Source organism: Teleopsis dalmanni, chromosome 1 (assembly GCF_002237135.1).
Source record: "Teleopsis dalmanni isolate 2A chromosome 1, ASM223713v2, whole genome shotgun sequence".
In the NCBI taxonomy this organism is placed as follows: domain Eukaryota; kingdom Metazoa; phylum Arthropoda; class Insecta; order Diptera; family Diopsidae; genus Teleopsis; species Teleopsis dalmanni.
Genome location: NC_051846.1, coordinates 106,144,130 through 106,216,218, shown reverse-complemented (window position 1 = coordinate 106,216,218; position 72,089 = coordinate 106,144,130). Strand labels below are relative to the sequence as shown.

The window sequence follows — 72,089 nt, the reverse complement described above, 5'->3', positions numbered from 1 at the left end:
ACCTTTCTTCGGCGTTAAATGTATACTGATTAAAATCTATATACAAATAACGTAACTCCTGTGGTACCACAATGGGCCTTTATTTGTGCTTAAGTGGGCTTTTTGGGATACAAGGCCGCCACTCCAACCTATACCTATACCTATGAGTTGATGGATAGTTCAATTGAGTTAAATTGAAGCAAAAAGGAAAGAAAAGAAGAAGAAAAAGGAAAAAAAAAACAAACAAAAAAAAATGAATTATAAAGAATTTGGATTATATATTCAAGTTTTGAAATTGAAAGATATATATTAGTTTTAGTTATAGTTATTAATCTACCTAGTTATAGTAAGTGAGTAGAGGAGTATATGTATATATACCTATGAAGAGGATATAGTTAAGCATTGAATTGAAGATATAGTTTATTTGTTTAGTTACTGAAATGGATGGAAGTAAGTCATGACATGTTTTTTTTGTTAGATGTCACCAGTAGGATTTGAGTAGCCAAGAACCCCACCCCTAAACTGGCGAGCATACCGGGCTTGCCACCATGTCATGCAGGGCACTCAAGTACTACAATAAACCATCTGGGCTGACACAACAAATGCCTCTATGCATCAACATCAACATGCAAAATGTTCAATACGTGGATTAAATACAACTCTTACCCAAGCTAAGATGGAGAGAACAACACGCGACAAGGTACTGGGAGAAGCTGGACAGGATCACTGATCAACATGCAAGCGCTGTTGATCAAATACAAACTGATGATCTGCTGCTGTGCATTACCAAAGCAGCTGATTTTATGCAGAAACCTACCAGCACAATACGTCGCCAAACATGGTTTGATGGAGAATGTGGGGAAACACGTAAAAAATTGATGAAATTTTTAACGCTGATGAGGAAAACATCATCAGATGTCTCCAAAATAAATTATCATGTAGCAAACAAAGCTTTCAAAGAGATATGTGAACGGAAACACCAGGAATACTTTATGCAACTAGAGGTAGTTGTAAATGAAGTTACGAACAGTAAAGATTTTTGGGCTCTAGTCAGAACGCTAAATGGATCCAAATCATACAAACCTATTAAGGATATTAGATATGATACGTAATGATAATAGTACAACTACTTACACCTACCATGACGTAGTAATTACTACTACGTAATGGTAGGTGTATCTCAAATTTTTTGCCAAAACAATGGAGTTCAGTTGTATAGTCTCAATCGCATTGAGGAATTTTATGTGCTCCAAATATTTTGAATATTGTTCTATGACAGTCAGGACAAATCTTGCTCATGTGGAGTTATAATCGAAGCTTGAATGTGTACATGCAGACGTGAAAACCCTCGTATAGCCTCAAGTACTGCAGTTGGACTTGTCCTCATAGCACCAGTCATTAAAAGATACGCTAGTCTCTGGAGCTTCGTGCTGTAACGAACCTTTCTCGCCGAGGTTTATGCTCGCCGGATTCCAGGTGCAGTCCTACAATAAATTTATTTGTGCGGAACAATAGAAAATTAACATTTCTACGTCAAATCCATTTCACGGGGAAGAAAAACACATTTTTTTTAATTCGGGTGCGTTAGAAATTAACATTTCTACGTCAAATCCATTTCACGGGGAAGAAATTTACATTTCTTCAATATAGCAAGTTTCAAGTGCGTTACAAATTTACATTCCTAACCCAAGATCAATTATATTGCGAAGAAAGCCACATTACTTCAGTAGTCATTCTCAGGATAGTTAACAAGGTAACGAACTGGAAAACAGACCGCTCCAAACAATATCTGAAGCATTAGGAATAGAAATTTACATTGTTATTCCCATGTCTTTTATTAAGTAATAGAAAACACACGTCTATTACTCATTTATTTAGATCAAGTGGTAAGGTGATAAGTACACAGAGATATTATCACTCATACCAAATCCTAACGAATTAACATTTTGTTAGTAACCATACCAGGCGTAGAAGAAATTTTCATTTCTACCAAGAATCCAGTCCTTTCACAGCAGGGAAAAACTACATCGCTGTAGTGAAGCCGCCGCTCACCTCGTACCCAAACTTTCCACTGTTCTGCACAAATAAATTTATTGTAGGACTTGTAACGACCTTTTTTCGTTCGTTATATTTGCTGAGGTATGCAAAGCGGTTGTCCAGGTTCGTTATAATAAAATTTATATCTTCGGGACTAGTTTCTTTAGGAACCAAAATAAAAGCGTAGATTTTATATATTTTATTAATACTTTATTTAATTATTCAAAAAAAAACAAGACAATTATAATGGGTATAATTTTAGATAAACAAAATATTATTATATATATTATAAGAATTATATTATTAAATTATAATGGTTATAATTCAGATAAACAAAATATTATTTTCCGAGGATCGGAGAAATTTATGATTTCCGCGCGTGATTATTCCGTAGGGGTGGACTTATGTCTCCTCAGTATATAAATTATACATAAGATCAGTTGCTGTCAAAGATGACGATGTTTCGGCAACTGGCTCTGGCTTGTTTGTTATGAAGACTCCTGCCTTTGTGCTAAGGGATGTAATAATTTAGCTGAATGATCAAAGAGAAAATTAAATGAAAATTAGTTTCCTACTTTGATCGAATTGACCAGATTAGGCTGATTAAGCCTGTGAACTAAGATTATCCTGATTTGATCGAATTGACCAGATTAGGCTGATTAAGCCTGTGAACTAAGATTATCCTGATTTGATCGAATTGACCAGATTAGGCTGATTAAGCCTGTGAACTAAGATTATCCTGATTTGATCGAATTGACCAGATTAGGCTGATTAAGCCTGTGAACTAAGATTTTCCTGATTTGATCGAATTTGACCAGATTAGGCTGATTAAGCCTGTGAACTAAGATTTTTCCTGATTTGATCGAATTTGACCAGATTAGGCTGATTAAGCCTGTGAACTAAGATTTTCCTGATTTGATCGAATTGACCAGTTGAACTTGTTTATCGTTTGATCTCCAAGACACAAGTTGTTCGCTTTGTGAAATTCGCGTTCTTATATACTGATTTGACCGGAGCTTTTTGGTGTAGCGTACCGGTAAACTTCGTTGTTCGTGTTGATTTTTTGTGCTTCTCGTGTCTTTCTTGTGTATTTTTGTGTATTGTCGTGTTCTTCGTGTTATTTGCATTTTTGCGCACTTTTCTTCGCCTTTCTTTGTTTTCGCCGCGATTACGTTTTGGCTACTTCGTGTTTATATTTTTCTTTAAAAACAAAATATATAAAAATAATATAAAAAAATATATTTATAATTAAAATAAATATAATATGTGTCAAAATAAAAATATAAGTGAGTGTTTTAATACATTGTGGTGAATAGAATTTTAATGCTACTGCATAAAATTAGTGCTGGTGTAATTGGGACTTGTAGTTTGTTTCCTCCGTCGGTGGTTTGTTTATGTTCATAAAAAAATATAATTTAGTAACGCAGTGATTTTGTCTTTTTTTATTTCTTTTGTGTAAAATAAAAATAACATAAACTAAAAATCAGAAGTATTGCTTGTGATATGTTTTTTTTGTTTATCTTAAAAAAAACGTAACCAGCGAGTGTTGTTGGGTGATTCTATATATTTGTTTATTTTTTCCTATTATCAAAGGTTTATTAAATAATAGTGCAAAAAATGTTTATTAAATAAATGTGTTGTTTATTGTTTAGTAAATGTTCAATGTATGTTTTAAATTAAAATATATAAAAAATTCCAAATTCATTCAAAAAAATTCACTTTTTGTTTATTGCTTCTTCTTTAGGTTTGTGCGGTTTACGGATCAATGCCCGCGGTTCATCTGGCTAGTGGATCACAGGTAATGTCTGTACACTTAAGTGACCAAATATATATTAATATATTTCTTATTTTTTTCAGGTATTTACGATGTTATATTTTGGTGGGTGAGTGCTGGTGTTGGTTTTTATGCTGACGGTCTGACGTCAGATTTGTATTTAAGTATATGTATGGTTGAAATTGTTGTATGGAATTTCAGCCTTTACATTCTCTCCCTTCTTCGGTGAACTGAAAAAAAGTTTGTTTTTTTTGGTAGCACAATTCATTTTACTCGTATTTTTGCTACTCCTCTCCGGCTGATCTGCACTTGGTATACTTTGCCTTGTACTAGACGTTTGAAACTAATTCTTTTTCCTGCACCTCGTTTTCCATTGGCATTGCGGATAGCTTGATTTAACTCGGGTGGCCATTCATCCTCGATCTCTCTGACGTTATCTGCCACTGGTGGTTGTACTTCGACTGCATTATTCATTAATTCGTTGTATAGTTCGTCAACCACTGGTGGTGGTGGTGATGGGCTTAGTTCACCAAAAATGTCATTGCACGTGCATTGTAATACATCGTGATCATCGTTTTCTCCACTTACGTGTGTGGAGATTGCTGGAGCATCTACTTGATTATTCGGTGAGTGTAAGTCACTGATGTTTTGGTGATGATTTTTTTTACCTCGCCATCCAATGGCTTTCGGCAGCAATTCACGGTCGGCGGGCCTTATGTTAGGTTGTGTTTGACTGACTTCTACGGCTCGGATCTTCTTACTGACTTGACTTCCTTGCCTTTTATTTTTAAAACGTTTGTCCATTTGTTCTACTGCATTTGGTAAATAACGGCTGCGTGGTTTGCTTGCCTCGAGCTCTTCCAGTCTTTGTCGTACACGTGTGGCCGTGCGTTTAAACTTTGCTTCGAAATTCGTTGTCATCTTGAACTTTCTTGATCATACTGTCTTCTTAGGACGCTCGTGGTCCTTATATATTGTCAAAAGTGTGCTAATTTGAGCTTTTTGAACCATGATATCAGAGTAGCCCTTTTCTACTTGTTTCTTTGCTTATTATCTTGTACTCTACACCCTGAATATTTTTTTTTGTTAAATTAACCAACTGACTGGAGACAGTTTGTTAACGGTGAAAGTGATTATTATCTTTATTGCTTTAAATTATTATTGATTTATATTATCATGATTATATTATTTTATATTGTATATGAAATGCAATAAATTTGTTTATTATATGTTTTTTTTTTTAAGCGTGGGTTTTTTTTTTTTTTTTTTTTTTTTTTCCAGAGTATTTTATGAGCTTTGATACGTATATTTCTCTTAGAATGAGGCACGATTTCTCTTTCGTTTCTTTGGACTCTTGAAAATTTTGTAGTAATCATCTTGGTTTTTGACATGATGATGGTCATCCTTTCGTTTAAATGTGTCTAGACGTCTCACGAGAGTTTCTGGTTTGTTTCCTTTTTTACTTGGTTGAACGACGTTCCATTCCTCTTGTGGTGACCATGGTTCTTGTTGACTGTCACGCTTGACTTTATCCTTTGCTTGAGTTTCTTGGTTTGATAGTTCCGTATTAAGTTTACTATCTAAAACATTGATATCTAATGGATCTAATGAATTTGTAGGTTGTACATGACGATTGTTCGATACTGGCCGTACTGTAGTAGAATTCCTCTGTGGCGATGTAGTTGATGACGACGATGATGATGGACCAGACTGGTGATTATCTCTTGGTGGTGCTTCTCGTGGTGCTTGTTGCTGATTAACAAGATATGGCGGCTGGGGCTCAAGTTCCTTTGGTTGTAACCATGATTTGAAATCACTTTGCGAATGACATTGTGTCGTTTGCGACGACGATTCTGAACTTGTAGACGTTGGTAACAATGGATGATTGACATGTGATGACTCTGGTACTATCGTTAAACGTTGTAGCAGTGTTGGACGTGATGATACATCATGCTCTTCGATTTGACGCTTTTGTTCTCGTGGTTGTTGTACATCTTGTATTTGCAGTTGTAGGTTTACGTGATCTTGTGTAGAATATGCATTGGAAATTCGATGTTTACTAAGTCCTGGTTTATTTTCTTCGATAGGCGTAACATGTTGTGGAACTTGCTGTGGTTGTATTTCATGCGCTTGCACTTGATCTGGTATTACTCGGATTGGATGAAATACTTCTGGATTTTGTTTGATATATCTTGGACGTTGTTGTCGTTGTGCCTTGTATGTTTGAGTTTGTGATTCTTGATGATCTTGTGTGTATTGCTGTAGACTAAATACTTTCGGATTTTCTTCGATATATTTTAACTTTTGTTGACGTTGTGCTTGTGGGATTCGGAATTCTTGTATCCCTTTGTTTACTTTTGGATCATGCGATGGTGGTACAAGGCATTTACATGGCGCTTGCTCTTGTAAATTTTCTCTCAGTTTTACTGAATGCTTGTCTGGGTAAATCTGACATTGTGTGCTTTGTATTATACTTGGCTTGGATAGTGATGCTGTCTTTGAAGTTGCAATTTTATTCACTTCTGCTGTTGTTTGCTTATCTTTTGACTGGTTATGTTGTTGGTTACTTTGCTGCTGGTTCTGGACAAGTGATACCGGGCCTAGACTATAGATATCTTCAACTCGTACTGGCGTCATGGATATGAATCTCATTGTATTCTGTAATGGCATCGTTGGTTGATTATTTACAATACTATTTGTTGAACTATTACTGCTACTGTTATTACTGTTATTGCTGTCATTGGCTGCAACTGCTAGTGTTGAGGAATCATTAGAATTAGCTGTTTCATTCAAAATGCTATTTAGATGATGTGATGGAGTTGAAGGAGTTTGTGGTTGTTGCTGTTGAGACGTAGATAGTGTCAATGAGGAAACATGAGCTGGCGACATTGTTACTTATGTAGAAGTCTGTTGGGGTTGAACTTGTGCCGTAATTCGAGTTTCGTTGACGTGGATTAGTCTTAAGTCCTTGCGGGGCCTGAATTCCGAGAGAACGGCTTCCCCGCTGTTGGCTGTCCTCTTATCTCGTTTCCCGAATTTTCCTTGCAGCAGTCAAGGGTTCGTGTGTTCTGTTTTCCACAGATCCAACAAAAAAGAATTTTTGGATTTCGACAGATTCTTGCCATATGTCCCAACTTAACACACCTTCGGCATGCATTTGGTGCGTCTTGTATTCTCTGCTCGAAAGATTGGACTAGGTGGTTTCTTTCCTCTCTTAGCCTTGGAGGTCCGGTTTTCTCTTGTTCTCCCCGTATAGCTTCGTAATCACCAGCCATGTCGATTAGTTCTCCCAATGTTTCGAAGTCTCGTCGTCGAATATAAAGCTGGTAGTCCGGATGTGCATTTCGATAAATTCGTTCTAGTTGAGCAACGGCTCCTATACCTGCGTGTCGCATTAGAATTTGGATTACTACAACGTAGTCTTTGAATGTCTCCCGTGACCTCTGACGGCGGATCCGAATTTCATCTTCTAACTTCTCAAAGTATCTTGTCGGTAGAAAGAACTTGAGAAAGTCAGTTATGAAAGCGGTCCATAATTTCCACTGGCTGTTATTACTTCTATACCAATTTAATGCTTTATCCTTCAAAAGTTCTGGCATGGTACGTGGTATTGTGTTAATGTTTAATCCATGGGCTTCCACCAACTCCTCGATTCGTTCGATGAACATCAGCGGGTCTTTGCCTCCGTCATATTTGACAGACCATTTCCGGACTTGTTCTATAGTTGGTGTAACAGGTGGAACTGTTATTTGTACATCGTTATTTACTTCTTGTGTCATCGGTATTGTTTTTGTATGTTTACGCGCAAGGTCCCATAGCATTTCTCTCCGGACCATGTCATAATCTTCTTCGTCGATGTATGCTGCTAGTCTTTTTCGTAATTCATCTACGGATCCACTCGTTTCTAGTTGCATTTCGGACAAGTAGTGGATTAATTCATCTTTCCGTAAGTGGTACAACCAGGATTTACTCGGCGTGGTAGGTCTTCGAAGTTCTTGGTCGCCAATGTCGACCCTTGTTTTATGTTCCATAGACATGCTTGATTTCCTTTTGAAACTCAGTCCTTTTGAAACTCAGTCCTTTTGAAACTCAGTCCTTTTGAAACTCAGTCCTTTTGAAACTCAGTCCTTTTGAAACTCAGTCCCTTTTGAAACTCAGTCCTTTTGAAACTAGGTCCCTTTGAAACTCAGTCCTTTTGAAACTCAGTCCCTTTTGAAACTCAGTCCTTTTGAAACTCAGTCCTTTTGAAACTCAGTCCTTTTGAAACTCAGTCCTTTTGAAACTCAGTCCTTTTGAAACTCTGTCCTTTTTGAAACTCAGTCCCTTTTGAAACTCCGTCCTTTTGAAACTCAGTTCTTTTGAAACTCCGTCCTTTTGAAACTCAGTCCTTTTGAAACTCAGTCCTTTTGAAACTCTGTCCTTTTTGAAACTCAGTCCCTTTTGAAACTCCGTCCTTTTGAAACTCAGTTCTTTTGAAACTCCGTCCTTTTGAAACTCAGTCCTTGAACTCAGTCCTTTTGAAACTCTGTCCTTTTTGAAACTCAGTCCTTATTTTTCGTTCGTTATATTTGCTGAGGTATGCAAAGCGGTTGTCCAGGTTCGTTATAATAAAATTTATATCTTCGGGACTAGTTTCTTTAGGAACCAAAATAAAAGCGTAGATTTTATATATTTTATTAATACTTTATTTAATTATTCAAAAAAAAACAAGACAATTATAATGGGTATAATTTTAGATAAACAAAATATTATTATATATATTATAAGAATTATATTATTAAATTATAATGGTTATAATTCAGATAAACAAAATATTATTTTCCGAGGATCGGAGAAATTTATGATTTCCGCGCGTGATTATTCCGTAGGGGTGGACTTATGTCTCCTCAGTATATAAATTATACATAAGATCAGTTGCTGTCAAAGATGACGATGTTTCGGCAACTGGCTCTGGCTTGTTTGTTATGAAGACTCCTGCCTTTGTGCTAAGGGATGTAATAATTTAGCTGAATGATCAAAGAGAAAATTAAATGAAAATTAGTTTCCTACTTTGATCGAATTGACCAGATTAGGCTGATTAAGCCTGTGAACTAAGATTATCCTGATTTGATCGAATTGACCAGATTAGGCTGATTAAGCCTGTGAACTAAGATTATCCTGATTTGATCGAATTGACCAGATTAGGCTGATTAAGCCTGTGAACTAAGATTATCCTGATTTGATCGAATTGACCAGATTAGGCTGATTAAGCCTGTGAACTAAGATTTTCCTGATTTGATCGAATTTGACCAGATTAGGCTGATTAAGCCTGTGAACTAAGATTTTTCCTGATTTGATCGAATTTGACCAGATTAGGCTGATTAAGCCTGTGAACTAAGATTTTCCTGATTTGATCGAATTGACCAGTTGAACTTGTTTATCGTTTGATCTCCAAGACACAAGTTGTTCGCTTTGTGAAATTCGCGTTCTTATATACTGATTTGACCGGAGCTTTTTGGTGTAGCGTACCGGTAAACTTCGTTGTTCGTGTTGATTTTTTGTGCTTCTCGTGTCTTTCTTGTGTATTTTTGTGTATTGTCGTGTTCTTCGTGTTATTTGCATTTTTGCGCACTTTTCTTCGCCTTTCTTTGTTTTCGCCGCGATTACGTTTTGGCTACTTCGTGTTTATATTTTTCTTTAAAAACAAAATATATAAAAATAATATAAAAAAATATATTTATAATTAAAATAAATATAATATGTGTCAAAATAAAAATATAAGTGAGTGTTTTAATACATTGTGGTGAATAGAATTTTAATGCTACTGCATAAAATTAGTGCTGGTGTAATTGGGACTTGTAGTTTGTTTCCTCCGTCGGTGGTTTGTTTATGTTCATAAAAAAATATAATTTAGTAACGCAGTGATTTTGTCTTTTTTTATTTCTTTTGTGTAAAATAAAAATAACATAAACTAAAAATCAGAAGTATTGCTTGTGATATGTTTTTTTTGTTTATCTTAAAAAAAACGTAACCAGCGAGTGTTGTTGGGTGATTCTATATATTTGTTTATTTTTTCCTATTATCAAAGGTTTATTAAATAATAGTGCAAAAAATGTTTATTAAATAAATGTGTTGTTTATTGTTTAGTAAATGTTCAATGTATGTTTTAAATTAAAATATATAAAAAATTCCAAATTCATTCAAAAAAATTCACTTTTTGTTTATTGCTTCTTCTTTAGGTTTGTGCGGTTTACGGATCAATGCCCGCGGTTCATCTGGCTAGTGGCTCACAGGTAATGTCTGTACACTTAAGTGACCAAATATATATTAATATATTTCTTATTTTTTTCAGGTATTTACGATGTTATATTTTGGTGGGTGAGTGCTGGTGTTGGTTTTTATGCTGACGGTCTGACGTCAGATTTGTATTTAAGTATATGTATGGTTGAAATTGTTGTATGGAATTTCAGCCTTTACAGACTGGACCTGGAATCCGGCGAGAATAAATTTCCAAAATAATAAATTTCGGGTTGAAGCCCCAAGTTTTACCTATGCAGGACCGCGTTGTCCATGAAGGCCTTAGTGCTTTGTTACATACTTTATTTAAGTGTGAATTCCAGGTAAGAATACCATCTAGGACGACACCTAGGTGCTTTGTTTCACTAGAGAGATCAGTGTTTCCTAAACGTACGGGACCTATGTCTAGTTTACGTTTGAGTGTAAAAGGTGCAGCAACAGTTTTCTCTGGATTTATGGAGAGACCCTCACCTTCGCACCACGCTAAAATGCGTCAAAGGTGTCCTACCAAGATCTCAGATATACCGCTACCATGCTTTCCAGACACTATTATAACTAGATCGTCTGCATATCCAATGGCGTCACAGCCAATATTCTCCAGTAAGATTAAAAGTTTATCAACAACCACTGACCAGAGCAAAGGAGACAACACTCCACCCTGTGGGCAACCTTTTGCGGCCTCAACAGCTACAGACGTTCTACCTAAGGTTGATGTAATTTTTCTGTTTTGAAGCATCGCCTCAATCCAGGAAATAACATTAAAATCAATATTTCAGTTAATTAGGGTATTCGAGATCGAGCCATAACTCGTATTGTCGAACACTCCTTCAATATCCAGAAATGCACAAAGCGCAATTTCTTTGTTGCACAAAGCGCAATAAAGGCGATAAAAGGAGAAGGGAAATAAAAACCGTACAACTAAACCTCAATCACTACAGCGCCGCACAGGCAAACGGTGGTGGAACAGAACTTCGAACTTGGAATTATAAATGAGCAATATCGCAATCTAAATGGAAGTGAAAGGATTTTTGACACAACTGGCAAAGCTGCTATCTGGAACATAAAGGGTAGCAATCTACAAGTGAGACTCATGACAACAAAATACCTGGTTTCACCTAGACCAAGAAAGATGGAGTATACTACTTTTCTTGCTTTGCACTTCCTCGCTTAGAACTAAGAGAATACGAGGTCATGATATTAGAAATTGTAACAGAACTATGTGATAAAACCTGCGCAATTATTACAATTTAGGTGAAAGAAGTAATTTACTTTTAGGGTATTTCTTTTAAATATCATCTTAACATTTTGAATGATAAGGACGTGTAAATGTTGCATTATGACAAATATTGATAGTCCTCGAGCAAGCAGATGAAAATTATTGGCAAATGTAGTAAGCTCTATCATCTCTGTGCATTAGGAGTCTCCAGTGCCTTTCGTACAGTCTCAAATGAGGCAATAACAGTACAGCGAGACCATTAAATATATTGGCACAAGTAGAAAAGTGGTATGTAAACACTAGGAGCAGCAACAACAAGAGAGCAGCAACAACAAGAGATGTCGAAAAGCAGAGAAGTATTCAAGAATGGCAACGCAGATGGGCAACATCAGTAAAAGGCAGATGGACATTCGCATTGATATAATATCGACCCCTGGGTGCACCACAAACTATTGACTATTTTCTTACACAAATACTTAGTCATTACGGTTTCTTTAAGTATTATCTTCATCGCTTTAAACATGAAGATGATGCTAATTGCCCAATATTTCTAACCGAAATAGAGGATGCCCGCGATTTAACAAAAGACGCCAAAGCATACAGACTGTTTTTGAAGAAACCGCAATGAGACAAAGTGAGAAACCTGTTCAGATAACTGTGCAGTTCAATCCAAAAATGGGAGATAGTGAGAACGGCAACTGCGATCATAAGAATGGCACCGCGACGTAGTGAACGCATAAGATCAGCAGAAAGTGCCAACTTACATAGCGTAAACGATGTAAAACGGATTGACACGAACCGAGACAATCTACTGACGCTGTAAATAGAAATGCTTAGACGGCCTCTTGACAAAATACTTACTTTACGGTGGTGCTAGGAGGATCTTTCCGTCCGGACGAGGAGAGTTTCTTTAGGGCGGCTGAAATATCTTACTGAATAGACTTTCGAGCTTTTCTCCCAATCACCAAAAAAAGAAAAGACAACATGACTACTGGTGGCTCTTTGTTGTATTAACAAATCAAACCGACCTTGGGCCAGTCCACTACTTAGACAGTGGGCAAGAAACCCGTAGTCAGCAAGTTTGCCTGTAGCTAAGCCCAAACACCACGTCAAGGTTTCTATCGAGTAGAATTCGGTTGTAGAACTGAAAATTCCCGAGTCAAAATAAATAGTTTTGCTTTAATGCACTTGACAATATGCATCCTTCTTTAAGAGTCAAGATTGGATATCAAGACTATTTTTTATTTTCTAAAATATTTTAACAACTTCGTACAATAACTCATCATTGTTGGATTCAGTGATTGCTCTTTTAACAGCAGCTAAAACAGATGAGTGATTGTTACGTGAAATAATACCACCATCTGATGCAATGCTGCTCATACTTTTTTTTGGAAATTAAAAGTGTATTCCAATTGGATTTGTCCAACTTAAAATAAGTTGAAATAAACCACCACTTGATAACATATGAAGTCAAGCTGTTTAAAAAAAGAGGGTCAGGTAGGGTGATATCGTTTAGAGTTGGTCAGTTCGATATGGTTATGCTCAACAAACTTTTGTGTTTCAGTCATTGCATCGCCTATACCAGATACCGTTGTGCATACTGTTTTTCTTCTTAGTTGCAGGAAATTTACTTAACGAGAAGTTAAAAAGAAGTTAAAAAAAAAATTTTTTTTGAAAATAAAAAAATTTTTTTTGTATAATGACGTGTACCTATTCTGATACAGATTTCGCGAATTCAGTACTTTAACCAATTTAGCTTCACCAAGACGTTATGATCCGTACCTAGTCTGATACGGATTTGCTAATTCGGCACTTTAACCAACTTAGCTTCACGCAAGTAATCTAGCACATTAACCAGTTCCCTGAATATTTTTATGATTGTTATTATTGTTGTTACAAATTCGACACATAAACCAATATATTAAAGGCTGCTTAGGCACTTTACCTAAAAAACACACTTGCATGAATTCAGATTTTGAATTAGTTCTTTATTAGAAAATGTTATGCTTTCATACAAAAATATTAACACTACGCTTATGTTAAAAGGGGAAATGCACCTAATTCCCACGATTTGTTATCCAATGGACCTTGAACATTCAAGGCCAAAGACACTCGTGAAAATTCTAGGCATTACCTAAACTTACACTATATCTGCTTGATACAGTTAGCTTAGCAGGTTGGTATATATGTTTTATATGTGTTACCAATTTGCCTTACAAATTTGGTGAATTAAATGTGTTATCACAAAATTATCGCAGTGGCATGCTTATTGCTGCAACTCACAAAGAACTACCGATATAAAAAATCTAATGTTTATCAGCTTCACACAGTGGCTTATGAAGATGATCACTGTTTATTTGTGAAGGCTAGCAATAATGTTATGAATGTATGATAACACAAATAAACTCAAAGAAAAAAAACAAAAATAATTTGCTTTACATAATTACAAAAACAATAATTTAATTTAGATAATTATATAAATCATTATTAGGTTAGGTTAGGTTATACCGGTGATCCCTAGTGGATCCACTAAGGCCTATTGGTCCATTGTGATGCCGTATATAAATAATAAAAACCTCAGGGTTTAAAACCACCTAGAACCTTTTGCGAAGCATAAAGTGCTATTTAAAGCCAGATACTGTAACTGGTCCAGGTCCTCAAGGAAGGTGCTCCTAAAGTACTAAATCGCCGACGTGCATGAGCTGGACAAAAACACAAAAGATGAGATGCGCTCTCATCGTCCTCCCCACAGCTACGACAGATTCGGTTGAAAGGAAGACCTAGTCTTCTAGCATGGTTCCCTAATTTACAGTGACCTGTAGTCAACCCTACCAGAAGACCAATGTCCTTGCGGGACATCTCAATTAGAGTTTTCGATTTCCTTTTATCGGAAAGTGGCCAGATTGCACACAGATGTCTACATATCGTTGAGTCTTCCCATCTTTTGTTAAAAGTATTAGTGCAGAAAGAACTCAATAACAATTTACATGATGTTAGCGATATGCCCAGATAGTCTAGGTCGTCCGAGTATGGTTCTGAAGCACCCTTTCTGGCTAACTCGTCTGCTTCGCAATTTCCGAAAATATCCCTATGGCCGGGAACCCAGATTAGAGAAATATTAAGCTGCGTCGACATTTCATTTAGAGATGTGTAGCAGTCAAGAACCGTCCTAGATGTAAATTGGACCGAACTCAAGGACTTTAATGCAGCTTGACTGTCTGATAGTATGTATATATTCCTGCCAAATATATCATCTACATTCAAACAAGCTATAGCTTCCCTGATGGCGACCACTTCCGCCTGAAAGACACTACAATGATCTGGAAGCCTAAAGAAGGAAGATTTGTTCAATTCCTCTAAGAAAACTCCACTACCTACACCACTGCTTGTTTTGGATCCGTCAGTGAAGATGGTTACGCCCTCATCTAAGAAGGGACCACCTGACGTCCATACCTCTCTAGATAGAAACAAAACATCAAATTTTCTGTCAAAGTTGAGAGTGGGTGTGGTGTAATCAACGTTTTTAGGAGTAAAACTGAAAAGATTTAGGATGGAGGCATGACCATAGTCACTGGCTCTCCATTGTGAGGTAGCTTTTAGCCTTAAAGCAGATGAAGCTGCCATTTGTTTACTAACTGAATAATAACTGAAGCATCAGTTATTTGTGGCAGTAACTGAAGCATCAAATCTAGTGCAATGGATGGTGTGGTGCATAGCGCCCCGCTAATACAGAATTCAGCTCTACGCTGAATCCTGTTAAGTACCGAACATTACGAAGATTTCTCAAGAGCTGTCCACCATACCGTAATACCATACAGCAATATGGACCTAATAACAGCTATATATAGCCATTGTGTGATGCGAGGTTGAAGACCCCACTTCTTACCAATAGCTTTCTGACATAGAAGAAGCGCAATATTGGCTTTTCTTGCGCGCTCTAGAGTGTTTTTCTTCCAAGTGAGTTTCCTATCGAAAACTATACCTAAAAATTTGGCTTCCTCCTTCACATGTATCACAGAACCTCGTAGAGAGGGTGGAGAAAGATTTGGGACCGTATGTTTTCTTGTGAAAACTACGATTTCAGTATTATTGGGATTCACCCCAAGGTCACATTTTTGTGTCCAATTGTTTAGGATATTAAGACCGTTTTGTAGAATATCCCTAAGAATGGTAGTATGTTTTCCGGTGACTGTTATCGCAATATTATCCGCATATGCAATAGTTTCGCAGCCCTCTGTCTTCAGTTTTATTAGCAGTTCATTCACCACTATGTTCCAGAGGAGAGGGGAGAGTACTCCTCCTTGTGGGGTACCTCTATTCACCCTTCTGCGTGCCGGTGGAGAGCCCATCGTTGCTTCAATGAGTCTGCCAGTTAGCAACTGATTTATAGAGCCAATGAGCGTATCATCAACACCCAGACGCGAGATCGCGCTTACTATTGCACTCGGGAGTATATTGTTGAAGGCCCCTTCAATATCTACAAAAACAACCATACAAAATTCTTTGAGTTTAATGGATTTTTCTAGTGGAGAATGGAGTGGAGAGCTGTCTCTGTTGATTTTCCCATAGTGTAGGCATGCTGTGAGGGGGACCACTGGTTGGGGCTTACAGCACACCTTACTTCTACGTCTATGATTCTTTCAAGAGCCTTTAACATGAAAGAGGAAAGGCTTATTGGACGGAGTTCATTGGGGTTATGGTGCGAGGTTTTTCCTGCTTTGGGTATAAAAACTACTCTAATCTCTCTCCATTTAATCGGGACATAGTTAAATAAGAAACAATGTCTAAAAATTGCCAAAAGCCGGTTGTGTATTAACTCCCAAGAATTCTGGAGCTCAATTGGATGAATACCATCCGGTCCTGGTGATTTGTACGGTTTAAAACTAAAAAAAAGCCCATTTAACGATCTGCAGGTTTACTTTAATAGAGTTAACCGGTGAGAGATTAATGCACTCTGTGGATGCAGTTACCGAAGTAGAAGATTCCGGAAAGTAAGTATCTAGTAGTAATTGTAATGATTCACTACTATTGTTGCACCATGTCCCGTCAGATTTTTTGAGTAACTCTGGGAAAAATGGATTTTTGGATAAGATTTTACGCAGTCTAGAGGTTTCAGAATTGCTATTTATTTCTTGACAGTACGATTGCCAACTATCTCTCTTGGACCTACATAAATGTTTCCTATATTCTTGCAGAGAGGTTTTGTAATTCAGCCAATCACTCTCATTATTATATAATCTCTATTGAAAAGTCTCCTACACTCCTTTCGTAAAAGTCCTAAATGCTTATTCCACCAAGGTGGGTTACATTTTCTCCTAGGTTATGTGAGGGGACAGGCATAATTGAAAGCTTCGTTGAGCACTGAGATGAGATCTTGGACTTGATTGTCTAGATCAAAAGTGTTCCCAGGGGGATCGGGGGAAATGGTTAAAAGCAGCTCACTTAGCGCTGCATTATTTGTGTTTTTAACATTTCTAAACGTTTTTTGATTGTAGATGTTTGAATTATCCAAGGTTAAGGTGAATTCTAGAATCATATGGTCTGAGAACGAGTGTCGTTATTAACAATGAACTTAATTAATGATACATCTAATATTAAATTTAACAAACACTTTGTATAATAATGGTTGTTGCAGTGGGCGGAAAGTTAAGAAACTTTTTGAACATTAGTGATATAGTACAAACATTTTGCTTACCAAATTTCATTTTTTTAAGGTATTCAAAAAACTTAAAAAACTTGAAGGGATTTCTAGCATATTTTAAGATAGTCGACCAAGTTTTCTATGCGCATCCCAAAATACAGGTTGACCATTTTGGTTCACATTAAGTGATGTCAACTACTGTCAGCTAATTGTCTATTTAACTCTGGATTAGAGTGGGATCCAAGTTTCGTTCATTATTACTGATGAAAAAGTCCTCCGCATTTCGCTTTAACAGTTCCACACACCTCTCACAACCATCGATACGTTGTTCTTTTTATTGATAAATGTTTATGCAAAATGTACCCGATACGTTCCTTTGAAATATTAAAATTGCAGCTATCTCACTTTATTAAAATTGCAATTTCACTTTATGATTTCCATAACGATTTTGTGGATTTTTCAGGGGTCACACCTCTTTTGTGTTCGGCATTTCATGGTTTACCGAACACTATTTTTTAGTGTTCCCAGAGCCACTTTAAAATTCAGAAAACTACTTCTCTACTATTTATTTTGATGAAGCAGAGTCGGTTTCAAGAATAGTTGGGTCTTCGTTCCGGAGCCACTCGATGACCAAGTACCGTTCGATACCTTCTAAAATGACTTCACAACCAAGTCGTTTATATGTGTTTTTCTCACTAGTAAGCAAGTCCCGTCCATCTTACTTCCTACGTTACTTCTAATATCCGGAATTAAACCTAATCCTGATCCTGATCATATTGTTCTGGCTGCCACATTCCCATCCGCAGAAAGCAAACTAGATGCAACAGTTGCAATGACTAATGCCACCTTCGCAATTATTCAGATTTGTGTAACCATTCCAATTGGAACGCTGCTTCTAAAGGAGATTGTTGTCCAACAACTCCCCTATACAAACACTCTCCATCTTAGTCTACCTCTAGCATCCCTTTTTCAATCAATGCCACCTAAACCTACTCCCTGGCATGCTCCTCAACATCCACTATTTGACTATGCAAGTAATACAGAAACATCATCTCTGTCCGATGCAATGCTTAAAACCTTCTTGTTGAGTAAATCAATTTTAAATTTGAGCTTTGTCTATTCTCCCCCAATGATGTGCTTAATGTGATCAGACAGCCCAAGATCTCAAAAGCTCTTGGGCCTAATGGCATCTCGATGCTCAAATTCAAGAAGCTCAGTACCATTGATGTTTTAGCTCTGACACATATCCTAAACACTTTCATCAGTTCCATTTTTTTCCACTAGGTGTAAAGCATCGAAAACCCAATGAGACTTCAACCCACTAAAATCACCCCCCGATGTCCGACGGTTAGCCCTCTTGGTATCACCAATTTGGTGTTTCGTCAAGAGGCTGTCTAGAGCACGAAGCTCAAACGCCAGTTTTTTATCGTCATTTCATTACAGTATTCATTGTGTATGTTTGCATTCATTATCGTTGCAGGTGTGTCACTGCAGCTGTACTTCTTTCCTCTTAAAAAAGTCGCAAACGCCGCATAATTTGAGTTGTGAACGTTTTAACTGCCTTCCATTTAAAGCTACTTGAGCACATTTCATGTACAATACTGGTAGGAGATTGTAGGTATCCTAGGGCCTCCACAAGTATTTCCCGTTCTTCATTAAACCGGTCGCAGCGAAAGGCTACATGTTCTGCGCGTTCTACGATGTTGCAGCAGTTTTGATATGAACTATCTGATAGTTGAAATCTGTGAAGATATTCTAAAAAGCCTCCTGTCCGCTCAATATTTGAGTTAGATTATAATCAACTTCACCATGTTTTCTTGACATCCATTCCTTAATGTTGAAAATGAGTGTATAGGTCCAACGTTCCTTAGAAAACTGCTCCCATTCTTGCTGCCATTCTCTAAATGAATATACGCGTTCGGCAGATTTTTGATCTATCGTAGGTGTTATGCCTTGCTTGCCATAAAGATAGCTTAACTCTTTTGCATGTAATTCAACTGACAGTTTTCCAGCAATGAGTTTTCCAGATTCCATCATCAGAGACTGTTCTATAAGCACAGGCATTACGTAACGCACTACGTCTGTATATTTGTGCTACCAGACGTATCTGATGCTTTGTTGCTGTTTCTCATATAGAAGCGGCATAAAATATTATAGAGTCCGTGACCATAGACAAAAGACGCTTTTTTTCGCCCTGAGGACCACCTATATTGGGAAGAATTCGTGTTAGTGCACTATTCACTGCCGCTGCCTTAGAACTTACTGCTGTCAGGAGCTGTTTGAAGCTCAGTCTTACATCGATCATGACTCTAAGGCATTTTATTGCTTCTTGTAATAATATTTCATGCCCGCCAATTACAATTTTCATCTTCTTTTTTTGCTTTCTTGCGGTTATCAGTAGTGCTTCTGGTTTTGCGCCGTCAACTCCAGTCGTGCAGTTTTAAACCATCATTGTACTTTTGCTGCTGTATCGTTACATTTTGCTTCTAAGTGGTCAAGCCTTTAGAGAACATCCTATGGAGACAGTCAAACAAAAAAATCAGCCTGCAATGTAAGAAATGTAAGACAAGAGATGGACTGGTAAAACCATTCAGTTCCTTTAAAGCAGAGTAATTCAAACTTTAACAGAACAAGTGGAAGACCTTTGAGTGCAAATTTTAGATACTTTAGGTGTGACAAAGAAGGACATTTTGCAAAAACTTGCAGAATAACACCACCAAACACTTCGGGAAACTCCAGCCGGCTCAGTCTAAGACATTAGACTGGACTACCGTAAGATCAAAAAGTAAATGTCAATTTAATTTAGAGCGTGGTATGATAACTAAAAGCAATAACAACAACAATGTCCAGAATCGAACGGATACAAATAAAAGGAAGAATTTAGAATCCAAAACAAATAATTCAAAGCATCATGAAATAATAACGGGAAAGAATAAGGAAGTGCAGGCAAATTTGTCCAACCAAGTAGGGTTTAAAAGTTCAGAAGGAAAAATTAGTTATTTGAAAAAGCCGAAATTGAATAATATAGTGTTAAGGTTGAACGAATATATATTCAGTACTTGGACATATATGGTTACAATGCTAATTTCGTATTGTTCAATACTAGTGTGTTACTGGAAAGAAAAATCATGGGTGCTTAAACAATTCGGAATACTACGGGCAAAAGGAGCGAGTTACAATGCCAAAGGCGGCTTTAGTCAATCGTTTGATGATACTTACGTAGAATTACCTTGCGAACGTGCAGTGGGTAATAAACTTAGACTTTTAGTTGACTCGGGAGCAGATACCAGCCTTATAAAAACAGAGGCGTTAATCAATTTAAAAGATACCAACACCAAAAACACAAAGTGTCTTACAGGAGCTTTTGGAGGCAATATAAGTACATTGGGTTGGGTCAATATTGAACATCGAAAATTTCCAACTCTAGAATTCAAAATGCATGTAGTGCCAGTATGTAGCCAGTTACCAGCAGACGGACTTTTAGGCCGAGATGAACTGTGAAACCGGTCTACTACAGTCTACTTATGAAAAAGAATTAGCTACTTTTACTATAGCTGAAAGGATGACAATCCCAGATAGATCAACAATGATTATTCCAGTAAAAATAATGCCCAAAAAAGGAACACTTGTAATACACAAAAAAGGAAATAGTTAGAAATGTCTATTCAGGTGAATGTTTAACAGAAGTGAAAAAAGGGATTGGCTTTGTAACAATTTTGAATGCAAATATGTTAACTATGCAGTTGAAATGAGTAGCGAAATTGAATTAAAGAGCAGTAATATGAATGAGTACTATGAGTACAATGTTTCTAATGTTAATTTGAACAAAGAAGTAAACTTACAGGAAAGATACAAAGAATTACTAAAATTAATTAGATTGGATGAGCATTTAAACGATAAAGAAAAACGGTTAATTACACAAACAATTAAGGAGTATAATGATGTATTTCACTTACCAGGAGATAAACTGTCCTACACATCAGTATTGGAACACGAAATTCCAACAAGTCAGGATCAAATAACAATAAATCAACAACAATATAGATTACCAGAAGCACATAAGGAAGAAATGAATAAACAAGTTAACGAAATGCTGCGTGAAGGGACAATAACAAGGAGTAAGTCACCATGGAACTCTCCTATCATACTTGTACCAAAAAGGTCGGGTATGGATGGAGAAAAGAAATGGCGTCTCGTGGTGGATTTTAGAAAAATAAATGAAAGAACAATTAAACAGATATTTCCAATTCCTAGAATTAATAAAATCTTAGACCAACTAGGATGCAGTAGTTATTTCTCAACGCTGGATTTGGCTAGTGGCTATCACCAGGTGATGGTAGACAGTAAAGACAGGGAGCAAACGGCATTTAGTACGGACCTGGGACGTTTTGAGTTTCTTAGGATGTCATTTGGTTTAACAGGAGCACCTGCAACTTTTCAAGGAATTATGAATAGTATTTTGACAGATTAAGAGAAAATAATTTAAAATTACAAACGGAGAAATGTTCAGTATTATCTCAGGGAGAAGTAGGTTTTGATTTACAACTTTGTTTCGCAAGCTGTGCACTGAGCAATACGGAGAAAAGATATTCAACTATAGAAAAAGAATTTCTAGCCATAGTTTGGGCAACTAGAAATTTTAGGCCTTATTTACTGGGAAGACTTTTCAAAATATTTACAGACCATAAGCCATTAAGAGGTATAGCAAATCTTAAAAACCAAGACACACGTTTGGGAAGATTCCGATTGAAATTGTTGGAATACGATTTTGAAATTTTGTACAAACCAGGAAAAACCAATAAAAACGCGGATGCTCTGAGTCGGCTACCAATAGCAGTAGTTACGAGAGGAAATAAAAGAGCAACGGAACTAATGGAAAAAGAAAATAAAGTAGAACAAAATGACAAAGTAGAAGAGGAATATGCAAAAGATCAGACGAAAGAAAGATTACACAGTATTCCTAACCTAGATATCTCTCATCTAGGAAGTGTTAAGGAAATTTCATGACTCACCTATCGGAGGACATCAAGGGGTTGTTGGAACATATTTTCGAATACGAAAGCAGTTTAAATGGGCAGGTATGCAAAGACAAATAAAAGAACACGTCAGAACATGTCAACAATGTCAGAAGAACAAAAGCTCTAGGGTATAGAAAATGCCGATGGTTTTACCTGATACGCCTCAAAGATGATTCGACAAAGTGTTTATGGATATTGTAGGCCCGCTACCTACTACAAAGAGCGGGAATAAGCTCATCTTAACATTTCAGGATGATTTTTCTAAATACTTTGTATGTACAGCACTACAGGATGCGGAATCTTCGACAGTAACAAGAAAATTCTTTAATGAAATAATTTCAAAACTCAATGTACCACAAGTTCTATTGACGGACGACAGGACTAATTTCACATCAAAATTATTTAAAGAAACTTGCAAAATTCTTGGTGTGAAAAAATACAAACTACTCCATATCATCCACAAGCAAATGACTCTTTGGAAAAAAGTCATCGTACTTTAGCGAAATTTTTAAGAAGTTTCGTTAAATTGGATGGATCCAATTTTGATGAGTGGTTGCATCATGCGATACATGTTCATAATAACACTGTACATTCTGCAACAAAGCAGATACCATAGAAAACATTGTTTAGGTTCGAATTTGGGTTCAAACTTAACCCTCATATGATTTGGTTCGGAAAAATCAGGAGTCGGCCAAACAGAAAGCTAAGATCGACTATGATAAAAATTCTAAAAATAGAATGTTTAAAGTAGGAAATAAAGTATGGCTGAGAAATACAAGTAGGAAAAATACGTTTTCACCTATTTGGGTGGGTAATAGAAGTACTAGTCCAGTAAACGCTAAAATTATAATTTCGGGAAGGGAAAAAATATTCCATAACAATCTATTTAAATTACATACATAGAAAAGATAAACAAAATTAGAACTATTAACGAACATCCTTTATATTCTCGAAAGTTGGTGGTTCTTTCACTACTTTTGGAAGGATTAGATACGTAGGAACAGAGTTATATGTTGAAAAAATCGAAACTGAGATAGGATATACAGAAATCAATGTAGAGAAGGCAGAAATAGTCAGTAAATACAACTTCATTTTGCACACCGTGAATCCATACGAAATAGAAAAACTTTTGGAACAATTTCATCAATCAGTGAATAAAACACAAATTATAAAACATTAATAGAAACGGAAATTATCATAACGGAGAATATGCTACATACTTTGATGCCACATCATTTTAAAAGAGGATTACTAAACGCAAAAGGACGTTTACTGAGTTGGGCGTATGGAACCTTAGATGACGAGAGACAAAACAGCCATCGAGGGACATTTAGTAGCATTGGATCATAACAATCACGAACTAATCGCAGCAGAGAATCGACAGGTTAACATAAATGATAGTTTCAACAAAACTGTGGAGAAACTAAGAGAAGTGATACAGAGGGATCGTGAAATTATAAAGAATAAAGACACTAGATGATATTCGCAGAGATTTAATGGATGAAAATTGGGCTGTTGCATAACTATTTACTATTACAAGTCTCCGAAGACAAGTCAAACTAATACAAGAAAACGTCGCTTCAGCAAAATCGGGCATAATACAACCCAACATTTTGAGCTGGGAAAAGACACAAAGATTCGATATTGGTTTCTAAAAATTAAGACAAATTAAATTAGAAACAGATACATATAAAGAGAGATCAATTGTGTTCGTAATTAAAGTACCAGCAGAGACTTTAACTGTAGAAAAGCGATTAATAGCTCCCATACCAAATGCAAAAGGAAATCAAATAAATACAACATTGGAAACAACAGTAGAAATAAGTAACAAACGGTATCATTATGAAAGCGATAAATCAGTTTTTGAACTGAAGTTAAGCGCTACATGTATTGTCACGGGAAAATGCACAATAATAAGAAGTACAGAAGAAAAGGTTGTCGAAGTGGAGAGTGATATGTTAATTCTGATCAATATACATAGTAATATCTCCATACAGGTTAATAATTTAATTTTTCAAAATCAAGTAACCAAAATAGAGCAGGTATTTGTGTTACCTCCAACAAAGATGAAGCATATTGAAGCAAAGAAACAAGTATTAACGTTTGATGAAATTATATGGAAACAACAAGAGAACTTAAAACTAATTGAGGAATTACATTTTCATCGAAAAACAATAGGAACTGCAACGACAATATCAATCGGAGCAGTTGGTATTTTATCAACGTTGTTGTTCGTATTATATAAAAAACTAAGGAAACATACCACAACACAAAAAGAAAGTTCAACTCTTCAAAGAACACCGAGCCTACAGTCAGTGATAAGGAATTATCCTCCTATTTTTACGCAGAGTACACTAACACAATATAATAATTCATATGTGCCATATATGAACAGCACAAATTCCTCCACCGCCTCCTTCATAGAATACAATTCAGTTTGCTAATACATATACTACGCACCCTGCACAAGCATCACCGCCGCCGGTAGAGTTAGGCAACAATTATTCAGCATCGTTAACAACTTTCCAATTACCTTCAAATTATTAGGTGCAAGCACAACTATTTTTTCAAGAACATGAAATAAGAGGCAAAAACAATAAAAAGATAACACATAAATAAAATTAATTTTTCTTTTATTAATTATACCTAAACCAAAGAATCTATACTACAAAGAAGTGCCACGCTCATACAAACGAAATATTTTATTTTGCTGGTGGATTTATAATAAATCTACCCAACCTCATGCAACAATGTTCGATCGAGTCACAACTGGTATGATGTCCAGTTCAAACTCATTGCAACCCACAATTGTTTTTATACGCCTGTTTCTTTTGCCTTTCTTGTTTGTATTTGTCTATTTTATTAATATACATTGATTTGTAGCGAAGTGAATGGTAAAGAAATCCCTGAAACAATTTTACCATATACTTTGTTGCTTTATTTTCTTGTACTGGAAAGGCCTATATCATACGAGTAAAGAGTAATAGAACATATTTTTTTTTTTATTGCAAAAAATGATGCACTACAAAAACTATTATGTATGTACAAATGTGATATTGGAGACATTAAGTCTGCAGTACATAAATAGGTTTGTTTTTAATGCACATTTGTGCATATATTTTACCACAAAAGGAACTACTTCTTATTAGTTTGAATTTTTGGTGACTTTTTGTGATTATTTTAAAAAATATTTTTAAGATTCATATAAAAGTTTTTGAAAAGCATTTAAAAAAAAAGAGAAATATTAGAAATGTAAGAAAAATTTTAATGCAAAAATGTGTAGAAGTCACTAAAACCACTAATAATGCTTCCTGGTTTGAGGAAACGCATGAATGCTATTTACACCGGATTGAAATGTTAAAATTGGTGATTACGATATTGCTTCCGAAACATTGCGCATTGACAACATTTAAAAATAAAGCTTCATAGAATGGAAAAAATCAGATTTGATACATAAATAAATTTGTAATGTGTTTTAACACTACAATTCATACCAATATCAAACAGGTAATTTTGTTTTATATACTATTAAATTCAAAAACTTATCAAATGTACACAATTTTGACTTCGTCACTGAAATGCTGTTTGATCGCTTGAACATTTTACAGCGAACAAACATACAAACATGCATATAATGTAATACAGAGGGTTGCATGTATGATTGAATACGTATGAGTCCGGCTTTTGTCAGCCTTACTCGACTCACATATAGGTTTGAACTGGACATCATACCAGTTGTGACTCGATCGAACATTGTTGCATGAGGTTGGGTAGATTTATTATAAATCCACCAGCAAAATAAAATATTTCGTTTGTATGAGCGTGGCACTTCTTTGTACTGTAGATTCTTTGCCTAAACGTAGTTTTTACAATTTCTTTTGGGGACCGGTATTATCCGTTTAAATTTCTTAGGAGATATTAGTTCTTGTTTAGCTAGAGGGTAGAGGATTTCGCCAATATCCGTACATATAGGCACTTGGCAGATATCTCATTTTTCTTTAATATTGGCATCTCCTGTTTCTTCACTGTTGACTGTATCCTCGAAGGTTGATTGGGCGAAGTCTTTATTCAGTGGACGAAGCAATTTCGGCATCCACACGACAGTTTTTCTATTCAACTCCTCGTCATCCGAATCATCTGAAAGAAAAAAAATATGGAGACTAAACATATTTGATATGATAATAAAATTTTTGACACAATTTGTAAATATTTTTAATGATAAGCCAGAATTTAATTTATAAATTTAAACTAATAATCGTGATATATAAGAAGAAAATTTTATAGTGAAGAAAAAATAAGGAAAAAAAAGACAACATACATATTTGATATTAATATAAAATTTTTGACATTGTAAATATATGTAATAATAAGTCATAATTTAATGTATAGTTTGTAATTCAAAACAAACAAAGTTATTGTAAATATAAGAAGTAGGATTTTTTTTTTTAAATATATTGTAATGTTATGTGCAGGTTGTAATGATGTTGAAGTCTTCTCAATGAATTATCATTATACTGTATCCTGGAAAGGATTCAAGGATCATCTATCGACCAATGTAAGTGGATACGACCTATTAGTGGCAGAGGTAAGTATTGCTAAACTCTTCAGCCGCTTATTGTCCTGTCAGCATCTAAATGCTGCATAGAACACGATTCAAGTAAAAGACGTAACCTTGTCTTAAGTTAAATCAAAGAGTATATATACATAGAGTGTGCGTCACTCAAAAAATCTTAAAAATGAAGTGAGGGCAATTTCACAAAAATCGGTCGCAGATCCCGGGGAAATCATATTTGAGTTATTTTTGTGTCACATGGACTCGTTCTGACTCAATTTTTAATTTTTCAGCTTTAATATGCGGGAGAGTTTGGTGTATTTAAGCATTTCATAGTTAAGAAGTTTTAAAAAAATTTGTATTGCTTTAGTGCGCCCTGAACTACAGTTGTTGGTATTTTTATGTAGAAAGGTGCAATTTAACAATTGAGAAATCAAGAACAGCAACTAATGAAAATATCAAAGCAATAAATGTCTACCAAAATACCAAGAAACTGATTTTTTGTTTACAATCCATTTTATTTCATTCATTATAGAATTTTCTGTAAAACCGAAATTTTTATTTTCAAGTTTAACTGAAACACATTTGTATAGAAGTAAACAGCACAGTATATTTTGTAAATTATTGTATGTTATTCGCAATTTTATGAAATTTTGGCGAAATTGAGATTTCGTAAAATTTTGGCGAAAATTGAACCGTTATAATTTTTTATCTACTAATTGAAAAATTATAATTTTTTAAATTTTTTAGAGTTTAGGATATTATTATTATTTTTAAATAAAAATGTGTTTAAATTTTATTGACAGTAAAATTTTAAAACTTACAATTCGTAAATTCTTCCATATTTTTATAGATTTTTTTACTTCTATCTTCGACATCAAAAAAAATATATCCAAGTTTTTCTATAAAATTGTTCCTACTAATTTTATAACTTACCACACCCTTGTACTATTAATTGGTGGGCGCCTATTAAATCACTTTAACCTGACTTCAAAAATAGTGCTTTTCATTTCGTGCAAAATAAATGTCAAAATATAAAAGAAATCGATAAAGAAAATGCTGTCATGTTTTCCGATGAAATGGTTATCAGCCAAGGATTAAAATATAATGAGAAACTATTCATAATTGATGGAGTTGAATGGAATTGAATGAATTTTTCAGATCTCCAACTATAGCAAAACATATTTGTGTTTTTATGGTTAAAGGTCTTACCACAAACTGGTCATTTATTTTCAATTAATTTTATTCCAGCAATGAATTATCAGGTGAATGCCTTTCAAACATTATATTTGAAAATTTAAATAATTTAAATGAAATTGGTTTCAAAATTCGTGCACTAATATATGATCAAGAATCAAACAGAAAATATTATTCCATCTTTGGTGCTGGAATCCACAATCCATACTTTTTTCATAATAATTTAAAAGTGTATTGCTTTTTTGATTTCCCACACTTGATAAAATCCTTGCGAAATAGTTTTAGTAAGTGTGATTTTAATACTTGGGAACATATGTATATTCCCAACTCTTTGAAAAAATGAGAGTAAAATTTGCAACATAAGTTTTTAGCATAACTGTTGTAGCTGCTATTAAAACCGTTGTAGATACATCTGGTTGTAAAAAAAGCACTAGAGAAGTTGCATTGGCAACTGCACATTTCATACAAAAAATTGATCGAATATTTGATTGTATGAATAGTTGTCCTTTATATGCTGACAATTCCTTTCGAACAGCAATTCAATTGGAAAATGAAAGTTTCAATTTTATTAAATACTTCCTAAATTATATTAAACAGGTGTTTTTATCAGATACATCAAAGAAAATGTTTTGTTTTGGAAGGACTGCAACTCAGTTTACAAGCTGCTTTGTTATTAGCAGATGACATTTTAAAATCCTAAACTGAAATTTATTTTTTAATGAAAAGCGTTTAAATCAAGATGGTTTTGAAAATATTTTCACAATTATTCGTCAAAAAGGTGGAAATAACTCAAACCCCACAGCAAGTGAATTAAATATTTTAGCGAAAGTTATGACTTGTAAAATTATTCAGTTAAGTTATGTAGCCAATTGTGAAATAAGTGAGGATAATGATAACAAGTGCCTTGATGATGTGCTTTCTTCTTCTTTGATAGAACTCGATGAAAATAACTCTAGGGTGTCTAGTAACTGTGCAGTAGAAGCCTACTCTGATCTAGAGTGCAATGACATCGAAAATTGCATTATATCAGATGCATTTTCCAATTCAAAGAAGATAAATAATGATTTATTGTCTTTCAGATACACAATAGGGTACGTAGCTAAAAAAATAGTTTCAAAACTAAATTGTGAAGCTTGCAATATAAACTTAAAAAAAAGGGATGAAATTTTGACTGCTCCAAGTGAGCTTTTCATCTACTATAAAAATTATAATTCTCTTTCAAATTTCTGTAACCTGTTTGCGCCATCACAAAGTTTTTTCAATGTTTCTTGTAAACATGTCGAGGTTTTTAAAAATGTATTCAAAAATAAACCAGATGCAATCGGCATTAAAAGTTTAATAATAGAAATGTGCAAGAAAAAAACCTCTCAGTGGTTTAATGGACCCTGTAATGACATTTAATCCAGCTTCTCGATTTTTTAATTCTGCTTTTACTTCGTAAGCATTGCTTGTGCGCCTTAGAGAAGTCTAAAATCAACAAACATTTCTAAAATGAATAAAAAATATGTTAGCTCTACAATTCAAGTTAGCACTTAATATAAGATCAATTAATGCAACTCTTATTAACAATAATGTAAAAGAACTTAGCCAGAATTTAGTCATAATAATATATAGTGAATTTATATTTTTTTTGAATGTTAAGAATACGAATATTATTAAAATAATTTGTATTATTAAGTAAGCAAATATTGTAAAATAGATAATTATATTCTTAGAATTAATTAAGTTAAGCAAGTGTCAAATTAGCGAATATTATATAAGTACATATTTTCCATTCTTAGAATTAAATTAAATTGTAATATTGCAAATATTAGTAAAATAATAAAGAACAAAACATACAAAATAGTTTAATAAACGAAATATAAACATATTTAAATATACATACAAATTAAAAAAAACGAACATAATATAAAATGCATATATGTATATACATATATACATATCTTTTATATCCAAAAGAGCATATTTATAACCAAAAGAGCGGTTAAATAATTAATTAATTAAATTAAATAATTGTGAGTTAAATAATTATTTTATTTAACCTGTTTTTCGGTTTTTCCGTAAAAAATGATAAGTATTTTATTTGTGTACGATCTCAGTCGATCCTATATTTTCCTAAAAAATAGGCAAAATGATCAAACATTGGCTAAAACCTGTAATGAACCTTTTCTGGCGGTTCGTTTAGAGCTGGGATAACTCAGTCTTATCCAAGGTCCTCACAAGAAATTTGTTTTATCTTTTTACCCTGTCACTTCTGTTGAATTCTGAAGGACTGAATTGGAGGTAAACTAAATCGTTCTATACAGCTGAGCCCCTCTCGATACTCGACGCGATATAATACAATCACACGTGACTGTTAAAGCTACGTGTGCTATATTACAGGTCGTAGACAACACGCCCTTTCCTGTACACTGTGAAAGCGTCCAGGGGTCGGAGACGTTAGGTTACTGTTAAAAACCACCTACAGTTTCCGACACTATGGTATAGACACTCGTAACTGTTAAAGCTACGTGTGTTATACCCCGTGCGACCTAGGTTCAGTAACTGTTAAAGACCTTGCTCACCTTTTCAACCCTTAGTTCAATCCTTCAACACTATTTGCGCCAGCTACTTAATTTGATTCCAGATTTCACTTAACCACTCGCCGCCTATGAGTATTTACCTGTATCTGTGTGAATTAACGGTCAAACGCCTTTGCACACGAAATATTGTGAACCAACAAAAATTATAATCAATGCATTTAATTTTAAATGATATTTCTTCTATATATGTAAGTAATTTTTCGACAGTGTCCAATGGTGTTTGTTTTCTTTGGTATTTTTTTATTTCTTAAAAAAAAATCTCTTTATTACAATTTAATTTCATCTAATTTACAAACGATATTTTAACTTCTGTCTCATTGATATTTAAATTCTTTTGTAAAATTAATTTATTTTAATGTTTGCATTCAAGAAGTTTTCTTTTAACAATCTTATATTCAATGTATTTAATTTTATATTTTAAACAGTTTGTAAAAAAAAAATATTTAAGTTTTCTTTTATATTCAAAAAAAACTAGAATTTTTTATTAGCTTAGTTTGTACAATTGATTATTCTTTTGTACAATTTTAATTTATTTTAATTTTAATACATTTAAGTAATTTTCTTTTAACAATTTTTTTTATTCAATGTATTAAATTTTTATATTTTAAACAGTTGGTAAAAAATATTTAAGTTTTCTTTTAGATTCAAAATCTAGAATTTTTATTAGCTTAGTTTGGATAATTTATTATTCTTTTGTACAATTTAGTTTATTTCAATACTTGCATTAAAGTAATTTTCTTTTAACAATTTTTTATTCAATGTATTTAATTTTTATATTTTAAACAGTTTGTAAAAATATTTAAGTTTTCTTTTATATTCAACATCTAGAATTTTTATTAGCTTAGTTGGTCACCGTCAGTTACACTTAAATAATTTACAAAAAAAAAAAAAATTCCAGTAATCACTTTTTCACCTTCGCTGTCGAACTCGATAGTCTTCAAATAAATCTATATCACCGCGTAGAACCGAACAACAAGAAGCCTTCTTCCTGGTGCACGCAGTTTTATATCGTTCAACGACCGTTGATCAAAGCTCGTTAGCTGATCCCACTGCAATGCACCAGTTAAAATCCCGCTTTACGGTGAATTCTATCTCCTATTCATGTGGAAGTTAGGAGTTGTTTTTGACTAAGCTTTGCTTTCGTTCCACACCTTTGCACAAAAGCTTTCTTAGTTTGACAGGTCTCTTTATCATTATTTTGTTTTGATCTCGTTTGTTTTTTAGCAATGTGTTGTGCCAGTGAACGTGTGTATTTTATTCTATTAATTAGAAAATTATTTTATTTTATTCCAATAAAGTTCCAGCAAAATAGAACACCCAACCATAGCTCAAGCTATGTGTCTTATTGTTTTATTCAAAAATTGTTTACGCACTAACCAATAATTTCCATACAATTTCAGGATTTGTTAAATGCAAAGTCACATTGTTGGTGGCAGAGGATTGCGGTGAGTTGGTCTAACTTAATGTTTTTATAAGTATTAAACAATTTTTATTACAGGAACCTTCGAGTGAGTGTTACTTGTTGTGTGGTAGGTGGTCGTGTTGTGTTTAGTAGGCAGCTATACCCACGGCGTTGTTACAATCAAATTTTAATTACTAAAATTTTGGTTGTTACAAACCAAAACATCAGTCCGCCAGGTTGCCACCATCACCAAACCTAAAATCCTGAGTATCGTAGTCGACAGTATGTTGACATTTTCTGAACATGTTTCTGCTATGCGCGGTTGGTTGAAATCTTTTAATAATTTATTAAAACGCAAAGATACAGAAACCCTACTGAGCATATACAAAGCAGTAGGTCGTCCTATTGCGGCCTATACTACTTCAATACGGACCCCACAACTCTGCGAGATGTAATTGATTAACACCCAATCATGTCAAAACACGCCATTACGAATTACAACCGGCTGCCATCGCATGACGCATGCTGACCATCTCCATACGGAATCGAAAATGCTGCATGTAAGAGAGCATAACTTCAAAGTAATACCTCCCTTGCATGCCACACATATGGACATCCCAATAGCGCCATGTCCTTCCCCACCCCTTAACCAGTACTCATCCACCTCCTCACCCATATAATCGTCTTAGCTACAACAACAACGGAGCATAGTCTGGATAACACTTACCAAAACAATATTTTGCTGTCACGGTATTTTTTGCCACTAAATATGTTAGCAATGATAAAACAAAACACGAAATTGCTTTAAGCCCATTGTCCTGGAAATATGAAAAGTAGCGTTACTTAAACAGCTCTAATTAAATAAGTAATCGTTCAAATGTAATAACAGCTTTCATTTGAAAGTTGTTACTTTTTAATATTAGTGGCGCTGTCAGAATTTCATCCTACGGACTTATCAGTTGCTGTATTATATTCGTCATTCCGTTCTTCATTCCGACCTACTTAAATTCATATAGTTTTTGTCCCAAATCAATAGCAATATATACATATAAAATAAATCTCATACATGAACGAATAAAAATAATCTTTTTTTACAACATTCTGTGTACAAAATTGTTTGCTAGGATATCAATTTGAAATAATTTGTTAATGTTATTTTTTATTTGCTTGTGAACTGACTTCTAAGAGCACATTTCTGCTTTTTTATAAAAAAATGGTTATTTGTATGGAGGAGACGAAGAACAACAGCTAATTATATCAATGTTTATAGCAAAGGCCTTTACATAAAAAGGTGCTAAAAGTGTCAAAACAGTGCATCTCTGGTCAATAGAACAATCAATAATAATCTAGAATCAATAATAATATAACAGAATAATACCTCTAATATTAAAAAGCTTTGGAAGGGTTCCAACCAACAAATCTAAATGGACTGAATTTATTTGTATATTCAATATCGGAACCGGAATAATTATGTTATTCTAAATTTAAAATACTACTGTAGCTATTAACTAAAGACCGTTAGAAATTGTCAATACATATTGCTCAATGGACAACAATACTGTGAAATAAATTTTCCGCTTTGGTAATAGCATTATGTCATACAACGCAAAATACTTAATTTGATGCCCACAATGTTAACCAAATCCAAACCAAGGTTTAGAATCAAACCATCCACTACCGTTATTACAATATGCAAATAAAATAAAAGAATTTAGTCAGTACGGTTCAGTCGCAAAATAGTGGAAGATAATATGTAATTGTACTGTTCAGGGAGCGAACAAGTCCATGTCTCAAAACAATACCTCAACTACAACAACCAAAGCGTCGCTCACCTCTGCAATTAGGGACTGTATCAGCAGGAATGTGTTTGTCTTGACAATTCTCGTAGACTTGTTTTTAACACTAAGAAGCAAGTTCTTCATTGCTTGGCATCTTGATTCTTGTTACTTATAATGACAGAAATTGACTCTATCCTTGGTCCAGGTCCAGACTAACCACATTTTACCGCGGTACCTAACAAACGTTGATCTTATACCAAAACTAATACCGCAGACAGAATAATATAGAGAACAGTCTTATACTGCGTTCACATTATGAGAATTAAAGTAGATTAAAGTAATCATGAAGATTAAATTACTAATTTAGTTATTTAATCTCAGATGTCCCATACAAAAGTTAATCTCGTTTTGGTTAAGATTAATTTTTAATCTCCTTAGAATGGTGATTATTTTTCTATGCAACTTTGCAAATATCTTAATATCGTAGATTTTTCACGATCTTAGAATTGGAAAAGAAATATCAAAATCTATTCAAAACATTGGAAATTTCAAAATAGCGAACTGAGTGAAGTTTTTATTAAATTTGTTTAATAATAGCTTTGTACATAATAATAACTAAAATTTCTTAATTATTGTTATAAAACTATTTATTAAATTTAAATGACAATTTTTTTGTACAAAGTTGCTATTAAGTGCTTTATTTACAGAAATTTATCAAGCACACGAAACAAAATATAACAAGAGAAACGTCGAAACGAATCACTAATGTATAATATAAACGGTGTAGATTAACTTAATTTCACAATGTAAACTTAGTATTAGATTCCAAAGTGTCAATTGAAGTAGTAAAATACCAAAATGACCGATAATTCCTCTTTAGAGCAAGAGACAACAAAAGTCAAACATCACATCCCGTTTATCGAATCTTTAACAGTAGTCATTGACATAGATTTAGAATGTATATTCGATTACTTTCTTTTTTAAGTTAGTATGTTTTGTGATACCTCAACTAAGTATAAAAAATAACAGTAAATAGTATGTTTTCACTGTTAGAAAATACAGGATTTTTTTTTTAAATTTAAAGCGGACAAATTTATCTTTTTTAATAAGAAAGTTCTACGATATAGAAGATAAGATAAATAAAAATATTTATAAAAGTTATACACGACAATTATTGCTTACATATTTTTTAAATTTATTCTTTGAAATAATACGAATTTAATATTTTAAGGCGCTGTTGATATGATTTAAATTATGCACAAATGTGTTTCTTAATCATTTAAATTTGTTAATTAAATTTAACTTAATTAAAAATGTATGGTTAAAATTAAATTATTCTGATATTTATTATATTTAATGCAAAATTATTTTGCAAACATATAGTATTGTTTACAAAGTATATAATAATTATAAACATACATATTATATAGATATATCAGGATATATGCATAGAATTAGTTTTCAGTGATTTCCTTTCTTCTTGCTTCATATTAAAAAAATAATTAATCTGTAAGCATTTGTTTTCCACTTTGTTTTTCTTTTTCTTTGTCACGATCATTTCGAGGCTCTGCCTGTCCCAATAAAATTTGATTGGGTTGACCTTGATGAGTTTTCTGTTTCAACATTGTCCAGTCATAAATATAATCATACTGATGGTTTAAGGTTCTAAATAAAATTCTAAAAATAAACAATTAAAAATCATTTTGCTTGCATAAAAAACAAATAATAAAATTACATACCGAAATAGCTGCCGTAAGTACATATAATCAGGTTGTTCTTCAAAGCGCAGGCTACGACAATAATTTAAATACATTGAAAATTCAGCAGGAAATCCTTTACACAGGACTTCTATTGGAGTTGACATTTTTTTTTCTGATATTTTTTCATATTTTTGTTGTTTATTATTAGCCTTCATTCCTTGCCAAGGTAACACGCCGCGATTAAAATACATCATAACATAACCTAAAGACTCCATATCATCTCTTCTAGATTGCTCAATTCCCAGATGAGCATTTATAGATGCATAACGTGCTGTTACTGAGTTGGTCTAACTTAATGTTTTTATAAGTATTAAACAATTTTTATTACAGGAACCTTCGAGTGAGTGTTACTTGTTGTGTGGTAGGTGGTCGTGTTGTGTTTAGTAGGCAGCTATACCCACGGCGTTGTTACAATCAAATTTTAATTACTAAAATTTTGGTTGTTACAAACCAAAACATCAGTCCGCCAGGTTGCCACCATCACCAAACCTAAAATCCTGAGTATCGTAGTCGACAGTATGTTGACATTTTCTGAACATGTTTCTGCTATGCGCGGTTGGTTGAAATCTTTTAATAATTTATTAAAACGCAAAGATACAGAAACCCTACTGAGCATATACAAAGCAGTAGGTCGTCCTATTGCGGCCTATACTACTTCAATACGGACCCCACAACTCTGCGAGATGTAATTGATTAACACCCAATCATGTCAAAACACGCCATTACGAATTACAACCGGCTGCCATCGCATGACGCATGCTGACCATCTCCATACGGAATCGAAAATGCTGCATGTAAGAGAGCATAACTTCAAAGTAATACCTCCCTTGCATGCCACACATATGGACATCCCAATAGCGCCATGTCCTTCCCCACCCCTTAACCAGTACTCATCCACCTCCTCACCCATATAATCGTCTTAGCTACAACAACAACGGAGCATAGTCTGGATAACACTTACCAAAACAATATTTTGCTGTCACGGTATTTTTTGCCACTAAATATGTTAGCAATGATAAAACAAAACACGAAATTGCTTTAAGCCCATTGTCCTGGAAATATGAAAAGTAGCGTTACTTAAACAGCTCTAATTAAATAAGTAATCGTTCAAATGTAATAACAGCTTTCATTTGAAAGTTGTTACTTTTTAATATTAGTGGCGCTGTCAGAATTTCATCCTACGGACTTATCAGTTGCTGTATTATATTCGTCATTCCGTTCTTCATTCCGACCTACTTAAATTCATATAGTTTTTGTCCCAAATCAATAGCAATATATACATATAAAATAAATCTCATACATGAACGAATAAAAATAATCTTTTTTTACAACATTCTGTGTACAAAATTGTTTGCTAGGATATCAATTTGAAATAATTTGTTAATGTTATTTTTTATTTGCTTGTGAACTGACTTCTAAGAGCACATTTCTGCTTTTTTATAAAAAAATGGTTATTTGTATGGAGGAGACGAAGAACAACAGCTAATTATATCAATGTTTATAGCAAAGGCCTTTACATAAAAAGGTGCTAAAAGTGTCAAAACAGTGCATCTCTGGTCAATAGAACAATCAATAATAATCTAGAATCAATAATAATATAACAGAATAATACCTCTAATATTAAAAAGCTTTGGAAGGGTTCCAACCAACAAATCTAAATGGACTGAATTTATTTGTATATTCAATATCGGAACCGGAATAATTATGTTATTCTAAATTTAAAATACTACTGTAGCTATTAACTAAAGACCGTTAGAAATTGTCAATACATATTGCTCAATGGACAACAATACTGTGAAATAAATTTTCCGCTTTGGTAATAGCATTATGTCATACAACGCAAAATACTTAATTTGATGCCCACAATGTTAACCAAATCCAAACCAAGGTTTAGAATCAAACCATCCACTACCGTTATTACAATATGCAAATAAAATAAAAGAATTTAGTCAGTACGGTTCAGAAGCAAAATAGTGGAAGATAATATGTAATTGTACTGTTCAGGGAGCGAACAAGTCCATGTCTCAAAACAATACCTCAACTACAACAACCAAAGCGTCGCTCACCTCTGCAATTACGGACTGTATCAGCAGGAATGTGTTTGTCTTGACAATTCTCGTAGACTTGTTTTTAACACTAAGAAGCAAGTTCTTCATTGCTTGGCATCTTGATTCTTGTTACTTATAATGACAGAAATTGACTCTATCCTTGGTCCAGGTCCAGACTAACCACATTTTACCGCGGTACCTAACAAACGTTGATCTTATACCAAAACTAATACCGCAGACAGAATAATATAGAGAACAGTCTTATACTGCGTTCACATTATGAGAATTAAAGTAGATTAAAGTAATCATGAAGATTAAATTACTAATTTAGTTATTTAATCTCAGATGTCCCATACAAAAGTTAATCTCGTTTTGGTTAAGATTAATTTTTAATCTCCTTAGAATGGTGATTATTTTTCTATGCAACTTTGCAAATATCTTAATATCGTAGATTTTTCACGATCTTAGAATTGGAAAAGAAATATCAAAATCTATTCAAAACATTGGAAATTTCAAAATAGCGAACTGAGTGAAGTTTTTATTAAATTTGTTTAATAATAGCTTTGTACATAATAATAACTAAAATTTCTTAATTATTGTTATAAAACTATTTATTAAATTTAAATGACAATTTTTTTGTACAAAGTTGTTATTAAGTGCTTTATTTACAGAAATTTATCAAGCACACGAAACAAAATATAACAAGAGAAACGTCGAAACGAATCTCTAATGTATAATATAAACGGTGTAGATTAACTTAATTTCACAATGTAAACTTAGTATTAGATTCCAAAGTAGTAAAATACCAAAATGACCGATAATTCCTCTTTAGAGCAAGAGACAACAAAAGTCAAACATCACATCCCGTTTATCGAATCTTTAACAGTAGTCATTGACATAGATTTAGAATGTATATTCGATTACTTTCTTTTTTAAGTTAGTATGTTTTGTGATACCTCAACTAAGTATAAAAAATAACAGTAAATAGTATGTTTTCACTGTTAGAAAATACAGGATTTTTTTTTTAAATTTAAAGCGGACAAATTTATCTTTTTTAATAAGAAAGTTCTACGATATAGAAGATAAGATAAATAAAAATATTTATAAAAGTTATACACGACAATTATTGCTTACATATTTTTTAAATTTATTCTTTGAAATAATACGAATTTAATATTTTAAGGCGCTGTTGATATGATTTAAATTATGCACAAATGTGTTTCTTAATCATTTAAATTTGTTAATTAAATTTAACTTAATTAAAAATGTATGGTTAAAATTAAATTATTCTGATATTTATTATATTTAATGCAAAATTATTTTGCAAACATATAGTATTGTTTACAAAGTATATAATAATTATAAACATACATATTATATAGATATATCAGGATATATGCATAGAATTAGTTTTCAGTGATTTCCTTTCTTCTTGCTTCATATTAAAAAAATAATTAATCTGTAAGCATTTGTTTTCCACTTTGTTTTTCTTTTTCTTTGTCACGATCATTTCGAGGCTCTGCCTGTCCCAATAAAATTTGATTGGGTTGACCTTGATGAGTTTTCTGTTTCAACATTGTCCAGTCATAAATATAATCATACTGATGGTTTAAGGTTCTAAATAAAATTCTAAAAATAAACAATTAAAAATCATTTTGCTTGCATAAAAAACAAATAATAAAATTACATACCGAAATAGCTGCCGTAAGTACATATAATCAGGTTGTTCTTCAAAGCGCAGGCTACGACAATAATTTAAATACATTGAAAATTCAGCAGGAAATCCTTTACACAGGACTTCTATTGGAGTTGACATTTTTTTTTCTGATATTTTTTCATATTTTTGTTGTTTATTATTAGCCTTCATTCCTTGCCAAGGTAACACGCCGCGATTAAAATACATCATAACATAACCTAAAGACTCCATATCATCTCTTCTAGATTGCTCAATTCCCAGATGAGCATTTATAGATGCATAACGTGCTGTTACTGAGTTGGTCTAACTTAATGTTTTTATAAGTATTAAACAATTTTTATTACAGGAACCTTCGAGTGAGTGTTACTTGTTGTGTGGTAGGTGGTCGTGTTGTGTTTAGTAGGCAGCTATACCCACGGCGTTGTTACAATCAAATTTTAATTACTAAAATTTTGGTTGTTACAAACCAAAACATCAGTCCGCCAGGTTGCCACCATCACCAAACCTAAAATCCTGAGTATCGTAGTCGACAGTATGTTGACATTTTCTGAACATGTTTCTGCTATGCGCGGTTGGTTGAAATCTTTTAATAATTTATTAAAACGCAAAGATACAGAAACCCTACTGAGCATATACAAAGCAGTAGGTCGTCCTATTGCGGCCTATACTACTTCAATACGGACCCCACAACTCTGCGAGATGTAATTGATTAACACCCAATCATGTCAAAACACGCCATTACGAATTACAACCGGCTGCCATCGCATGACGCATGCTGACCATCTCCATACGGAATCGAAAATGCTGCATGTAAGAGAGCATAACTTCAAAGTAATACCTCCCTTGCATGCCACACATATGGACATCCCAATAGCGCCATGTCCTTCCCCACCCCTTAACCAGTACTCATCCACCTCCTCACCCATATAATCGTCTTAGCTACAACAACAACGGAGCATAGTCTGGATAACACTTACCAAAACAATATTTTGCTGTCACGGTATTTTTTGCCACTAAATATGTTAGCAATGATAAAACAAAACACGAAATTGCTTTAAGCCCATTGTCCTGGAAATATGAAAAGTAGCGTTACTTAAACAGCTCTAATTAAATAAGTAATCGTTCAAATGTAATAACAGCTTTCATTTGAAAGTTGTTACTTTTTAATATTAGTGGCGCTGTCAGAATTTCATCCTACGGACTTATCAGTTGCTGTATTATATTCGTCATTCCGTTCTTCATTCCGACCTACTTAAATTCATATAGTTTTTGTCCCAAATCAATAGCAATATATACATATAAAATAAATCTCATACATGAACGAATAAAAATAATCTTTTTTTACAACATTCTGTGTACAAAATTGTTTGCTAGGATATCAATTTGAAATAATTTGTTAATGTTATTTTTTATTTGCTTGTGAACTGACTTCTAAGAGCACATTTCTGCTTTTTTATAAAAAAATGGTTATTTGTATGGAGGAGACGAAGAACAACAGCTAATTATATCAATGTTTATAGCAAAGGCCTTTACATAAAAAGGTGCTAAAAGTGTCAAAACAGTGCATCTCTGGTCAATAGAACAATCAATAATAATCTAGAATCAATAATAATATAACAGAATAATACCTCTAATATTAAAAAGCTTTGGAAGGGTTCCAACCAACAAATCTAAATGGACTGAATTTATTTGTATATTCAATATCGGAACCGGAATAATTATGTTATTCTAAATTTAAAATACTACTGTAGCTATTAACTAAAGACCGTTAGAAATTGTCAATACATATTGCTCAATGGACAACAATACTGTGAAATAAATTTTCCGCTTTGGTAATAGCATTATGTCATACAACGCAAAATACTTAATTTGATGCCCACAATGTTAACCAAATCCAAACCAAGGTTTAGAATCAAACCATCCACTACCGTTATTACAATATGCAAATAAAATAAAAGAATTTAGTCAGTACGGTTCAGAAGCAAAATAGTGGAAGATAATATGTAATTGTACTGTTCAGGGAGCGAACAAGTCCATGTCTCAAAACAATACCTCAACTACAACAACCAAAGCGTCGCTCACCTCTGCAATTACGGACTGTATCAGCAGGAATGTGTTTGTCTTGACAATTCTCGTAGACTTGTTTTTAACACTAAGAAGCAAGTTCTTCATTGCTTGGCATCTTGATTCTTGTTACTTATAATGACAGAAATTGACTCTATCCTTGGTCCAGGTCCAGACTAACCACATTTTACCGCGGTACCTAACAAACGTTGATCTTATACCAAAACTAATACCGCAGACAGAATAATATAGAGAACAGTCTTATACTGCGTTCACATTATGAGAATTAAAGTAGATTAAAGTAATCATGAAGATTAAATTACTAATTTAGTTATTTAATCTCAGATGTCCCATACAAAAGTTAATCTCGTTTTGGTTAAGATTAATTTTTAATCTCCTTAGAATGGTGATTATTTTTCTATGCAACTTTGCAAATATCTTAATATCGTAGATTTTTCACGATCTTAGAATTGGAAAAGAAATATCAAAATCTATTCAAAACATTGGAAATTTCAAAATAGCGAACTGAGTGAAGTTTTTATTAAATTTGTTTAATAATAGCTTTGTACATAATAATAACTAAAATTTCTTAATTATTGTTATAAAACTATTTATTAAATTTAAATGACAATTTTTTTGTACAAAGTTGTTATTAAGTGCTTTATTTACAGAAATTTATCAAGCACACGAAACAAAATATAACAAGAGAAACGTCGAAACGAATCTCTAATGTATAATATAAACGGTGTAGATTAACTTAATTTCACAATGTAAACTTAGTATTAGATTCCAAAGTAGTAAAATACCAAAATGACCGATAATTCCTCTTTAGAGCAAGAGACAACAAAAGTCAAACATCACATCCCGTTTATCGAATCTTTAACAGTAGTCATTGACATAGATTTAGAATGTATATTCGATTACTTTCTTTTTTAAGTTAGTATGTTTTGTGATACCTCAACTAAGTATAAAAAATAACAGTAAATAGTATGTTTTCACTGTTAGAAAATACAGGATTTTTTTTTTAAATTTAAAGCGGACAAATTTATCTTTTTTAATAAGAAAGTTCTACGATATAGAAGATAAGATAAATAAAAATATTTATAAAAGTTATACACGACAATTATTGCTTACATATTTTTTAAATTTATTCTTTGAAATAATACGAATTTAATATTTTAAGGCGCTGTTGATATGATTTAAATTATGCACAAATGTGTTTCTTAATCATTTAAATTTGTTAATTAAATTTAACTTAATTAAAAATGTATGGTTAAAATTAAATTATTCTGATATTTATTATATTTAATGCAAAATTATTTTGCAAACATATAGTATTGTTTACAAAGTATATAATAATTATAAACATACATATTATATAGATATATCAGGATATATGCATAGAATTAGTTTTCAGTGATTTCCTTTCTTCTTGCTTCATATTAAAAAAATAATTAATCTGTAAGCATTTGTTTTCCACTTTGTTTTTCTTTTTCTTTGTCACGATCATTTCGAGGCTCTGCCTGTCCCAATAAAATTTGATTGGGTTGACCTTGATGAGTTTTCTGTTTCAACATTGTCCAGTCATAAATATAATCATACTGATGGTTTAAGGTTCTAAATAAAATTCTAAAAATAAACAATTAAAAATCATTTTGCTTGCATAAAAAACAAATAATAAAATTACATACCGAAATAGCTGCCGTAAGTACATATAATCAGGTTGTTCTTCAAAGCGCAGGCTACGACAATAATTTAAATACATTGAAAATTCAGCAGGAAATCCTTTACACAGGACTTCTATTGGAGTTGACATTTTTTTTTCTGATATTTTTTCATATTTTTGTTGTTTATTATTAGCCTTCATTCCTTGCCAAGGTAACACGCCGCGATTAAAATACATCATAACATAACCTAAAGACTCCATATCATCTCTTCTAGATTGCTCAATTCCCAGATGAGCATTTATAGATGCATAACGTGCTGTTCCTGTTAAATTTTTATCTTCACGGTAGGGTATATGAATACGAGTTGTAGGATCGCGATATTTTTTTGCCAATCCGAAATCGATCAAAAATAATTTATTACAGTGACGACCGATACCCATTAGAAAGTTATCAGGTTTAATGTCACGATGAATGAAGCATTTTATATGAATATACTCCAGACGTCCAATCATTTGGTCAACCAACATTAAAACAGTTTTTATTGTAAAATGACGAGTACAAAAATTAAATAAGTCTTCCAAAGAAGGTCCTAGAAGGTCCATTACAAGAGTATTGAAGTTTTTTTCTTTGCCGTGATAACGAACTCTAGGTATGCCAACGCCTCCACTTAAAATGCGATAAAGTTTTGCCTCATAAAGTAATTGAGGATGACGCGCATTAATGCTCTCCATTTTTATAGCCACTTCTTCACCACTTTGGATACTTATTCCAAGATATATATCACCAAATGAACCACTTCCTATAATAAAAATGAAAACAAAAAATATTAAGTTTTGATTATCAAACCATATATATATAACTAAAAAAAAATATTCTTAAATGATACAATGACAAGAAAAGTATATAAAACCATTACAACTATAATAATTTGAACGAAATTTTACTTCCCAGAACTAAAAAAGGGGATGGTAAACATTTACAAAAGGTATCCTAAATGCAAATTAGTGGAGTTAACCTGAAATTGATAACACATTATTTATTTTAGTATATGAGTACTACATTTATTTATTATGTATCGTTTGTCTTTTACAATATCTTTACCAGACCGCGTTCTACATCAGACTGTTCTCTAAAACTTATCCTAAGTCTTACAATAGATAGCTTATACATATCAAATGATACCTTCTGCTCAAAAAGTATCCGGATTTTGTTATTTTGTTAACTACTCCTTAAGTAATAGACCTTTTTCAAAAAAAATTTTTTTTGTAATGTTGGTACACCCTTTCTTGACATATGGTACAAATTGGAGCGCCATTTGTCAGTTAGTTTGTTTACAGCAGCTGTTAATGTGAGACTACCTTAAGTGCATTTAGCGATTTTTACTATGGAAAATTCTTGTTGTACGCGATTTTTTGACCACCACTGTCATCGCTCAGGCACCATATTCGCCAGATCTCGATCCGTGCGATTTTTTCCTGTTCCCGAAACTCATGTGTATATGTGGTGTCAATATATTTGACACCACATGAGCTCTTAACCGAATTTATAGTGGCAAATTATTTGTGTCAGAAGTATCGTTTTCTGACTCATACAATGCAATGGTTAGCTCATTTAAATCGGAACATTAGTGTTTAAAAGAATATAAATGCAATAGTCATCAAAGGCGGCCTTAACATTGAGTAAGGTCAACTATTGATATCCCATTACATAATACTAAATATCAACAGCTTAATCAAACTGTTGACTGAATTAAAAATTATGATAGCTGAGAAACAAAAACGTTAACTTTATGACAAATAAAAACTTAGATTATTAAAGCAAATTCTGACTTCAAAAATTAATTTTTGTCAACTTACAAAGATGAAATACACAAATCAACGGATTATCATTTCAACATTACACAAAAAAAAAAAATATTGTCAACAATTTATAACCCCACTAAAATGCGTACTTTTCAACTGTAGTAACCCGAGATGAGAAACCAGCTCAGTTGCTGTTTAAACACATTAGATTCGATAATACGATAAGATACGACTATAATATGCGATGATTTTTGTCTCGAATGAAAATAATGAGACCATGTCATATCTAACAATTTAATAAAACGCAAACGAACGTGTTCTTAAAATGCTCCACACAAATTTAGTTTTTCCTTTGATAAAATCTTGTTAAATTCTATATACTAGAATTACATGAGATAGCAAAGATGACAAACATATCGTATGAACGAGTATCGAATATTTTACATGAATATTTGGGTAAAAACAAACTTCCATTCAATACATGATTTGGAAATGTTTATGCACAATCTAGCTGATTGTGAGCTTCGAATAGTGAAAATTGATTAAACATGGATTCATCACTTCACACCTGAGGAAAAACAAGCCAGAGAATGGGTAAATCGCGGGGGTAGTGCTCCCAAACGACCACGAACTCCATAATCGGCTGAAACGCTTTTGGCTTCCGTATTTTTAGATTCAAGTACAATAATTTACATAAACTATTTGGAAAAAGGAAAAACAATAACATTAGACTATATTTCATTTTTTTGTTTGGTCGATTGAATGAGAAAACCAGGAAAAAGCTACATTTGTCAAATACGTCAAAATTAAATAAATTACGGTATGACTGTTACCCATTTCCAAACTTGAAAAGATGACACCAGATAAAAAATTTTGCATCAAAGGTTAAAGTTGAATGCAAAACTAAAGTATCTTTTGGAGGAAAAATGTTGGAATATAGTTGGACTTGATGTGTCTAGCCAAAAGGGGACTATATTGAAGCATAAAATATAATTTTACAAAATAAATGCGTTTTTATTACTTAGGCCGGGTATTTATCAATCCACCTAGTAAATAATAACAGTTTCTTTTATGTTGTTAACAGCTAAAAGAGAGACACCGAAACTCTTTAAATCAAAAACTATAAAATAATAATTGAATACGTTTTAAACAAAACTCAAAATAGTGAAAGAGCAACCGTCAATAAATTGCTGACACAAAGGGTTATAAAATATGAACTGAAAGCTTAATAATAAGTTTCAAGAAGTCTCACAACACAACAAATCGAATAAATATAAACGCTGAAGATACCCAAACAGGAATAAAACATCAGCATTACCAGATCATATATTAATTTTTTGTTTTTAAATAATAATAATAAATTTACTTATTATGAAATAATATTAAACTAATTATTTAAGAAATTAAAATCAATATATGCATTAATTATTTATTATACTTTTGTTTTCCTACGAATTTATTATATTAATTTATTGCTATTTTTATTTTAGTATAGTTTAGTTTATTTTATTTAATTATCTATATTTGGATTATTTTTTTATTTAGAAATTAATTTAATTAAGCATAATTTTCATGTATCCTTTCCAATTTCATTATATATTTTTTTTAGAAATTAAAAAAAACTTCTGACATATAAACTTTAATACGTATTTAAATATATATGCAAATCTTAAGATCTAAAGGAAATACCGTCCCAGATCGTAGACTTTCGGTAAGTGTTCCCGACAATATGAATGTTTATCTTGCAATACCTGAAAAACAGCACAAACTCTGATGCATTATCACCGTCTCTTAGCCAAGCAACTCATACTATTGTACTAACATCTATTGAAGTTCAAAGTAAGTTTACTTTACAGACAGACATCAGCCGATGTATAATATTTTAAAACCCCATAAAGGTATCATATAACCTACAAGCTACCGTTCGGACATTTGTAGGTGAAAATATGGTTGACATTGTCATAATGACAAGAGGTAATAACTGTGAAACTAAAATTCAGATTTACTTAGAAAGCAATTTTCGAGAGAGCAGAAACTTTGATGATAACAAAAAGTGTATCAGATGTAAATTTGTATTTTATCGATAATATATTATATTCAACGCTGTATTCAAAAAAAGTATTAAATTAGGTTAACGATCAAGTACGTAATGAAAACATGGTACATCCATACCTCGGTTTACAGTCGCCTTTAAGAAATGACAAAAAACAGCTTACGAATGAGAAACTGCTGAAGCTAGATGATTCAGAAGACTTCGATATGGAAAAGGCAACCATATCAGATAATAGTGTTAAATTAACATCGCAAATACTGAAAAAGTGTTTTGATAAAATTAATTAAGTACTCAGTGACTTTAAGAATGCAAAATCACTTCCTTAGTAAAGCTCAGACGTTCCCAGAAAAGAAACGAAGCTATGTAACCATATGAAAAATTTATATAAGAGCAACAAAAAAAAGTCAAACAGCTATTAAATTTCTTTCTTAAGCAATCATGAAGACTGGAGCAAGATCTTAAAAATATATATACTTATATCAGTAAATATATGTATATCAGATATAGTGCTAAAATATAAATTTTTTTTTTTGAAGTGGTTATATATAGGTTTTTTTTCTTTTGGAACCAGTTTATTTATTTTCCATACATTTGTATGAAATTGCTTGTTTCGTTTAACGGCATTTCGTTTTGCGGCCAACTTTTTTGGAAAGAGTTAAGGGCGTTAACAATCCTAATTGCGGTGCACAGTCTAAATTATTATTTAATAATTGTCGTAGTTATTTTCCATTGTTTGAATTATTCATTACAAAATAATTCAGACCGAATTTCCACTTTAGGAGCTCCCTCAACATAAAAACACAAATATCCATACCTATCTCATCTGTCCGTTTATTTTCTAAATCAACCAACCCATAAATTATGTCTGCAGAAATATTGTAAGTTAAATTTTTATTATAGTAATTTCATTAAACATTAAAATGCATTGCTTTTCAATCGAGTCCATTTTGGGGACTGTTTTTCAAGCGCTGTATAAATACAACTTTTTCTCAGAAGTAAATACATAGCAATGGGTTTATAATAAATAATTTGAACCATATGCAGTTCATTCAAATTCCAGACAGCTGTAGCTTCTCAATTAGATTTAATCGGCATTTTAGAGAGCACTTTTTCATTATAAGTAATATCCATTTTATCAATCAATTCATTTACTGACAGATTTGATTTTAATTGCCTTTTAAACTTAATAAGTAATTCTTCAAAGAAAACTCCGATTTAATTCAGATTTTTTAATTAGTTTTATCTGCAATAAAAAATTCTTGCGTTCTAGATGCGTTTTTGTTTGCTCTGCTTTCAAATAGTGTAGAGAAAGTGCGGGTCTTTAAATCTAAAATTTGCTTAAATTCGCTTAAAAATCCATTGCTTGTGTTGGAGCTTGAAAGCGAATTTTGAATTATTTCAGTTTTTAATTTCGATATAAATTAAAAACAACAAACAGATTGCACTAAACTAAAACAAAAAAAACCCTAAAATGAGTGTTCCGCGTTCTCCCCCTGAGCGTGGAAATAAACAAGTTATTAAGGGAGTAAGTATACAAACAAATAAATTTACTAATTTATTGCCGTCTTCTTCTGCACGCAAATGTGATCTTGATATTGAAGATAAAGTGATATTGAAGATAAAGCGATATTGAAGATAAAGTGATATTAAAGATAAAGTGATATTGAAGATAAAAATAATATGCAAAATGCTACTAAACAAGACAGCGGCAATAAAATTCAGACAGGAATAGAGAGATACAATCTTGTTAACTATATATAACTATAGAAAAATTATAAACTTCTTTGATGCCAATAACAAAAGCTACTACACCTATCAGTTAAGACGTAGCAAAGGTTTAAATGTGGTAATTAAAGTATATAAAATTTCGTACTGGAATCTGATATAAATCTTTATCTTTAATATTTAAAATAAAAATAAAATACCTCAATCAATATTTAAAGTAGAACTTGCGCCAAACGCAAAAAAACTCGCTAAAGGAGAAGTGCATCCAATTTACAATCTTCGTTATCTTTTACATCGAAGGATAACAGTAGAAGAACCCTTCAAAAGGAAAGATCCAATACAATGTACTAACTGTCAAGAATTTGGTCATACTCGAACGTATTGCACCTTACCCAGTGTATGTGTAATATGTGCAGATCTACACAAATCCTCCATATGCCCAAAACCTAAGGAAGATGCAAATGCAAAAGAATGCAGCAATTGTGACCATACAACATACTATAGAGATTGTACTGTATTTGGTGCAGTTGAGCAGAGAACTCTTCCCAAAAATCAATCAAGTATTGTGCCACCCAAAAATTACTTCCAAGAACAAATAAGCAATCCAGAAGTAATAATACCAGTGATTGAAAATGCTATGCTATTTCATAGTTTTTATTATTGCTCCTGCTTCTGCTCTGAATTTGACGGAGCACTTATGAAAGCAGAAGCACAAAACAAAATTTGCGTTGCTCTGCTATACTATGCTGTTTGATTTGTTGAAGCACGAAGCAAGAGCAAGAGCAAAAAATTAAAATATATGCTACTGATATTCGTAGCAGTTGTCAAATTTTAAAATTGTTGCTCTTGCTGTTGCTGTGCTACGAAACAGAATAGTAGCGGAGCAGAGCAAAGCAAATTGTGTTTTGTGTGCATGCTACGGCTACTGCTCCCGTAGCAATTACTACTGCTCCGGCATATGCTTCATACTTTTCTGTTATTGAAACAATTTTTTTTTTTTTGCTGAAAAATTGCGATAGAGTTTTACCGTTTACGATTCCGTTATTTTTATTTAAATATTTTCACTATTTTGATGTAGCAATGGCTACATCAAATCTCATATGTAGCAACATCACTATCTCATATGTAGCAATGGCTTGTAATAAGAGTAACATTAATGTTTTAAAATATTTTGATCCCAGTGACGAAGGATATCTAAAATGTAAGATATGCAGTCGTATTTTAAAAAACGAGCGCATATTTAATTTAAAAAAACATTTATTACAATTGGATAAAATATGTTTAGATAGTAATAGTGAAGAAAATGATTCAACTTCTGTTGAGTCTATTAAAAATATTAAAAAACAAGTAATTAAAGTGGAAATTAACAAAAAACAATTGTTTCGATCGTACATTGGACTTGTAACAGAAGATAGCATTCCATTTAATGTTTTAAATATGAATATGAGAAATATAATCGATCCCATATGCCAAGGCCTTACAGTCAAAAATCAAAAAAATTTTTATCTAAATGGTAACAAATGTAAAAATGTATTAAAACTAGTAGCGGAAAACATTAGAATAGAAATTAAACATGAGGTGAAACATCGCCTATTATCTTTAAAAATAGATAGTGGTACTCGACTTTCCAGAAACATATTTGGAATCAGTGCACAGTTTATTAGCAAAAATGAAATAAGATCACGTATACTTGGAATGGTTGAACTTAAAGGACCGAATGCAAGTGCATCTAATAATCTTGCTAAAGAAATCTTATCAACGTTAGCAAAGTATGATATCCAAATTGGACAAATTGTGTCAATTACATCTGATAATGGGGACAATATAATAAAAACAACGAAGTTGTTATCCCAATATTGTACAAACGAAGACGATATTGAAATGTCTGAAGTAGATAACAACAATATGTTTATAAGAAATATTGATAGTTTTCAAAAATCGATAGATGTACGTTTAGGTGAAATACAAATATGCAGGTGTGCAGCTCACACAGCACAACTTTGCACACTTGATATAACAAAAAATGCAGATATTAGAAAATATTTGCTTCAGTGTCGCAATATGACTAAATACGTTAGAAAACCATCAAACGGGTATAGAGAAATATTTGAATTCAAAAAATTACCATTACCCCAATTGGACTGTCCTACTCGATGGGGATCAACATACCATATGGTTGAACGGCTTAATAAAGCAAAAGACATATTAAGTCATATTGCATCAGAAAAAAAAGTAAACGAAAGATGAAAATTTCGACGCCAATGAGTGTTTTTGGGATTTTATTGCTAGCTACTCAACCGTTCTTAATCCATTACAAAAAACTATAGTGAAGTTTCAAGAAGAACAATTACATTACGGAAATTTTTATGCTTTGTGGTTGAAATGTAAATTATCTACTAGTAAAATTTTAGCATCACATTCAGAAAATAAAAATGCAATTATTTTTCAAATTGGTCAAAGTCTAATGGAAAGCATAGAAACAAGGACTCATAAACTATTATCAAATGCAAGCTTGGATGCTTGCTTGTTTTTAGACCCAAGATTTCATCAAATGCTAAATGATTCTCAGAGGGTTGAAGCTGTAGCTTATTTAAAAAAATTATGGGAAAAAATTAAATCACATGACCCTAAACTTCTTCATTCATCTAATCCATCCCACTTAACGGCAACGGAAAGTGTACAGGTGCTGGAAGAAGATGACGACGACCTTCTCAATCAATATATAGCTGCTAATTTAGTACCCACTGATGAATCGATTGATGTTTATTCAAAAATTGAGAGATTAAATCTTCTTTTCATGAAGGCTAACTTAAATGTATTAAATTTTTGGAAAGAAAGACAGTGCAGCGATCCAGAACTTTATGCACTTAGTAAAGTATGCTTTGCCATTCCGCCAACACAAGTAAGTTTCATCATCCATTATTGCATCTAAATGTTATAATTTTTTTTTTAAGGTCACCATAGAACGTGCATTTTCATCTTTAAAATTGATTTTGGCAGATAATCATAATCGTCTTAATCATGACACGTTAGAAAATATACTGCTAGTAAAACTTAATCCCTCCTTTTTAGATCAGTCAATAGAAAATTTGCCTTTATTCGAAGAAAATGAAGATGAATAAACAAAAATCAAATTAATTTATGCATATTGTAAGCAAGAAGTATAGAGAAGGATTTTGTTCAAAAGATTGCTAATTTTATTTAGTTTTTTAATTAATTTTATTTAATTACATAAGATTTATTTTTCCCTGACAAATAAACTAATTATAAAATACTTATATGAATATTGAATAAGAATAAAAAGATATGATCACCACTATTTTTTTTTCAATAAATTACAGTTCCAATAATTTAAATTCAATTATTACATTTCTTTTTTATTTATTTTATTTACAAAAAGTATGAAGCATATGCTGCGGAGTACTACCGGTAGTTGCTCCGGAGCAGTAGTAATTGCTACGGGAGCAGTAGCCGTAGCATGCACACAAAACACAATTTGCTTTGCTCTGCTCCGCTACTATTCTGTTTCGTAGCACAGCAACAGCAAGAGCAACAATTTTAAAATTTGACAACTGCTACGAATATCAGTAGCATATATTTTAATTTTTTGCTCTTGCTCTTGCTTCGTGCTTCAACAAATCAAACAGCATAGTATAGCAGAGCAACGCAAATCTTGTTTTGTGCTTCTGCTCTCATAAGTGCTCCGTCAAATTCAGAGTAGAAGCAGAGCATAGCATTTTTTTCGTTACTATTGCTGCTACGGAGTAGTAAATTCAAACCCTGAATAATACCTCAAGGCAAAAGTTATGCAAATGTATTAAGAGAAAATGTTCAACCTCAACAATTGGCGAAATCGGCAGTAGGTAATTTAGAAGAAACGCTAAATACTCTGATTCAAAGCCTTAATCTTTTTTAGTGTAGCATGCAAAGCATGATGCAAGAACTTATAAAAAATCAAAGTGCTCTAATGCAAGCTCAGATAATGAAGAAATGAGCAACTCCATTAGAATATGTCACTGGAATGCAAACGGTATAAACAACCGTAAACTTGAAATTGAACATTTTTCAATTAGTAATGCAATTGTATTATGCTTGTGTCTGAAACACATCTTACTCAAAAAAACGCTTTCAAAATTCCAAATTACTGCTTTTATGACACTAGGCATCTTAAAGGTATGGCTCGCGGAGGTACTGGTATTATAATACAAAAAAGACTTAAACACTATTGTTTAGAAGATTTCCGTAATGATTATTAACAATTAACTGCCATTCGATTCGATTTGATGATATTGATAATATTGTAATGTCTCACATCTCAGGCATTTATACAACGCTATCTTACGAACAGGTTATTATCCCAAACTTTAGGAAATGTCACAAATAACAATGATACCTAAAGCTGGGAAGGACAAAACCAAAGTAGAATCTTACAGACCAATTAGCATCCTTCCAGTATTATCAAAAATATTTGAAAAGCTGCTAATAGCAAAAATAACGCCAATCCTCTCAGCTAACGAAATAATTCCGGAACATCAATTCGGCTTCAGAGCTAAACATAGTACAATTGCACAAGTGCATCGTATTGTATCATTCGTTAGAAACTCATTTCAAAATATAAACAATACTGTACTTCTATATTTATAGATGTTTATGTTTGTATTTAATTAATATTATTTTATATTTTTGTTTTTGTTATGATATTTGGTTACATGTGCTTACATATTATTTGGGACAACACTGCGACCAGTCATTGACCAACGAAAAGTGCAATTTTGCATTATCAGCTTTTCTTGTTGGTCAATGCACTGAAGAAAGTGTGTAATATGTTGGCCTATAATTATGTCAGCACAGCGTAGGCAAATTTATTTATTTGTGAATTATGCATTAATATTTATTGTTAATTAATGCATAATTTAATAGCTTTTTTATGAAATAATTTTGTATAAATAGAAGAAATAATTCAAATAAAGTTCAGAAAATACAGAAAAATCAATACGACTTAATTATTGATATCATATCTCTATTCTCTCATCTCGATTAGTTTGGGTTTCAAGTGCTCAAACTAATCTTTTTTTTTTTTTTTTGAAATCCATTTATTTATTACAATCTGTCAGGAATGAATGACAATAAGTAATATATATAAATTTAAATCGTAATAATGGTTATTACGATATAAAAAGAAAGGCACGTATGGACTATGCCCAGTGACATATCCATATATATTTAAAATAAAAGTGTATTGTCTACATATACATATTTAAAATGTCTCGCGATGTTTTTCTTCTCAGCCTTGTAAAGGTATTGGAAGGGGACATCAGTTGAGTAACCAGAGGGTTTGGGTGCATATATAAGCGTTGAGCGTAATTCTTTAAAATACTTGCTATTTCTTCCTTGATTGTTTGAACATGTAATTGTTTATGTAGCTGTTCATTCGTTATATACCAAGGTGCGTTTGTGATCATTCGTAGTGTTTTAGATTGGAAGCGCTGTATAATTGCCAGGTTTGAGTCTGCTGCAGTACCCCATAATTGGGCCCCATAACTCCATATAGGTTTAAGTACAGATTTGTATATAAGCAGCTTATTGTCGAGTGACAGTTTGGAATTTCGGCTGAGGAACCAAAATAAGTTTTGTAATTTAAGACCCAAGGCTTTACGCTTTTTGAATATGTGCGATTTCCAGGTTAGCTTACTATCCAGATGTATGCCCAAGTATTTTGTTTCTACAGCTTGTGGTAATTGAGTATTGTTTATTAAGACCGGCGGGCACGTAGAACGTTTTGTAGTGAATGTTACCTGGACAGATTTTGATTCATTCGGTTTGATACGCCAGTTTATCATCCAGAGAGCAACATTATCAAGGCAGGTTTGAAGTTTGGTGGAAGCACGGATTGGGTCACTGTCAACTGATAAAATAGCTGTGTCGTCTGCAAATGTACCGATAACACTCTCATCGGTAAGGGGAAGATCCGCAGTAAATAAAAGATAAAGCATTGGTCCCATTATGCTACCTTGAGGTACTCCTGCTTCTATATCATGAAGTACTGTAGTTTCGTTTCCATGCTTAATAAAAAAGTGCCTAGCCGAGAGGTATGATTTTATAAATATGAAAAAATTTAGAGGTAGATACAGTTTTAGTTTGAACAGGAGGCCCTCATGCCATACTCGATCAAAAGCTTGTGAAATATCTATAAATGCCGCAGTGCAATATTTTTTACCATCTATCGCACTATGGATATGTCTGACAAGTCTATGAATTTGTTCTATTGTGCTATGTTTTTGGCGAAAGCCGAATTGATGGTCAGGTATGAGTCTGTTTTGTTGGATAAACGGAGTATGGCGCTTTAGAAACAGGATTTCCATAACTTTTGACAGGATCGGAAGTAGACTTATTGGCCGATATGATTTGACGTCTTCTGGGCTTTTCTCTGGTTTCGGTATCATGGAGATTTGTGCTATCTTCCACTGTGGCGGAATAAACCCCCTTATTATCACAGCGTTAAATAGATGAGTGAGAAATACAAATCCTTTTGGTGGGAGCTGCTGCAAGGCCATGCCTGTGATTAAATCGTATCCTGGAGCTTTTTTTACTTTTAACTTTGTTATTACATCTCTAACTTCATTAATAGTATATCTTTTAATTGAAAGTTCCAATTGATAAGGCTCTTGTAGAAAATTAATCCTTTGATTCATGACATCAGGCATATTTTGGTTATCATTTGATTTAAAGACCTGGTCCAAATGTAACGCAAATGTTTCTGCTTTTTCAATATCGCTTTTTGCCCATGAGTTGTCGATTTTGCGTATAGGTGGTTGATAGACAATCGGTCTGTTGTTCTTTTTTATGGCTTTCCAAAGGGAATATTTTGTATCACATGAACTTAGGTTTTGAAGGTATAGCGACGTGCGATTATTGTTATACTTTAAAAGAAGGGCTTTAACCCTTCTTTTACAAGTAGTTTGGGTTACAAGTGCTCAAACTACTCTACGCACAAAAATAGGCTACCAAGCTAACACGGATTAAGGATCTGGGTTAGCACCAAGTAGCGTACAATAGATGTAGCCGAAGCGTTTGATAAAATATGGCATGAAGGCTTAATACATAATATTACAACACTCATGCCAGCTAACGCTCACCTCTTGGTAAGAAACTATTAGGTATACCGGTATGAAGTGAGCGTAAAGATACAAATGTTCCGACAGGGAACATTTGTTGTGAACGAGCCATTTTTTTTTTGTTTGTTTGCTATGACATGTGTGAAATATATTTAGTATACATCAAGTCATTGAACAGACATCATATATTTTGATCGTGTTAAAAATGTCGAATTTTGTACCAGAAAGTGATGATTTGCGGAAAGCATTAATTTTTTGTTTTCATTTAAAGAAAAGTGGTGCAGAGTCGCATCGAATGCTTGTCGAGGCATACGGTGATCATGCTCTATCAGAATCAACATGCAAGAGATGGTTTCAACGATTTAGAAATAATGATTTTGATGTGAGAAATGAAGAACGTGGAAGACTGCCAAAAAAGTTTGAAGACGCCGAATTGCAAACGATATTGGATGGAGATGACACTTTGAGTCAAACGCAAATGGCAGAAATGTTAAATGTTGCACAACAAACAATTTCTGACCGTTTAAAAGCTATGGGAAAGATCCAAAAGTTTGGAAAATGGGTGCCACTTGAATTGAATGAAAGACAGATGGAAAACCGAAAAAACACTTGTGAAATTTTGCTTCAAAGACACGAAAGAAAACCGGTTTTGCATTGGATTGTTACTTGCGATGAAAAATGGATTTATTTTAAGAATCCTAAACGGAAAAAAATAATGGGTTAATCCGGGACAACCATCAACATCGACTGCAAAACCAGATCGATTCGGCAAGAAGACAATGCTGTGTGTTTGGTGGGACCAGAAAGGTGTGGTGTACCACGAGCTCCTAAAACCTGGTGAAACCGTTAATGCTGGTCGCTATGAACAACAAATGACGATGCAATCAAAACACTTGGCTGGGAGCTGCTACCCCACCCGCCGTATTCACCAGACTTGGCTCCATCCGACTACCATTTGTTTTCATCGATGGGACACGCATTGGCTGAGCAGCACTTTGATTCCTACGAGGAGGTCGAAATTTGGGTGAACAATTTTTTTGGCGTGGTATCTACAAATTGCCAGAAAGGTGGTCAAAATGTGTGGAAAGCAATGACCAATACTTTGAATAAAATGTTTTTTACTTTCCTGTTAATAATTAGTGTTCTATTTTCACCAAAAAAACGCTCATTTCATACCGGTACACCTGGTATTTAAGTAAAAGAAGTTTTAGTTTAAGATATAAAGACTTTGCTTCAGAACCTTGTTCTATCAGAATAGGAATTCCATAAGGAAGTGTAGTAGGTCCGCTATTATACCTACTGTATACAAGTGATATGCCAACTTCGGAAAACACTTTAACTGCAACATTTGCTGACAATACAGCAATAGTAAGTGCACACAAAAACCCCGCAATGGCACAACGCATGCTTCAAGATCATGTTCACCAACTCGAGCAATGGTTATCAGTATGGCGTATCAAAGTCAATGAACAAAAATGTACCCATGTAAAATTTGCTCTAAGACCAAGAAACTGTCCCAATATTACAATAAATGAGCAAAAAGTACCTTCGAGCGACTATTTAAAATATTTAGGGATACACCTAGATACAGATTTAACTTGGAATAAATACATAGGGGCTAAAAAGACACAAATAAATATAAAATTAAGTTCATTGCATTGGCTTATGGGCACATCATCTAAGCTACCACTTGAATACAAAATTCTGCTGTACAAGTAGCTAATAAAACCTATATGGAGTTACGGAATTCAACTGTGAGAAACAGCAATGCCATCAAATATTGAAAAACTGCAAAGGCTAAAATCTAAAACTCTAAGAATGATAACAGGTGCACCGTGGTTTATGAAAAATGCTAACCTTCATAGAGATTTGAGCGTGCCAACAGTAATAGAAGAAGCTGCTCGATGTAGTCGTCAGCACCTCTTAAAAAAAAATTAAACACAATTATATGCAAAAGTAGCAATTTTTGAAGCAGAAAAAGTCTACGGATATTTGAGTAAAAATTAAAAAAGTTATGCGTAATTTAAAAAAAATTTTGTAAATATCCGTAGACTTTTTCTACTATGTGTATATATTTATTTAAAATCAAACACAGCACAGAAGTTGTAGTAAAGTAAAATATTTAGAAATCAGGATTTGGGATTTTAATTTTTTTTTTTGTTTTTAGTAAAAATAGATTTCAATTTATCGAAGCTTTATAGTGATCATCAGTTATAGTATCATTCGTTTGCAAATAAAAATTCAGAAATTCAAAATTCAAAAGTCTTCTACTTCATTCTTGGAAGGCTTATGAACAAATTCGTCCACCGAACCCTCATCATCACTTTCCGTTGCGCTTAGAATCGAATCCAGTAATCCAGAGTTATAATGCTTAATAATATCGTCATCTGTAGGAAAGCTTCATTAACAAATTTTATTGTCGAACATAATATAATCGTTAAGAGCATCATTGAAAGCTGTTTTATTTACTTTAAACCACACTTTATAGTTATGTTCCACCAATTCACGGTCTTTCTTGAATAACATTGATGATGAATAGATTGGAGTAATTTTGCTGTCATAGCTGGAATTATATTAGCCCATTCGTCCATTAAAATCTGTTTAATCTGTTGTTTTTTTGAAAAGCTGTGTTTTCTTAATTTGGACTCCAAATGACCCCAAAGATGTTCTATTGGGTTTAAGTTTGAACTCTGCGGAGGCGTTTTTATCACTTTTCGGTGGTTATATGATAACCAAAGCTTAGTGTTTAACGCAGAATGCTTTGTATCATTATCCTTATAGAACTGAAAATCATTCCCAATGCCCAGTTTTTCTGCATTTTACCTCAAGTTTTTCTTTAATATATCGATATATAACTTATGATCCATTATTCCACTTATTACTTCGATATTTCACACACCAGATGTCACCATACATCTGCAAATCATAACACCGCCACCACCATGTTTAACAGTAGAAACTGTATTGCGTTCTTGCACCTCCGTATTTTGTTTTCTATACACAATTACATTGCTATCGCACCCAATAAGGTTGAATTTACTCTTATCAGCAAAAATTATATTGTACCAAAACAATTCTGGCTCTTTTACATAAGTTTTTGCAAATTGTAGCTATTTGATTCTATTAATTTTGTTTACACATGATATCTTTCGTGAAGTTCTTCCTCTACAACCATTAATTTAAGCAAATTGCGAATAGTTTGTGGTGTGACCTCTTTTCCCAAATATTTCTGAACATTATTACAAAAAATTATTGCATTTGCTTTGGAATTTTTTTGAACTTGGCGTACTAACCACCGCTCATCCACTTTGGAAAGTGCTTTAAAACGACGGGATCTTTGATTGTTTTCGACCAATTTTGTTTCTTTTCATTTTTTATAATGTAATGAATGGTAGTTCTTAGTCTATTTACTATTTCACCAATTTCAATCCATTTCTATAATGTTTAATTACAAGTACTTTAACTCTATCAGAAACTTTTCTTCCTTTACGAGCCATTTTGGAAATATTAAGATATTACTACACAAAACACTTTATAATAAGGAGCCAAACGCTGCTTTCTTCATAGAAAATAAAAAAAATGGGTTTTCCCCATTTTTGTTTACCAAAATTACAAGCTTAATGCATAAATAACGAATACTTTTTTTGCTTAATTTTTGGTATTTCGCAATAGAATTGCTTTTTTTGTTATTTAATTTTTAAATTTTTGGAGTAAACACAATTACAACAAATGAACAGAATACAAACGTTGAAAACTGCATTATTATTTTTTAATTCTTTTGTTTCGTTTTGTTGTTATTACAGCATTTTATAAAATTTTAGTTAATGATGAATACTTTTTTTGGCCGCTGTATATTAATGAAATAGACAAACAAAAACACGAAAGGCAAAAGAAACATACGTATAAAAACAATTGTGGATAGAGTCACAATCATACCAGTTGTGACTCGATCGAACAATATTGCATGGGGTTGGGTGGATTTATTATAAATCCACTAGCAAAATAAAGTGGGTATTTCGTTTGTATGAGCATAGCGCTTCTTTGTACTCTAGATTATTTGGTTTTATTTTTTATTGTTATACAAAATGTAATTTGCTTGCATTATGTGCACATATGCAAGATTTGCTATTTGCCAAAACGTAACATTTGATAGATTGCAACAGTGATGCCAATGTCTCGCTTAGCGCCTATAAGCTGTTTTTTGCCACACTTTCGAGCCATCGAAGGCACCTGTTGTTAATTTAAAATCGCTATATTAACTGGACAAAAACAGTGTTAAAGTTCAATATGCTTGCTGTACCAATAATTATGTTTATCACAATACATAGAAAGTGTAAACTTTATTATAAACTATTTTATTATTTATGCTGTTATATTAAGCTGCATGTTTAATTTTCTGAAAAATATTATTGTAAAAAGGACTTTAGCATTATAAACGCCTTCAACTGTTTATTTCGTCTAGTTTGTTGGGCGTATAAGTTTATTTAGTTTAGAATAGTAAGATTCAATTGCATGATCCATGTCAACAGTTGGTATATAAACTTGATTAATATTGAGTTTAATTGGCAATTAAACAGTTAAAATAACTAACTCTTTCAAATAATGGGAAAGAGTAATCTAACCAACCTATAATGTTTCTGTTTTGGTTGCCACAGAAATATACTTACGTATATTATCGGAACAAATTCTCTACAATCGGACCACCTTATTTCAACTATACCAAGCATTTTCTTTTCTAAAATTATTTCAGCTAAGAGAAATAATGTATATGACTAACAAAAAAATTAACTACAGCGGGTTCCCCAACCTTTTGGTTCACACTAAAAAAACAAGACGGTATACTGCATATAAATAAAGATTTATTTACAAGCTTTTTACAATAGGATATGAGATATGTTAAAATGAGGCTGTTACGTGGTTCTTCAAACCAAGATGTACTTTAATATATGATATAGTAAACCCATTAAAATTATTGACACCAATAAAAATAAGAAAATGGAAAATACTTTTAAAAGATTAAAAATTGAAAATACTGAATGAAGCAAAGTGGTCTTCATCAGGACATAATCAACAAGATGGTACAAGATTTTATTACTCAATAATTGGCATATAGAAATAGATATAGAAAAGGTGTTGGAATAATAGTATTGGATAAATATTACAATAATGTTAAAAGACGATACCATTTTCTGATAAGGTAATACTGTTTAAATTCAAAAGAAAATATTGTAATCTAAACACCATACAAATTTACGCACTAAATGCCAATAGTTAGGTTAAACCAGCGATCCCAAGGGGATCCACTTAGGCCCATAGGCCCATTGTGATAAATGCCAATAGTACTGACATTGAAATAAAAAACGTTAATACAAAAGGAAAAAGTGTGATCAAATTGGCAAAAAATCAAGATATATATTTAATATTGGCGAATTACATGCAAAATTGGGCACCGATAAAACAATTGAATTAACTAGCTAGTTTGAATTAGGGTTAGGAAACGAACACGCCAACATACTAAATTTACTTTCCCAAGGGGAGGATTCAATATTTATATTAAATTACACTGAAAAAAGCTTTACACATGGTAATCACCACAAAACAAACATTGCAATATAATAAGTAACCGAAGTGGTTTCATTCTTAGACATAGATTTAAGCCATTTATTATATAGTACAAATGTATTGAAATGAAAGGACGCAGAGAGATCACTATATATAACCATATTGGCTAAGAAGTAGAAAAAACTGTGCTAGATTAAGGACAATAGAAAAATTAAATGAAGAAGCAAAATGCAGAAAAACTCAAAAGAAATTATTAGCAACCTGAGGTAACAAAAAATACAAAATATTCGTATAAATAAATACGAAATATTCGTATATATTTACGAATAAATAATAATCGCAGATATCCATAATTTTATTTACAGCCAAAGAAGAAACCCAGCTACCGGTTTGCGTCGCTATTGTTGTGCTTTTTTACTCTTAACCCATACTAAGTAAGAATTACCATAAAAAATAAGGAATAGGTGAACTGATCTATATTCTTCGGGTAAATTATATTGTAATCAAGTATAAAACTACAAATTTAAATTCACTTACCAATTTTTCGTATAATTCTGTATTTCCCACCAACAATTATTTCGGAACGGTTATCTTTCATAAGCCTTAGTTTTTCCATTTTGTATACAATGAATTGCGACAAAAAAAATAGATTTCGTAGAGACCGATCTTTTTTGTTTGGATAGTTACAATATCAGCGCAAAAGAATATCTGCGTATAAATTTATAAAAATAATTAATAAATTAAAAGTTTTTATTAATAAAAGGCTTAAGAATAACATATAGTGTAAAATAAAAATTCTTGTGACAAGGATTGAAATAAACTGTAGAGAATCTTACATCAAATATACATATATATATATATATATATATATAAATTCACATTTCTATTTTAATAATAAGCTTTCTCAATTTAACCTAAATTATTTTAATTTAAACACGCTTGACGTTTGTAAATAGAAAAAAGCTGATTAAAACAAATTTATTATAATTTTTTATATAGATGCGAATGTTAAAAAATATACAAGTAAAATCAAAGGTGAAAACTTGTTTGTTATGTAGTATATAAGCACTTTATGTATCTGCATTTCATCTTACCAAATGCTGAGTTGAAATGAACCTTTATAATTTTTTAGCTGTACTAAAATTTTCTTAGTTGTATTTTAATATATCAGGAAATCGTTAAAAAATTTCATAGCATTTTATTATATTTTATCACAAGACAAATTATGAAAAATCGCCACTTTCAGAAAACCACTTCACGTATTTTTAACAAAACCCGACTACTTTATCTCTAAATGATTGCTTCAACAGAAGGAAGAATGCCATATTGTTTACTTTTTTACAAATTATATAAATGCTACCAATCCATCACATATTATGTCGCAACTTTGTACTCACACGGCGATTGCAAATAATTTCAAAGCAACTGTTTTAAATAACTTTCATAATTCCAAAATTTATTAATTTAAATTAAATTATTTAATTTACTTATAATTTGAGTACATAAAAAGGCGCTTAAATATTACGTTCGTGAACACATGTGAAGTAGTAGGAATTCTTTTAATAAGTTTTGGTAAGTTTAAATTTGGTAAACGTCACATTTGACATTCTGAAGCAAATTTATTATAAAAATTATATTATATATATACGAGATTTAACACAAATGCATGCTTATAAAACTATTTTTTCCCATCTTATGTTAATTATATTACCATTACAAATAATAAAACTACCAATAATAATTATGATTTGGTAGCAATCAATGCTATGATTTTGGTTCCTATTGTTTAAAATTAGACTTTTGTTTCAATTCACCTCAATACGAGTTCGAGTAAATTGTAGTAAATTGAGGGAAGTAATAAATTATGTCGGTATGGCAGCGAATGTTGGTATTTACCGGAATTTCGAGTAGGGTAAATTAGACAAAAATTAAGTAAATTAGATTTCACTATATTAGGTGTTGTGAAAATTTTATAAGATGTTTTATAAATAAATAAATAAATTTGAAAACTTTTAACCAAATGTAATAAATAAGTCCAATAAATATTTACATAAGTGCAGTGCAAAAAATCCCTATGTAATTTCAATTTACTTTATGGTAATTTACTCGAACACGCACACGGCCTGAATATATAAAGAATTACATGTAATTTTTTTTCCCTGCACTTAAAGGTAAACTGCAATTAGTCCGTACGTAAGTAGCTGATTTTATTTACATTTGAAAAAGTAAACAGTGACATTATATATTCTATAGGCCTTTTCTTTTATAAGCATATCACAAAAGAACAAGTGCTTATTTTCAAAATTATACATGAAACAACAATACTGTTGGTTTATTTAGTCCAACCTTTTTGAAACCGATTAACTAATAAGCAGTTCAAATCGCTTATTAATAATTTTGTTAATTATTCGAATTTCGTTTCGTCATTGTTCGCAACAAATGCGTTATATTTTCTATTAATTTTTTTACTGTTTTTCTATAATATTTATTATTTTACTGTTAAAAGGCATAAAAATTTTTATTTTATATATAATCATGTATAAAAAATATTCTCACCAATAATTGCAAAGAATTACTATTCATTTTCGAAATTTCAACTTTAAATTTTATTACGTGTCTTGCACATAAAAACCTAACAAAATCGCCATTTTGTTCAGAGTTGCCATCAAACCTAGTGCTTATTTTATTTGTTCTTTTGCAACATGCTTACAAAAGAAAACATATTATTTTCACACTGAAACATTTATTTGAAATATTCTTCTGAACATATTGCCTTCGTATAGAACGCGAAATCAAAAGCACGAGTTTTGTATGCTTTCCTATACTCATATCTACAATATTGCTTATCTTACTATCATTGTTATTGTATTTTTAATTTTTAAATTACAATTTAAATATATTTTTATTATTATTTTTATTATTATAATTATTTAGTATTAATCTTCTATATTTAGGACGTGTGCGAGTTAGGCTAAGTTGCATTCTAAATGAGGGAAATTCTAAGTTGTGTCGATAATGTAGTGACCTGTCGATACGTGTTGATAAATGGCTAAGTGTGTGCAGTGCAAAAAATCCCAAAAAATTTCCCATTTGATTTAGCCTAACTTGATGCTAAACCAATTGGGAGTGTGCGAGTTACATTTTGACAGCTTATATCAGCTGTGAGTATGTTTTGATTTCAGAATTTTGTTTACATATTTTGCAATAGCGGAGCAAATTGATGAAGCATTTTTATTTATGGAATTTTTCGAATTAATTAAATAATCGTTGTGACATATTGATAAAGAGATTCTTAGAAGAATATCCAAAGGTAATTATAAAATAATTTCAGTAAATACCATAAATTATCAGTTTGACTAGCGAGCTTTTATGCCAAAAGGGATATTCTTGCGAAATATTTAGAGCTGTTGTAAAAAAGGATAATTCCATAATAAAAAAAGTGAAATTCTGTCACCAAATGAAGAAACCCGTTTAGATATTCTCAAAACTCATTTGTGTTTTTATATTAACTTGACCCGCTGTATTAATTTGCGTAAAATAGCTGAAATTATATCGGGAACTTCTGGTGCAGAAGCTAAAGGCTTTTGTATAGAAGCTGATATGTAAGCATTGCGTGAGCGTCGTGTGCATGTTACTTAAGAAGATTTTGAAATGGCTGTTACTAAAGTTATGCAGAAGGATTCAGAGACGAACATGTCTATTAAGAAATTATGGAAGTAAATTTTAAGACTTTTATATATTTATACAATCATATATTTATACAATTTATATATCATGAAATGATTATTGATTTGTAATTGAATTATTTCTTGGATCTTCACAATTAAAAGTTAAAAACTAAATATAACATTTAAGTTTTTTGTATTTGCTAATTTTTTGTAAGAAACGCAAAATTATTATTTTTTGTTTTTACTATTAAAAGTGGATTAAAAGCGTTGTGTATGAGATTGAGTGTTGGTTTCTAATATTTTGGTCTTATTACGACATATTTTATTACAGTTGTAGATGATTTTAGTTTATTTAAAAAATGTTTTGTCTTTTTTAAATTTTTAAAACCTCTTGAGTTGCGTTTTCGAAATAAAAAATTTCATAACATGCCACAGTACAGTAAAAATCTATGGAATTATTGAGTTTGTCTCGGACTTCATCATCAACTAACCATTGTCACTAAAAACTTCAGTGGAAGTTTTGCCGTTCGCAAGAAAAAAAGGTCAAGTAAGATCCAATAAATCAAAGGACTTATCTCGGCTTCAACAACAAAATGTTTGCAAAAGTTGCATAAATTAGAACAGTGATTTTCGACTCAAGACATGCTGTAGCTTAAAAAAATATTCAATGTATTTTACAAACAAATTATTAAAAGCAACTGGTGCAAAGAGTGCCACCAGTCCTAATGATACCCTTATGTTGAAGTTATTTAGGCCACCATCATTTAGAGTCTTTGTCACAAAGTAAACTTAAATCTAGCCAGGTTTATATATAAAAAATTCAGAAAATAAATATGTTGAATAAATTAAATTTTATTTTATTTATTAATGAAGTACTAAAACCGTATTTACAATCATTACAAGATCTGAATTAAAAGGTAAATCAAAAATTATATTTGTTATGAAGACAACAGCATACGAATATTATTATTATCAGTAACATCCTAACATGTTTGATCATTTCTTTCAATTAGTTTGCTATTTGCATTAAATAATAGTAAGAACGTACACAATCAAAGTGACCACATTGCAAAACTTGCAAGATTGGCTTCTTTGACAAAGTTAAAAACATCTTTTTCATGTTCAACTTTTTATACTACATCATTTGGCGATAGCTCAGTGAAATAAACTACCCAATTAAAGCCAGGTTCACATTTCTGTGCATTTTTTAACTTTGGCTGCCAAAGGAGATCAAGTTGTTTTACCTTTTCAATAGGGGTATTCAGGCAACTGATTAGTTGCTTAGTAGTTGATTACAACAAAAATTTGCACACAAAAATGAAACTAAGCAGAGAATCAACTATTTCGGTGATTCTCAGATTAGTACAAATTTGATTAATAGTGCTGCCAGTACCAAGTGTCGTAATGTAAGGACAGAATTATGTACAAATTTCCGCCCTACATAAACTTATCATTTTTACTAAAAATCGTCTGCATAAAAATCTATTTATATATTATAAACAAAGAAGCAGCGGACATCCACACGCACAGCCAGCACAGCAGAGCCAGCAGCGAACATCCACACGCACAGTCAGCACAGCAGAGCCAGCAGCGAACATCCACGCGCACAGCCAGCACAAGTCAAGCCAAGCTCACGGCAGAGCCGTTACCTCGCGAAGAAATGCATTATTTGTTTATGCACGCGGAATTACACTTGTGCGGTTGTGCGTTCAAATAATAAAGTGAGAATAATTGCATATAAATTTTTTTTTTTTTTTTTTTAAACTAGGGGAATTTGTAGATCTCGGTGTATACTTTCATTCCTAATATACCATGCGGCACCAGTGATAATTTTTAGTATTTTTGACTGAGCTCTTTGTATAATTTCAATATTTGAAGCACTAGCATTGCCAAATAGCTGGATACCATAAGTCCATATTGGTTTTATGATGCTGTTATACAAGAATACTTTATACTCTAGGCACAGGGAAGATCTGCTATTAATGAGCCAATGCAACTTAGAGGCTTGAAGCTTCATCTGAATTTTTTGGCTTCAATATGTTTGCGAAAAGTTAGTCGTCTGTCTAGGTGGATACCTAAGTACGTTATATTATCTGCTTGTGGTATGGGAATGTTGTTTAGTAAAATTGTTGGAGATGTACTCCGATTTAAGGTGAAAATGACGTGTCTACATTTTAGTTCGTTAATTTTAATTCGCCATTTTGACAACCATTTCTCCACCCGATATAAGTGAGATTGAAGTTGGTTTGAAGCTAGCACAGCGTTTCTGTTTCGGCATAAAATTGCCATATCATCGGCAAACGTTGTGGTGATAACTGAACTACTTATCGGGATATCAGATGTGTAAAGTACATACAATATAGGGCCAAGAACACTTCCTTGTGGAACGCCAGCTTCTATTGGGAAATTATTAGAAGTATAAGATTTGCATTTCACTTTAAAGCTTCTATTATGCAGATGCGATTCTAAAACTGAGTGGACATTTGCAGGTAATGAACAGCGTATCTTATATATGAGTCCATTATGCCATACTTTATCAAATGCTTGTCTAACATCCAGGAGTACCGCGGAACAATATTCTCTGAGCTCAAATGCGTGTCTTATTTCATTCGTTATATGATTCACTTGCTCAATAGTTCCATGTTTTTCCCTAAAACCAAACTGGTGGGACGGTATTAAGTTTTGAACGTCAAGGAACGGTTTTAGCTTTAAAAGCAGTGCTCTTTCAAAGAGTTTAGAAAGAAAGGCATGGCGGTAAGCTTATTGGCCTGTATGAAGAGGCAAGCGTGGGGTCTTTACCTGATTTATGAATCATAATAATCATGGATGTTTTCCACTCTGTTGGATAAAAGCCAAATTTAATTATGGCATTAAAAAGTCTTGTGATGAAATTTATGGCCAAAAGGGGTAAGTTTTTTATCATGATGGGTGAGATATTATCATATCCCGGTGCTTTTTTGCAATCTAACTTATTTGTGATTATTTGGACAAGATCATTGGCCGTGATATTCATGTCAATAGATGGTGCTGGTGGATCTTGAGTGGGAAAGTCATATTGTCCTGTTGCAGGATTTGGTTGGAACACCTCTTTTAGGTAATAAGCAAAAACGTTAGATTTTTCTTCATCACTTCGCGCCCAGTTTCCAAGAGAGTTTCTTATTGGAGAATCGGAGTCTATGGGAGGATTTATACCTTTGCTAGCATTCCACAAAGATGAATGGTTTTTGCCATTTGGACATAGGTTTTGAATATAATTATATTGTCTGACTTTGACTTCCTTGCTTAATGCAGATCTAAGTCTCCTTTGGGCTTCCTTAAATAAGTTTTGCGCTAAAGGGGACCTAGATTTTTGCCATTCACGCCTTAATCTACGTTTTTGTAAAACTAAATTCTCTATGTCACTATTTGTAAGAACTCTATTGAATCTGTAAATTTTATTGCCTTTAGGGGTGGAGTTTTCTGCTGCTGAAATCAGAATTGAGTTTAAAACCGAGGTTGCGTCCTCAATATGAGACTTACACTTTATCTTGTAATTTGTGTGTATGTGTGAGTTAATATACTTTTTATATTTGAGCCAGTTTGTTCTAGGACTTGTAAGGCTATAGGAACAGTCATATAACTGAGGACCATCAAGTAAGCAAAATGTAACTGGAGAATGGTCAGAAGACAAATCGCAGCTAGTGTATGTTGAGATAAAATTTTTGCTTATGCCTTTGGATACGGGGAAGTGTATTAGGTCTGGTATTTTATTGTTATCAGCAGGCCAATATGTTGGCTGCCCAGGAGAGATTACGTCTAGTGCATTTTTTGTATTTACAATTGAATTGTAGAGCTGTTTTCCTTTTGGATTACAGAGTCGTGAACCCCAATACGTGTGCTTGGCGTTGTAGTCTCCCGCCGCAAGAAATCTTTCACCTAGAGTTAAAAAGTAATCCGTAAATTGGGTCTCAGTAATGTTGAAGCGAGGAGGGCAGTAAACTGCCGATAAAGTTAAATTTTTTCCTGTGTGCTTAAGGCATATTGATGTGGCTTGCATATAATTATGAGCATATGTACCTAGAAAATTATGTTTTAGACGCCTTCGTATCAAAATACCTGTACCACCATGTGCTTTGCCATCTGGGTGATTGGTTTTATAGAATAAATAACCAGGAATAGAAAAGAAATTTTTGTTAGTTAGATGTGTTTCTGAGCAAAGCATAACATCTACACTTTCTCGGGACATGAAATTTGTGAGTTCAAGTTTATGTTGGCTTAAGCCGTTTGCATTCCATGTACAAATTTTTAAAGTACTCATTATTTAGACAAAAACATTTGCATTAATTGGCTTTGCATTTTAACTATCTCGTTAAGAGTAGTTTGCATGATTGACATGAACTGAGTTAAGCTCTGAGTGAGTGGAGATCATTATTTCCAAACTATTACTTTGAACTGGAGGGGCTTGTTGCTTGTCAGATTTAACGACATTAGCATATGAAACACCTGGTGTAACAGGCTTAGAAGTTAAAGGTTGAGGTACTTCAACTAATTTAATGGTGTTGCTTCTTGTAGAATTACGCAACGCTTCTTTCTGCAGAGCTAACCTGTGCTTTAGTTCTTTATAAATAGGACAGCCTCTGTAGTTTGCAGTGTGATTTCCACTGCAGTTGCTACATTTTTTGGAGTTGGTATCCTTTAATGCTTTTTTATCGCATTCGGAACTATGGTGAAGCTCGCCACAAGCTACGCACACTGTACGAAGAGTGCAATATGACTTAGTATGGCCATACTCTTGGCAGTTTGTGCATTGCACCGAACCATTTCTTTTGTGGGGCTCCTCAACGCTAATTCTGCGGTGAAGTAAATACTGTAGGTTGTAGATGGGATGGCTCTCATTTTTTTTAAGCTTAGAAACTTCCGGGTGAAGTTCAACTTTAAACATAGGTTGTGGGATTTTATCTTTGTTAACAATATTTATTACTGCTCTAGCGCTAAAGCCTTTTTCGCTTAGGACATTTGTTATCTCAATGGGTTCTACATCTGATTCGATACCTTTAATTACGACAACAAGGCCCTTACTACTCTTTAATTGGTATGTGTAGTAATTTTTTTTGCTGTCTTCGAAATATTTGGTTATGACTCTAAAATTGTTTTCAGTGTCGATTTGGATTTTGGTTTCGTGTATATTGCCCCTAGTTATAGGAACAATATGAAAAGTATTATTTATCAGACTTGCAAGGATTGTAACTAGCTTATTTGAGCTGCGTTCACGCAAGTAGATTGGAGGCGGTTTAAAATTTTTGTTAATAGGCTGATTAGCTTCATCTGTAGTTTCAGCTAATTCAGCAAATCTATTGCCAGAAAGAATGTTTGTAGTTGCACTATCTTTGATGGTTTTAGTTATTTTAGCACCTTTTGAATTGCTTTTTTGAGGACTAAGTTTGCGTTCCATATTTACATAGCGTTCCATGCCTGTTTGGACCTTTATTTTATTTTTTGGACTCGCTAAGTCGGAAAATGCAAGCGAAGTTGCTGAAGGTGCAATGTTTGACAAGCTTTTGTCAGTTTGTGTAGTTTTCAGAGGCAACGTATTCGATGCGTCTATTACCAGATAAGCATTACGTTTACTTGGAATGCTTATCGTATGTCTTCTTTCTAGATATTGATTGCTCATTTGCATACGTGGTTATATATGCAAATAGCAGGTGTGATATAAGATTTACTTAATTTAACTACTATTAATATTAATTGATATAAGGTTAAATTAACTATATAAATATAAGTAAAATTAAATTAAATTAATATAAAGAAGAAAATAATAAAAATAAAAATGAAGATGTAAAAAATAAAATGAAAATGTGTAAAATATTATACTTTATATTCTAATAATTAAACATATAAATAAAAACAAAAAGAGAGAAAAAAGAATAATAATTATACTAAGAATAATAATAATAATAATAATAATAAAAAAATAATAATAATTAATAAAATAAATATCTTTAAATTCCAAAATCCAATGTTAGCACGTATGTTGGTTTTGATGTTGTGTTGTGTTGTGATGAATTGCGGGCTTCCAATTACAGCTTTTGTGGAACACGTTTGTAATAATACTAGCTGTCTCTATCAGCACTTTTTTGTTTTGTTTATATATTCACAAAACCGCACTGATATTTTGTTTGAATGCTTGCTCACTTTTTTTATTTTGAGCTTTAGAAAATAATTTGCTGTCTCTGTCAGCTATTTGAGTTTTTTTTTATATTAAAGTTGTGCAAAAATCAACAAAAATCGAAAAAGCGCGCGCTATTTTCAAATTAATATTTTATGCACTTTTCACTTTTAGGAATTGTTTTTTTGTCCGAGAATGTTCTGTTTTTTATTTTTGTATTAATAACAAAAGTAATTCTTTTAAAAGTGATTGTTATTTACTTGTTTTTATACTGAAATTTAAATTTTTCCGAGACCGGCTTAAAAACACGTCCGCTCACTAGAAAGTTCATTTAGAAACTACGTTCAGTGATCCGTAATTAGTTTAAAATTTGTTTTCAGACAACCGTAAAAATACAACGAAATCAAATACTCATTTTTCTATCAGCATAAAATAAAAAAAATTACTATTAAAATATAATCAACACATCACTTAATAAGTTCCCGATCTAATTAGGAAAGACTCGAATTGATCTGGATTTGAATTTTGGAAAAATGGACTTTATTTATGAACACATTTTCCTTTAAGAGTGCTACATTCAGTTCAAGTTCTCTAAATTGTTGATGTCTTTTTTGTAGAACCATTTTTTTTTGTACTTAAAATAGACCCCCGCTTCTCAAAATTTGACACGTTAGTGTCAGCTAACGTGGTACCCACTTTGGAACATCTTAGGTATGATAAAATTTAATAAGACTATTAAAAATTAAAACAATCTATCTTTAAATATGTTTAAGGTGTTATTTATCTAATTTAGCTTCGCTGTATTTTTTTAAATATCTATCTATCATACGGTTGTTTTCTAATACAATTCTCAATTTTCGATTTTCTAGAGGTATGCAAAGCGGAGTGAAAGGAATCTTATGACAAATGATTCAAATACGTGCAAAAGTATATAAAACAAAGAGGAAATTACTTGGAAAAGCAATATAAGTATTTTCAATCAACAATTACTACTTGCGATTTACGGTGCTGTTACCTGGCTCTTCTAAAATGTTTATTTCAATGCATATATTTATGTCGGGTATTGGCTGCTCATTTAAATGACGTGAACACGTGAGCTGATATAGTAATTGAATATAATGATTAATAAGCAGTTTGACATTTGTACTGTGTGACTTTTTTACTTTTTAAAATAATTTACTATTTTATACATCTTGACAAATTTTGAAATGTATCATAGGTAAATAATCATAGAAATAAATAAAATAATCATCCAATCTGGTTTTACCGATGTATATCAGTTTTATTTCTCATCAAAGCACTAATTATTTTATTTACTAATTGAATTAT

At 32.6% G+C, this 72,089-nt stretch overlaps 4 protein-coding genes across 4 annotated transcripts; all 4 read right to left on the bottom strand.

Moving 5' to 3' along the window:
• Window positions 1–4,932: 4,932 nt before the first annotated feature.
• LOC119664990 (putative uncharacterized protein DDB_G0268364) lies at window positions 4,933–6,679 on the bottom strand. Its single transcript, XM_038074329.1, has 2 exons — window positions 5,225–6,679; window positions 4,933–4,938 (listed from the first exon to the last, which is right to left on the bottom strand). Exons 1-2 carry the CDS (start codon window positions 6,677–6,679, stop codon window positions 4,933–4,935), a joined length of 1,461 nt encoding a protein of 486 aa, XP_037930257.1.
• A 28,176-nt stretch (window positions 6,680–34,855) lies between these two features.
• On the bottom strand, window positions 34,856–36,076 carry LOC119664979 (casein kinase I-like). Its single transcript, XM_038074320.1, has 3 exons — window positions 36,035–36,076; window positions 35,192–35,499; window positions 34,856–35,129 (listed from the first exon to the last, which is right to left on the bottom strand). Exons 1-3 carry the CDS (start codon window positions 36,074–36,076, stop codon window positions 34,955–34,957), a joined length of 525 nt encoding a protein of 174 aa, XP_037930248.1. The 3' UTR covers window positions 34,856–34,954.
• Window positions 36,077–38,615: 2,539 nt separating this feature from the next.
• On the bottom strand, window positions 38,616–39,836 carry LOC119664968 (casein kinase I-like). The gene is made up of 3 exons (XM_038074311.1): window positions 39,795–39,836; window positions 38,952–39,259; window positions 38,616–38,889 (listed from the first exon to the last, which is right to left on the bottom strand). Exons 1-3 carry the CDS (start codon window positions 39,834–39,836, stop codon window positions 38,715–38,717), a joined length of 525 nt encoding a protein of 174 aa, XP_037930239.1. The 3' UTR covers window positions 38,616–38,714.
• Window positions 39,837–42,375: 2,539 nt separating this feature from the next.
• Window positions 42,376–62,283, bottom strand: LOC119671054 (casein kinase I). Its single transcript, XM_038081554.1, has 4 exons — window positions 62,039–62,283; window positions 61,482–61,652; window positions 42,712–43,486; window positions 42,376–42,649 (listed from the first exon to the last, which is right to left on the bottom strand). The coding sequence occupies exons 2-4, from the start codon at window positions 61,558–61,560 to the stop codon at window positions 42,475–42,477; spliced, it is 1,029 nt and encodes a 342-aa protein (XP_037937482.1). The 5' UTR covers window positions 61,561–61,652; window positions 62,039–62,283; the 3' UTR covers window positions 42,376–42,474.
• Window positions 62,284–72,089: the final 9,806 nt, after the last annotated feature.

Excerpts from the sequence above, each read along its gene's own strand:
- LOC119664990 (XM_038074329.1), bottom strand. The coding sequence starts at position 6,679 with ATGTCGCCAGCTCATGTTTCCTCATTGACACTATCTACGTCTCAACAG.
- LOC119664979 (XM_038074320.1), bottom strand. The coding sequence starts at position 36,076 with ATGGCGCTATTGGGATGTCCATATGTGTGGCATGCAAGGGAG. Across the intron at positions 35,500-36,034 it reads ATGTGTGGCATGCAAGGGAG|ACCAACTCAGTAACAGCACG; the intron begins GTATTACTTTGA and ends ACATTAAGTTAG. Across the intron at positions 35,130-35,191 it reads TACTTACGGCAGCTATTTCG|AATTTTATTTAGAACCTTAA; the intron begins GTATGTAATTTT and ends GTTTATTTTTAG.
- LOC119664968 (XM_038074311.1), bottom strand. The coding sequence starts at position 39,836 with ATGGCGCTATTGGGATGTCCATATGTGTGGCATGCAAGGGAG. Across the intron at positions 39,260-39,794 it reads ATGTGTGGCATGCAAGGGAG|ACCAACTCAGTAACAGCACG; the intron begins GTATTACTTTGA and ends ACATTAAGTTAG. Across the intron at positions 38,890-38,951 it reads TACTTACGGCAGCTATTTCG|AATTTTATTTAGAACCTTAA; the intron begins GTATGTAATTTT and ends GTTTATTTTTAG.
- LOC119671054 (XM_038081554.1), bottom strand. The coding sequence starts at position 61,560 with ATGGAAAAACTAAGGCTTATGAAAGATAACCGTTCCGAAATAATTGTT. Across the intron at positions 43,487-61,481 it reads CAGAATTATACGAAAAATTG|GAAGTGGTTCATTTGGTGAT; the intron begins GTAAGTGAATTT and ends TTTTTATTATAG. Across the intron at positions 42,650-42,711 it reads TACTTACGGCAGCTATTTCG|AATTTTATTTAGAACCTTAA; the intron begins GTATGTAATTTT and ends GTTTATTTTTAG.